We start from the raw sequence: 63639 nt of genomic DNA on the forward strand, positions 1-63639 counted from the left end.
CATGCTTTAATCACCATCTGAAGTATTTTTGTGCTAACAGACCTCACTATCTAAAAGCAAACTTTATTTATGAAAGAATTATATTGGAATTCATTCGAAAAATGTCAAAATGGAATTCAACCTTGACAGAGCAGCGAATTCAACTTAAAAACAGGAATTGAAAAAAACAACAAAAAAGATCCAGTGTGAAGACAACAGACAATTTCAATTAGCAAAGAAGTTAAAGAACTTGAAAACTTAAAAAATTTCATTCACAGATACAAAGATTTCCATTCCCACAATTTTATAGAAGTTGAATTCTGCGAGCCCATCAAGTATCAGACAAATAAAAATGAAAAAAGCTAAATTCATATCAACTACAATAGCTCATGGTTTTTGTTTTACACTCACTCTTGGGATTACAAAATAATACTTTAAGACTTTTTAATAATCAGAATAAACAAAACTTCTTGAGGTTGTTGTTGGTGAGATTTTAATAAGAAAGTATAATAGTCTTTCAAAGGCTTTCAAATGAAAATCGTTAAATTGGTTCAAATTAATAGTTTGTTCAGCTTTCCATAAACACAAACACAAAAACACGAAAATGATATTTTTATCACAAAAGATAAAAAAACATTTAGATATTTTTATCACAAAAGATAAAAAAACATTTAGATATTTTTATCACAAAAGATAAAAAAACATTTAATAAATTCAAACAAAATTAAACAAAAATCTTAAATAGAAAAAGGTTGTCCAGACGAACATGGGGTGCTCTTTAAAAGAATATTACAAAAGGAACATTTAAAAAAATTTAAATTTAGAAAAAAAAGTAAAAACTGTACTATTAATTTTAATAAAAAAGATTTCCCAGAATACTTTTCTAATATTTTGAGTTTTTGTATAGCCAATTCGATTGACTTTTAAAAATATAGTTTCTCCCTCTTTGCTCTGTTTTATCCAAACAAATGTTGAGAAAAATGGTGCCATCTTCTCACTACCTCCTTTTAAATTGGTTTTCATGTTTTAACTAAAGTCCCCCATATTATTGGCCAATAGTTTCTCTCCTTATACAGATAAATTAAGTGACTATTTAGCGCTTGCTTACCAGACAATCATTAGCTTTGAAACTAGGCTGCAAAAACCTGTTGACTGAATTCTGGCTTTCAGACTAGCCAGGTTTTTGAAGGCGAAAATGCTAAATTTTGTGGCCCTTAACTAAACTCAATGTTCATCACAACAACTAAACATGAAAGCATAGTTACAAAGTAAATGTGTGTTACAAGTATTTACATCACGCAGAGCAAAAGTTACAAGACTTATTTCCACTTCGTTTAATGCAATTTTGAACTTCTCATGCATTTTACCCTTGGGTGGTATTCCAAAAAATTTCCAGATTTTCCAATTTTCTCAAAAAAAGTTTCCCCTGATTTCCTGATTTTTGGAAATCAATTTTTTGATATTTGAAAAAATTTCCAAAAATTGGGCTAAGAGCCTTTTTTTACTTTAGTCGCGAGAATTCTTTTTTAAATTTTGAAAACTTTTGCCAGGATTTGCAAAATTGGGTTAATTCAATTGAATTTTAGGGCCAAAAAGATTTCTTTTTTAAAACACTGAAGAAAAAAACACCTTAAAAATTAAATCTTTCTTCTTCTAAACCATCAGAAATAACTGAAAGGTACTATCCATGTCAACCTAATGTTAAACAAGCGATACTTTTATGAACCTACCTGGTTATGCATTTAACACATAAAGGTAGTTATTAAATTTTGTGGTTTGTTTCATCATTGATTGTCCCTTATGCCCATTGGGTGGTATTAAGGGAGGGTTGAGTAATTTGGTTAGGAACAGTGATCTAAGCTTATATATACTGTAGTGATTCTTATAAACAAAGATTAATTTTTGAGGCGAAACTCTTTTTTGTGAAAATATGCTTCAGTCCAAAAAAACCCTTTTTTTAGCCATTTTTTGGCTGGAATTCGCCCCCAAAATTGTTTTAGAAATTTCAGCAAAATCCAACCATTTTTGAGGTCTCCACCCTGCCCCAAAGCCTTGTTCTGGCAAAAAACTCTATAATAAATATTCAACCAAAGAACAAGTGAGCTAAATTTCAATCAAATCAGATCAATTTTGAAATCTCCAGCCTGCCACAAAGTTTTGAGGTGACATACAGACATGAATAGGCTCCAGCAGATAAATGCCCCTCCCCTGGCCACGCTTGTTAATTTTTTGTCAAAAATTTTCCAACCTGCCGGACATCATAGTTGCTTTGGTGAATGTGACGGTCTTTTGAATAACTCCACAGCAGTTACCTAAAGACAAGATAATTTATCATGTTTTTATTGGCTTAGGGAAAGTAATATATATGTTTTATTGTTGTTATTGTCATTGAAAAGACTGTCGCGTTCGCCAACATCTTATTAGGATTTTTTTATTTTGCTCTAAATAGCCTGACTTTAGCCTATATTTACCTTAGTTTTTGGTTTTATGAAGTACAATTATTTCCAAACACCCCGGCAATTATAATAATAATAATATCTTTCCTCAGAGTTAAAAAGTAATAATAAATATATTTATAAATATGTTTTAAACTCTATTGAGGTTGGCGCCCGTGGAGCGCCAGCATTTTCTTTCCACCTTCATTGTGAGTGCATCTGACTGACTCAGTCCATACAACTTTGCATATATGATAGATTAGGCCCCCCTGTTTATTAAAATTTCAAACTAAACAAGACAAACCAAAACATATAGTCGTCAACTGCTCTAACTTGGGATGATTGGTCGGGCGAAACATGGGACTGTTTGATATATGGCCTGTATTTTCACTTACTGTTAAATCTCTTTGACAACAAATTTGTTTTGATACTCCACCAAGTTTATCAATCATACTTACAGGTCTTCTTTGTTCCAGCCATTCGATTGTTGTGTGTTCCCCACTACGGATTTTCTTCATATTTAAATTTAAAAGCCTACTTGGCATCGGTGCAAAAGAGAAATTGTGTATTTTTTTAATACGCCATTCATTAACTCAAATCAAATGACTTTGGAGGTTCGGTAAAATGGTGGCCAAATTTCCGCCCCATGTTTTGTCAGATAGTCTCGTATAGTCCCAAGCAAGGTGTCCCAAGTTCAGTCAGGACCTCCTTTCACTTTATCAATATTACGCGAACGGCAGTGTGTGCTAAATTATTTTGGTTTCACTTTTGATTTCAAGCAAAGGTCTTAGCAACAGGGCGGGGAAAAATCTAAACATAGAATTCAAAAAAAATACCGATTATCGCATAGAGCACTAAAAAATACCCCCTTTCTATGTTTAGTTTATTCTACCTTGGATTATAACTGAAAATATCTTCAAATAACCTTTGTCTGCTATCAGCCTGCGCAGTAATCTTTGCCTGCTTCAATTCTTAGATAATGAAAAAGAGAGGTGCACTTAGCTAAGTCGTGCTTGCGGGCGATAAATTTATGTTTACTTATCTTGTATCGTGAGTGGTCCTAAATCCGACAGCCCTGCCTAATGCCGACCCCCCAAATAACTGTTATGATAAAAAAATTCTATGTTTACAACATTCCCTCCCAAAGTTGAACAGTAAACTATTGCAAGAACTCTCAAAACAAAACATCTAACAAGATGACTATTTTATGTCACAAGATGTCAATCAATGTGATAAAAAAAGTGAGAGTTGTAAAAATAATTACTTACCTCTTTATAGTAATTACCTTTTTTTCTGAATCCGTTGTTCATGTTTAAAACGTTAATAAATGTTATTTGATTTAATCGTGTACTATCAAATCTCTCAGTTTAGTTGACACTTTGGTATTTTCGTTGCGTCACAGTGAAAGGTTTGTTTTTATTTTAGTTTGTATCTTTGAAAGACCCCATCGGAATTAGGCAAGCCTGTCAGATTTAGGACCACTCACAGGATATTTTAGTGGTATTCATCCAATGAAAAGAATGTTGACAAAATATGCACAACGCTGACAAAATATGCATGGCATTGATTATGACATCATTAAATATGTCAATGTCGATTCAACGCCTGTTAAAGAAAATAATTTGTAAATAGTTCTTTTTATCGTGAAATTTAGAAATACGAACAAAAAAGAATCAAATTTATTTTAATATTTGTTTCCTATCTAATGTAGATTATATAATTCCAATTTTTAATTATTGGGAAATCAGGGAAACCAGTTCACCTACGACCCTGGACACCGCCGTACATTGTGCGGACACCGCCATACATTGTGCGGCGGAGTCCGGTGGGCGTCCGGTGGGTGTACGGTGGTATTTAAGGTTAGATCGAAAACACCGTACAACACCACCGTACAGAATCCCACCGTACACAGAATTGCCACCATACGATTGTCCGGTGAATGTACGCATGGATGTACACGCACTTCCCACCGTACAATGTACGGCGGTATTTTTCGTGTACGGTGGGACATGAACGGTGGTAAAAATAGGTTAGGCTCCACCCACCGTACACCCACCGGACTCCACCGCGCAATGTACAGCGGTGTCCAGGGTCGTGTTCACCTTGTGGATAAAAAACGTACGGAATATGAAACCTGACAGAAGGCTTTCAAGCAGATTTATCCAGATAAAGCTATGAGAGGCTCATTACTTCTGGTTTTTAAAACATACATAACCAAAAACGAAAGTTGTTGGGGAGGAAAGAATAAACGCAAGACAGAAAGTTTGGTTGTGTTGATCAGGTATGTTTTTATTCTATCCGAACTAACTAATGCTATGCTATAAAAGACCCAAGGAGGCCCTGAGCTGACTGAAGTTAGAGCAGTTGACGGTAATGACATCAAAGTGAATTGGATTGGTCTATAGAAACAAAAATACAACTGTGTATATACCCCTGACTGGATTTATCATCATCACGACACGTCACATCACTCAGAAAAAATTGGCAAATTCTTGTACTAGGCACTAGCAGAATCAACCTGCTCCTGACAAAAAGACCTGATAGTCTAATGAAAATGTGACTTGCTGTGAAAAACAAAAAACAGCAGAAAAGCATAACGCACCATTCATCTGTAAATATTAACATTCATAAAACTATAGAAGCAGTAACTGAAACAAACGACAGAATTCCAAGTAACTCATTTGAAAAATTCAATTTCTATCACGAAGAAATTGCCTGGGAATCTGTAAAAAATGAAATGTCTCAAATTGACTGGGACAATGAATTTTATGAATTAAAATCTGTAGAAAAATTTGAAAAACTGTTAAAAATATGCGAAAAAATCGTAGAAAAATTTGTTCCAATTAGGAAACCTTACAAAACGAACAAAAATAAAATAATTCCGAGAGAAAGGAGGATTCTAATGAGGAGGCGCTCTAAGCTAGAAAAAAGATTCCTCTCGGCAAGAAACTGTTTTCAGATTAAAAAAATCAAAACCCAACTTACTTGTTGGTATTGAAAAACAATTACAAACCTCATACAGGAAGAGTACTACAACTGCAGAAAAGAAAGCTTGTAAGGCAATAAAACTAAATCCAAAATATTTCTTTTCTTATGCGAAAAGACATAGTAAGACCAAAGCTAGAATTGGTCCTTTGATAGATAAAACAACAAACAATTATGTGTCTGACAGTAAAAAAATGGCAGACATTCTTCAAAAACAGTACCAATCAGTCTTCAGTACACCACTCGAAAACGCAAAATATAATGATAAAGACAGTGATTTTGTTTTGACTGATATTGATTTTACGAAAGAGGACTTTGTTGAGGAGATTGGAACAATATCCAAAGATGCAGCACCAGGACCTGATGGTTTTTCTGCTCTCTTTCTCAAAAATTGTAGTCAAGAACTAGCAACTCCTTTTTGTTAAATCTGGAGAGAGTGTTTTGATAACGGGGAAAGCGACATCTCTTCAAAGACAGTCATATTATTCCTATTTACAAAGGTGGGGACCAAGGTGAAGCCCAAAATTATCGGCCAGTGTCACTAACCTCGCACATAATGAAAACCTTTGAAAAGATTGTGCGAAAAAACATTGTTAATTATCTAGAAGAGAATAACATTTTTAATGACTCCCAACATGGCTTTCGACAAGGTAGATCTTGTTTGAGTCAACTCCTTGAACATTATGATACAATACTATCATACCTTGAGAGAGGTATTAATGTCGACACAATTTATTTGGACTTCAGTAAGGCATTCGACAAAGTTGATCATGCAATTTTGTTACACAAATTGTCACAGCTCGGGATCAAAGGAAAGCTATTGCGATGGATTGAATCGTTTTTGAAAGGCAGAAAACAATCTGTTGTTGTAAATGGTTTCAAATCCGAAAGTGCCCCTGTCATATCAGAAGTACCTCAAGGAACAATACTTGGGCCAATTTTGTTTCTTCTGATGATTTCTGATATTGATGATAATATCAGGTATTCAATCCTTGCAAGCTTTGCTGACGATACTAGAATGCTTAAAGAAATCCAAGGAATAATTGACACGTTCAAGTTGCAACATGATCTCAACATAGTTTATGATTGGACTGAGAACAATAACATGAAACTAAATAGTTGTAAATTCGAACATTTGAAATACGGTAAAGATACTGAATCAAAAAGTTTATCAACCTATTTCACTAACAACAAAACTATAATTGAAAACAAAAACTCTGTCAAAGATCTTGGAGTGTGGATGAGTAGTGACTGCTCATTCACAGATCATATCAATAAAATGATAGCAAAAGCTAAGGACATTTCTAGTTGGATTTTGAGAACATTCAACAATAGAAGTAGTGATGTTATGATAACGTTGTGGAAATCCTTAGTTCTCCCTCACCTCGACTACTGTTCTCAGCTTTGGTCACCAAACAGCATCCACCAAATTGAACAGATTGAATCAGTACAAAAGAACTTCTTCAATAAAATCAAAGGCCTTAGTGCTTTCGATTATTGGGAACAATTGAAAATGTTGAAAATGTATTCTCTACAAAGGAGGAGAGAGAGATACAGAATTATTTATATTTGGTCGATACTAGAGGGTATAGTACCAAATTTCAGCCACACTGAAGGAGATGGCACTGTAAAAGGTGGTGTCTCGTCTTCAACTACAAGCCGTCATGGTCGAAAATGCGAACTACGAACAATCGAACGAAGTAGCTTTCGCAAATTTATTTGCGAGAGCTTAGCTGTACAGGGTCCAAAACTCTTCAACAGTATTCCCTCTGACATACGAAATATCACTGGCTGTTCAAAAGATTCCTTCAAAAAACGACTCGATAAATATCTGTGCTCTATACCCGACGAACCTCACACTACGTCGCGACAAACAAGATTGGCTGAATCAAATACTCTTGTCGATCAAATAATACGTGTTGGGCTCAACGAGCTGGACAGATGAATATCATCAAATCAAACTGAAGTATACTGAAGTAAGTAAAAGCTTAGAATGAACCAAAAACAACAGGAAGCCTACCGACGAGAACTTTCCAACTGTAAACATTACTCCAGAAATGGTAAAAGCAGCCAGCCAAAGTTCTTGTTCCAAAATTCTGTTTTCGATTATGAAAGCTCTATCTACACCAATAGTTTGATATTTTGTTCATCTTCATTATAGAAATAACTCTTGCTGTGTAAAAAGGCCTTTACAGCTTTGTCGGAGTGAGCGCAGCCGCAGCCAAAGCGTGCATTTTTAAAATTTCAAAATTCCAAAAAGACAATGCGCAGCAAATTTATTGCGAAAAGACAAATAATTTTAGGACATCACGCACGGGGATATCAAAACAGCTAAAAAATTATAATGGTTCATGTTTGATTATAACTTTCTCAATGCATTGATTCCATTAATTATAAGAACATTTGAAAAATATACAAGAATTGGAAAAGGCAATAGGTAATTGTTGAGTTTAGAGTTAAAAGGTTAAAAGCGCATCATTTACAAGGCGGTGTTTTTATTGATTATTATCAATAATTTTAAACAAGATTTATAAATTAAAGAAGAGAAAGTAATCTTCCAAGAAAACCCCCTTTTGTTTATCGTTTCACTTCAAGTTTGGCTTCTAACAGTGTAAGTAATTCGTAATTAAGGTAATTCCGGGGTGTCATCAAGGCAAGTAAGGGTACGGATATGTGCCGCCTTAAGGGCGTTGTTTTTTAGCAGCCTTATTTTTAGGAAATTGAAGTCCCTGTAAGAGGTTCAAAAAATCTAAATCAAATCTCAAGCTCCATCTAAGGATAAAAAAATAGAACAATTTTAACTTTGCATGAGTTTACCCCTTGAAAGATCGCGAAATTCGGTCAAATCTGTCGCCCAAAAAGGCTCGTAAATAACTTAACAAAATTTTCGATAAGTATAATATGATGGGCGAGATGATGGGAAGCGGTGGGAAGATCGAGAAATAGCCTTAACTCACCTGAGAACGAAGTAGATCATAGCTTTTATATCATACGTTGTTTGTATTATTGTTTTTGTCATGATTTATTATATATTTTATTTACATTCAAATAATATAACTATTTGCATTAGTTTCAGAAAATATCGAATTATATTTCCCGAAAGGCATAGAAATATAATAACATGGTCTATTCCCAAGTATGACGTTTGATATTTACGTTAAATTTTAAAGAGAGAAATTTTCCATAAAACATTTACAATGTGCAGAGGGCTACGAGGGAACTTCCACAAAAAGGGCGATGCTAAGTGTCGTGAACTCTCGAGTTAATCTAAATCTTTCTAGAATTGATTTAGGTCTAAGGGAAACCCTAGTACAATGTTTTTCATAAATTCGAGTCGTTCTGTAATTCGACTTCTCGTTCCAGTTCGAATTAGCAGGTTGATTTATTTAAGCTTTGATGAAAATAGTCCAGTCCAGAGGAGCCTTCTCAATTCTAACTGTACCGTAGGATAAATGTATGCCACAAATCTCAATCAACCCTACATGGTAAAGTGAACTGAGCCTAGTTCCCTCAGGTATTGGGCTCTTTCAGAAAAAAATATATTATGTGGGGTGGAGGATATAATATTTTTTGCACATTTACCCCCGGACATTGTTAATTTTGACCCCCCGGACAAGCATCAGTTGACCCCCCAAGATAATCAAAATCACCCCTAATCAGAGCAAGTTTGTCCCCAAAACAAGGCAAATTTTGCAGATTTTCCATTGCCCCCGGACAAAATATCCAATATATCCTTCACCCCACCATACATATCCCCCCCATGTACAAAGATTTTCTGGAAGAACCCATTTCGTCAATTCAATGGTGTATTATTTAAAGTATTTACAAGGGTAACAAGAATTTTTATACAATATTCTCTATATTATAAAAAATTATCTATTTACTGTAAATGATTTTAGGCAGTCGAAGAAATTGATATTTTGCTTTTCATATTTGTATCAGAGTTGTCTTTAGGTTGACATTTACTGATTAGAGAGTCAATATAATATGGTTTGTTGTTAGATGAAGTAGTTGTTTTTGGAGAATGTATTAAACTTCTCTTAGAATCTGTTGTGGTGAGGATTGATGATTGCTGCTGATTGTTCAGTTTGAATTCCTCTTGTTCGTTTTTACGCTTTTTGAATAACATATATTCAACAGCCGCCTGGACATCCTGGTCAAAATCCTCATAGAGATCGTGTAACGAGCGCATGTCTAAATCTGGAAACATCACTCTCAGAGCTTCTATTTTCTTGTCATCTCTTTGTTTAGAGTTACCATGACGACCATCTTTATTTCTTGTTTCCATGACTACATCAATGACGTCATCATCTTCTGATTCGCTGGCATCGTCACGCCGTGGGTCGATTACAATCGGCCTGAAGACGTCTCTTCGATCATGTATGGAAGGAGGGGAAGGGACGATGTAACTTCCAGGGAGAGATGCAGGTGATGATCTCATAGAGTCCCTAGGTGGGGAATGACATGAAGTATGCTGGTAGTGTGGCTGATGGTAGGGAAAGTACCTTGCCACAGGGTAGGGTTGATAGTGATAGACAGGAGAATGGTGGTATCTGATTGGACCTGGTTTGTCTACATTGGGCTGATGATGGTGGTGGTGGTGTGGGTACTCTCCTCTCCGTGGTGGGGAAGGATAGGGAGGATGAGATCCGTTTTTGGCGAGGGTTGGTGGTTGGTAAGAAGTCCATGTTGGTTTATGGTGATAATACCGGTTAGTGACATGATGACCTGAGAAAATGAAAATGAAAATGGACATTGAAAATAATGGCTACTGAAAATCAGCCAATGTTGACCCAAATAATAGTTATGTCAACAAAGTGCTTAATAGCATAAAATTTTAAAAATCAAAATAAGTATTTTACTGCAAGTTTCGAGTGGTAAATAATCAAACATTTTTTCATTTCTAAAACACTGTATCTCAATCTCATCTTCAAACAACATATCAGAACATTCGGGGATTTACCTTGGTGATAGGTTGGCGATATTTTTCCACTTGTGGTTTTCTTTTGCAAGGGTGAAGATAAGATATACTCTTCTTCCTCCGTCAACGGGTTATAATGTGAGTATTTATGGTTGGGAATAGCGACCCCACGTTTGGCGGCCACTTTACGTTGTTGGCGTAGATGAGCCACACGGGCGGCCGTGATCTTTTGACGCTCAACAACAACTAAGCATGAGCGGCATGTGCAATCTTTGAATTCACATTTCTCTTTATGTCCTAAAAAGATGAATTCAAAATGAATTCAAAGACGTGATTTTTGAATTTTCATCATCGACAAAAAAATCAAGGTCTTAAGTCTAACGTCTTTATGATTATATAAACTAATGAAGCTTGCAATTACAAACGCGTTAGGCATTTTTTCTTGGATCTCTGAAAATTCAAAAAGCTCAAATAAAACGACGCAGTAAAAATAATTTCTAAAATAGGGGTACCTTTCAATTCTCGGTCAAGGCCATGATTTCGACATCGAGCACATTTCGGTGTCCGTGTTGTTGTACCATCATTGAAATGTATCACATGACTCAATCCGCCATCTTGGTGAATGTGGACGCTTTTGTTTTCGAGTTTTCCTGCGATTCCCATTGGCTCTTCTTCTTTGATAAACGTCTGTGATTGGTTGTTTATTGTTGCACAGTTACTGAAGAAGAGAAAAAAGCATAAAAGAGATTAGAAGATTTCAATGTAATTTTTATATAACAGCCAATTTGACCACTTTTAATTTGTACAAAAAGGTACCTTTTGGCAATACAATACAAGGCAATAATACTGAAACTCGAGCTTAGTCCCTTTGCTCACATTTTTTATTCTGATAGTGCTCGCACAAGCATTGTAAAAAAAAAAAAAAAAGTGATATGCTAGTGACTCTGGCTCTGGGTAAAAGATTGAGTGAAATCTGTACACGAGCCAACTGTTTTATCATGTTCGAATAATGACTTTGCCTTCCCTAACCTTCCTTTATACCTTTCAATTTCAAGGTCGGTAAAGATGAGAAGATTTCCAAGTATTTTCGGTCATTTTCACTGATCTATCGGAAAGTTATCTTCAAAATTCTTGACTTCAAACAAAATACTCTGATGTAATTCCCTGAGAAAAAGATGCATGACCTTAAATTTTTTATACTTCGTTGAAAATCATGATGCCGGGTAAACAAAATGACAAGCATGAGGGATCTTAAATAAATCAAAAGCGAAATCTTTGGAGGTTCGACTTACGGTGTAATAAGTTTGTAGAAACTATGTCAAAGTGTTGAATTCAACAAGACGTTGTTTATAATAAGCTTGTCATTAACAAATGTATGAAGCACGCGATTTGCGAAAAAGAAAACCGTATTCGTAAATATTTAAGCCCAGAATTGAAGAAATGTTGAAATTCTTACTCAAACATTCAGTCACGTACACATCTTACGTACGATCTATTAATGGGATAAAAATCCTGTATGAGAGGCCCGACGATTCAAGACTTCCAGGAAAAACGGAATGCAATTTCAAATAATGTGGAAAGAATCAATCGAAGCCACCTTTAACATTATCTGGTCAAAATATAGAAGCAATATAGAAATTCACGAAAAATAGTGCTGTGTCACAGACCCGGTGGAACTCTCGCTCTACTGGAAAATTTGATCAAAATTCGTCTCAGGTGGGAAAAACACTCCACGATATCAGCCCTACTGGGAAATTCTGGGAGTTTTTCTTTATCTTCATTTGAAATTCAATGGAAAAATTGTATTCCAAAACCATCCCCAATGGATTTGTTAACCTTGGGAACAATAGAATTTCCATCCTCATTGGGATTTTGATAAAATTTCAATTCCCCCACTGTGAGAAGAAGTTCCATCGTGGCTGTGAGACAAGCCTATATACTACAAATACTGCTAATCCTTATCACTACCAAAGTTTCTTGGTTAGCGGAGACTTTTTTTTGTGCAAGGGTATTATTTAGGCCCGGCGAACGGTGAATTTCGCCGGTCCAAGGCACGAAAAAAATTACAATTCGCCGTTCAAAAAGTTCCGTTCACCGCCTCAAGTACATATTTACGCGAATCAACACATTACGCTTGCTAAGAATTCGCCCGCTTAGAATTTAGAAAAATTTTAGAAAAAGAGTTTCATTCGCCAGCCTACCAAAAACAAAGTAAAACCTCTGTTTATGTATTTTTAGAGTTAAAACCTTTCCGTTAAAAAGCCCGTATCTGCAGAACAAGAAGATGAAAAAAAAGAATATCAAATTTAAATCATACCTCATTTTTCAGCAAATCTTTGACTTTTAAAAATTAAAAATTCCAAACTGGCTGTTTCCTGGTTGACCTTTTCCCTCAGACTGATTTTATACCATGAAATACAAACGCTCTTATATAATAATCGTGAATTCTTTAATAATCAAAGGAAGAAAACCGTGTATTAAATTTACACAAATTGTTAAATTTCCTGAAATTTCTTTTTCAATTTTCTTTTTTCTTAACTTCATGTACAATATCTGATTAATATTGTATCAATAAACGTATGGTGCGCAATAGGCATGATTTTCTTGCTAGCTGTGAAGCAGTAAAAAAATTACTCACTTGAGGCCCTTGGTTGTGCCTTAACCCTCGCCACACCCTAACATAGAATCACTGAATACAATCTCTGTCAAAAGCTGTTCAAATTTGTAAATTGTTTTCGTATCTTTTCACCATTTTTATTCAATTTTTCTTCTTCAAAGGTAAAACTTTTTTTACTACATTGTGTTTACTTATTGATGTTAATCCAAACCAAAAGTATCACTACTCTAGTGTTTAGATGAAATTTTAAATGCATGCGGCTTTTCATAAAGCAATACCAGGAAAAGTAAGGCAAAATTACGCATTCTCAAAGTAAAAATATTTTGAAATGCGCTCCTTTGAAATTCGCAGAATGAAAAACGCGGTAATCATAAGAAAGTATACAAAAATATAATAAGCATACAATATTTTTATGATGTTCAACATGAAATAACTATATTTAAATTTCCTGTATGAATTTAAAGGGCAGGAAAAAGCTTTAGAACAAACGGGAAAAACATGAAATCGACACCCGCGCAAACAAGAGAAAAAAATCGCGCGCACTACGCACAGCAGCGGAAATTTTTTTTCATCGATTTGGTAACCATAGTAAATAAATGGTAGAATGATATGAGGTAATCTTACCAGTAGGGGGTCTTGGCCCCAGTGTGAATAATTTCTTCTACTTCTTCGGTTCAGTAAACTTGCGCACAGTGGTGTGAGGTGAGAAGTTAGATCTTACGCCCTCAGTAATCAATAAGAAAAGTAAAAGATAGGATATCCTCTTCACAAACTATATATGGCAACAAATTTTCTCAAGCGTGTTAACTAACAAAAATGAAAATTGAAATTGTTGAAGAAAATCTGTTTTGCTTCATCCTTTATAAATATTGTGCAACCAAACCCCCTGGTTTGCTAATTTGTAAAGAAATGACTAACTTATTGTCCCTTATGGGAATTATTTGTTTGTCCTTTAAAAAGAGGAGAGTAGGAAGGAAGCAAAAGCAAAAATTAATTTGGTTTATAGATTCCTATTACACCAGTATTTTAAAGAGGGCGTGTAAATTTTTAAGGGAAAATTTCCCCCAAAAAATAGATGCCAGCCCCCTAAAATTTATAATTTATACACTTTTTTAACTAAGTATAAATTCACTTGAACTTTTAACGCAAATCGACATAAAATTCTTTTTCAAATTTTGGTAAATAAATGAATAGACTATTTACTTCAAATTATTGTCAAATTTTGGGAAAATTTCCCTCAAAAAAATTGTATGTAATAGCTTAAAAAGTATTTATTTTCAATGCTATTTTGCTATGAAAATGTTTTTTAAGCTATTTTGAAGAATCTATGATTTTTTAGAAAGAGGTTAGTATATGGTCCACCTGAGGATATTTAGGAAAACTAAATTCGATATAAATCAAAAAGTGAAAATGAATTATAAGAATGGAATAATAAATACAAAATGCTTTTCATAAAAAAAACAACATTTATTGGAATGAGTAATATTGGTAATGGACTGGAAAGTTTAGACTTCCCACCATCAATATTTAGCTCAACCCCTGCGGAATACACAGAAATAGGAATATTTTAACAAGGGCGGGTGAAAAATATTTATAAAATCATCAAAAAAATCATATCCCACTACTATTGACGTATCGAATTTTAGAATTTATTCAAAAAAAGATTCAACGAAAATACAATCTGTATTGACTGGAAATTTGGAAAACAAAATTTCAAATAAACAACACCGTAGAATTTATTTTTCGTCTTCAATCAAAGATCACAATTTGAAACATAATTATAAGTGGAAAATTCTGGAATAATTTCATTTTATTTTGACTGGTTTAAGCTCCTGTATACCTGGAATCCATTTAAAAAGACAAATATCCAAGAAATTTAATTCTAACGCCGGTCTAAGGGAAAAGAGTTAAACATCACAGAATCTTTTATGAAAAATTTATTATTAAATTTACTATAATTATTCCAAATAATCTATAGAGTTGATGAAGTAACCGGGAAATATTACTGATCCGCCTTTAAAAGGCAGACACAATCATGAAAGGGGTTTCATTTCTTCACGTTTTTTTTACAGTCAAGGATGAATTTTTCATGAAATGCAGTTAATTCATACCAGCCCACAACTAAATAATAAAATCAAATCAAAACAAAACACGAACCCTTTAAATCCAAATAAAACTTACGATTGAACAGTAAACAAGTGTTTCAAAATATTCCTGCTAAAATGCATTGGATCAGCCGGAATTTCTTAAGATATTGGAGAGAGAGAAGCAACTTTACTTCCTCGAAGTCTGAGTAGATATTTGAATTACGGTTAGCCTTCATATGGGTCTATTTGTAAGCCATAGAAGAATTCTAAAATATATTGTTTAAAAAAATGACAAAATTATGGTTAAAGAAACTTAAAGGACAACATTTTAACTATCTCCTACCATTTGCACACCCTCTTCTCAAAGACACAGTAGGATTTTTTTCCGCCAGTGGGGACAAAAATATCGGATTTAAAATTGATGGGGATTGATATTTCTATATTTTTTTACGGCTGGGGATTCAAAGTTTTTTGCTTTTAAGTCGGAAAATGCAACGGGGATTGGAAAAATGGCGAGGACTTATGTTTATTTGATTATTTTCAGTGGGCCAAAAATTGAAGGATAATTTTCCACCGGGACGATATTTTGCACAGTTTTCCCAGTGGGAAGGGGTCCCAGTAGCCTAGTTAACTAAGCCCGTATTCACGAGGCTAGGACACACGGCTTATGGCAATATAGCATTTTCGGCGCTTTAAATATTTTTTATATTTACGGATTTTAAGTTTGCCTTGGAATACTGAACGTTATTCAGTCACAACTTAACCATCAGATTTATCCAAGTGACTGAATCAAACTAGCTTAGATTTCTAGGCTAGGGTCCCAGTGGGTCTGTCTGTGAGAAGGGGGTGTATTTGCTTACACAGAATTAAACATAAGAAGAAATTTCTTCACATCCCGCGCCGCAGCGAGCAAATCGTGAGAAATTCTTCCGTCAATTTTTCTTTGTCAACATAAGAGGCGCGTTGCTTTTTCCATATCATAAAAGAGAATATTTTTAAAAGTATACCCGATAACCTTTGCATCATTATCAACGAGTCAGGACCATTTTCAAGACGGCTAGAAGTATGAATTCTCTAAGGGTACTTATGATTATACTAAAAGGGAGCTGCCGTTCGACAAGTGAAATATCTGGTCAAGGGTTTTTTGCATTATTTTTAATAGCCCGACGAATAACAAACTAGCTCTGACAAATCATAGGTGAATGTCCTTGAGCTGGGGAATGAAATATATAGTTCGGCGGAATGTAATTTTTTTCGTGTTTTTTCTGACTAGCAAAATTTGGGCCAAATCTCGAGTCAAAAGGAAAGGTCCTTAACCTTAAGGTCATGTTTTGAAAATTTTGAAAAATACAAAACCCTACCTAGTTCAACGGTAACCTCCAGGACTTCTCTACGTAGGACGCAAGCTTTCCGCTTGTCTTTAAATTTGAATTAGTACACACAATAAAAAGAACAAAATTCAAAAAAACAATACCTTTGCTAGCAATTCAATCCGAAGTAATTCCCAATTTCTTTGAAGGTGTCTTTAAATCAGTTTTTATATCTTGCAAATAACCGTCTTGTCAGTTTGTCAAATTGTCTTTGAGTTGTTTCTAGGACGACTTGCGATCTCGGAATGAAGCGAAATCTGGTCGGTGTATTGCTAACAACTGAAAAAGCAGACAAGATATCGTGACAGCAATATTTTTAAATCAAAAAGTAAAACTGACTAAATACATAGATACATTGACGTAATTATGCATAATTTATGTAGGTTACATTTATGGATACCAAAAATAATGTAATCTTTTGATTTTTTCAGGGATGGACTTTGATTTTTTTTCACATAAAATAAAAATAACTGAATTTTAAATCAGCGGAATACGGACAGTGCGCAAAAAACAACGTGCATAAAAGGGATACTAGGTCATGTCAAGCCTATTTACTTGTTTGAACCCTTATGGGAAAAGAAAAATAAGAATCAGGAGTTATTCATATTTAGGTAAAATTTGGTATAAAGTACAAAGATTCCTTCTACAAAATTTGGTTCAATGAAGTTCCCCCGACCAAAAATCTTTTAACGGTACTGGCTTAGTACTGTTTGGATGCAATCGTCAAGAATTATCCCAAAAAGAAGACCAGCTATAGTCACTGGGATAGATTAGAAGTTTTTTTTTAAATCGAACATCACGGCAATAAAAAAATGGTTGAGAACAATCTTATAGTTTCCAGATTGGATAGATTGGTATGTAGATTGGAAAAATGGTTAATATTTCAAAATTTCTCATAAATTCAAGTAGCAATATATTTTTCCATTACTAATAAATATAATGTTTTTCCAGTATGGTTGTTTTTTCTTATAAGGATAATCGTCAACCTAACATAATTACACGAATCTGATTGGTCAAGAAGGATTTCGAGGGGAAATGACACGATAAAAAACTAGTACAAATGAGTGACCGGGTCAGACAAAATTTCTTAAATTCGTGACAACACAGGAAAAAGTTGGACTGAATAAAATTAATGATTTATTTACAACCAAAGTAACGACTGACATATTTTCCCATCGTGAAAAATTAGTAACCCACCCTATACAATATATTCAGTTTTCACTTTTCAAAAATATAGTAGAAATAAATAGACAATAGTCATTCATTCCCTTGGAGAAACAGTTTGCTTTAACCCCTATGGATAGCGTTTGAAAGAATCATAAATTATCGGTTTCAAAATTCTTTGAGAGTTTTTTTCAAAACAGGACAAACAGGTACTTTCAATGAAAAATGTACATCGTGTTACCGTAGTAACTGTGGTTCTTTATTCCAGAGGAGTTAGATGATTTCTTAATTGAAAATGTAACTTTAGTTTTAAAATAACTATTTTATAAATTTTAGATATCATTTCCCATCGCGTCCATACTTTAACAAAATTATTGAATTAAATCCTTCTTAATTCAAATTTTGGACCAAAAATAATCAATTTTATCACCCCCTACATTGATAAACCACCTTGGCGAGAACATAACTTTAGGTTTTTTTTGTAACTTTAGATTTTGAATAATTAAAATTTCACGTGGAATCATCAAGTTAAAAAAAACTTACCATTTTTGTGTAAGGGTTTCAATAAACAATTGGCAAATTCTTCGGCATCATGATATCAAACTACAAAACCTGTTAAATATGAAAGTTAAAACACTGTTTTATAACAAATTTCTACTGTTTAAGGTTCTACCATGCGAAATCAGTTTTGTGAGATACAATTTCTACTGGCAACCCTAGGAAAATGTAAGCCTGGTATCATTTTGTATATTCCTGCTGTGACGATAAATATAATTTTCAATCTTAATACATCAATGTTCATGTATCTGACAAATATTACCAGTGGAAATCTTATAATTGGCTCCAATATGCAATTCTGACTCATGAAATTTTTGCTGCCCTTCGTTCTAAGAAAAAAGAACGTATAATAAAGTTATCAATCAATGGTCTTGAAACTTGACACATTGAAGAGATAAAGGAACAAAAAAGGTTCATCATAAGTGATTTAGAAATGTCTCAGTTGACCCGGATGAGAAAATGTTGAACATCTGAGCCCAAAACTAGCGAAACCAATCCAAAGAAAAAACATACAACAAAATCAACAGAAAAGATCATTGATGGAAATAGTTCAAAAAAGCAAACGCTCGAATACTACCACTATCCAAGCACAGTGTAAAAAGTGCCACTTAGTACTTTTTAAGTACAGAAATACTTTTTAAAGTAATTCAAGCTAAAGCTAAATCCTGGAGAAAAAAGAATACCTTATGTAAATTGGCTGTTACTCACCATTCACAATAGTTGGACATCAACCAACAGGATCACTTCTTTATTTAATTATTCAACTAGAAGAACAATGTTAACAGATTCCGGCCGGACGAATCTTGTATTGATCGACATATTTGTGATCCAGTGTTGTACATCGTGTTGTAACATAACGTAACGAAACATAAGTGTGTGTGTCTTGAATCTGAGACCAAATCAATCTCAAAAGTGTTTCTGCATCAATAACACAATGTCAACAGAAGTTTAATGTTCAATACCAACAATATTTACACTATGTACATTTGGCGGGTCTTCTTATTGACTTGGAAGGCCAGCTTCACCAGCCAAAACCTTCATCAATAAGGAAGCAGATGCTGTAGATTTTGTTAAGCAATCTGCCAGTTGTTTTGAGGCAGGAACCCATTCAATCGTAATGAGTTTGCCTTGAATCATTTCTCGTAAACAGCAAAGGTCAATCATAAGACCTTTATCTTCAACAACTGTAGATGTGTGAGCAGTGTCTCTCAATGATTTACTGTCTGTTATACAAACAGTCGGAAATGTTGATTGTTCTGAATCATAAATCTCACAGAGTAGTGCTTTAATTAATGCTGCGTGTTCTACTGCTTCCTGTAGCGCAAGAGTCTCGGCAGCAAGTGGACTTTTCACAACACGTTTTACTTTCTTTGAAGTCCAGACAATAGGCGCAGAGTTTCCATTTTCACCTTTAATCAGGATAATGAAACCTCCTTGAGACTTAAATCCTGGAAGATTGGCGTGTGTGATGCGTCACTATAAGCATACAACGTTGACTTTTTAACATCACCAATATTAGGTAAGTGGATCTGAGCAGTTGAATTTTGAAGCTTACGAAGATACTTGTTCGCTAACCGTATGTCATCTGTTGTACCATCTTTAACACGATTACTTAAATCACACGACGCAAAAGCTAAATCAGGGCGTGTTTGTTTTGACACCCATTGTATCTGTCCAATTAAAGCTTTCAGTTGTAACTTTTCCTCTTGAGTAAGATTACGTTTTGATGTATCTTTCAATTCAATAGGTTGAAGTGTCTTAATGTAGTCATTTTGATGCATTGCTACAAACTCTCCTGTCTGGTTGATGTCCAATCCTAGGTACTGGAAAGTTGAAAACGATTCTTTGCTTAAATCAAATGATTTCTGTACATGTGATACAATTTTCTCATGGAACAGGCGTGTTCCAGCATAGAAGAAATCGTCGACATGACAACATAAAACACCTTGAAGCTTTCCTTTGTTTCTCCAAAAGAATAACGCTTGGTCATATTTGCTTCTTGTGGCACCAGCTTTAACTAGTTCCTCAGCAGCTTTAAGATACCACGAGCGAGGGGCATCATTTAAACCGTAAACAGTACGTTTCAATTTCCAAAGTTTTGAGGTATTCGCTTCTCTTGGCGGTTGAATGAATACTTCGCGATTAATTGGACACCCTTGCAGAAAAGCAGCTTTAATGTCCATAGAGTGTATTTTCCACGAATTGCTCACGGCAATTGTTGATACGAGACGAAGGTTTTCCTTACAGATAGTTGGGGAATCAGTACGAACTTCAGTATTGATTTCCTCAAAACCACGAGCGACTAACCTTGCTTTCACGGTGTTGGTGTCCTTGTCAGATTTCTCGGTAATAACCCATCTGGTCGATACTGTCTCTTGACCTTCATTGTCAACCTCTTCATAGACATTGTACTCGGTCCATTTCTCTAGTTCTTTTTGTTTAGCTGCTAATACTTGAGGGTTGTTACTGGAACTGTAAAGGACTTCTTCTTCAACTGGCTGCCATTGAATATTTTCAAAATCAACGCACTTAATAACACCCGACACTAAATTTTTAACATTAAACCAATGTTTATTCTTGCCATTAGCTTTTCCAGCACGATTAACAGCGATAAACTTTTCTTCCTTATTGGTATCTGGGTCAATGAACAAAATTTGTTGTCCAATACGAGGAAGCTGAATTCGTTGAGAGTTACTTTTATTTCTACGATCAGTCTTTTTCTTATCTCCCACCGGATGCGTCGTTTCAACTGTTTGGATCTCTGGTATCTTTTTGTCAGGTTTAGTAAGCTTAGGTTCTGCGATCGGGTTTTCAACTGGAATCATAACTGTTTCATTACTAACAATATCGATGTCTAATAGCTCTGGAATGGGTACTTGTGGTTGTTCATCTTCTTCATCTGGTACGATAAGTATCTCCTTTGGTAATGATCCCGACTTTTCCTTATTTGCTTTCGTCAAATGGCATGGACTTACTCGTAGAACACTTCCTCCGTGACGCACAACAACAACTTTTCCGTCAATTCCGATAATGGTACCTGGACCATGCCAGTCCTTGTCTGAATTTCGTTTGTAATAGACTGTATCTCCATTATTAAACTCTTTGCTCGTTGTTGTTCGTGTTTGACGTGATAACGCTGTTTTGATTCTTTTACTGGATTCAGCTTGGATAAATGCCCTTCTAGCAGAGTGAAGAGCATTCAAATGTTCAGCAACAAATTCACTTGACGTTTTCGTTCGAAGGGCTGGTAACTGAGATGTTAACGTGGACGGAAGATTTGGGTTACGGCCGAAGACAAGTTGATTAGGACTGTATCCCAAGTTGTTGGACAAAGCATTTTTCGCACTTACAGCCCAAACAAGTGCATTCTGTATGGAGCACTGAGTATCAGCAACAATTTTGTGGATCATGTTTCCTAGAGTGGCATTATGTCTCTCGACTACCCCATTTGACCATGGCGATTCAGCAGCTGTTGAAGCTATCGATACATCTAAAAGTTCTGCTACGTCACGAAGCAGTTCATTGTTAAACTCTCCTCCATTGTCAGCAAAGATTGATTGTGGTGAACCGAAAATAGCAACCCAGTGTTTCAAAATTTCGTCAACTATCACCTCCTTGTGTTTAGATTTGATGACGGACGCCGCAGAGTAGCGAGTAAACAAATCGATCATATGAAAAATAATGTACTTTTTTTCGTTAATTGTGATGAACTTTAAATCCATTGCAAGGCAACCATTAAATTCTTTGGAAAGCGATAACGATACGACAGGTCTGGCTCTGGCTTTTCGGTAACGGGTACAAACATCACATTCCTCTGTAACTTGATCGATAAGTCCCAATAACTCGTCATCTTTGATTTCTGCATCTTTTACGATAGTTTTCAGTTTTGTGGAATCAACAGGATGTCCAAACTGTTTATGCAGCTTAACAGCAATAGACTTTTTCTCCTCTTTCGACTTTGTGTTTAAATCATTTATTGTAAGATATAACTCAATTGGTGCTTCAGGTGCGATATTACGATTGACAAGAATCTGCTTTGGCGAAATAGGAATACAATAATGTCCGCTTGAAGTGTGTTGAAGTTTTATCTCTGTACCGAAAAGAGTTATCGTGTCTTTAACAAAATCAAGTTGTCCACCGGCTTCCTTTATACTATGCTTGGAAAGTAAAAGAGGTACCTCACAGTCGACTACATCTGTAAGGATATGCCCTGGTTTTCCACCGATGTTAATAGGAATGTTTACTTTCTTCAATGATTGATAAACTTGACTAGGACCGAATTGATACGACTTCTTACTTTTTGTTTCTGTTACGTCTTCGCGATTTGGTAACGAATCGAGATAGCAATTTAACCAATTCTTTCCACATACATTTGAAGGGCACCCTGGATCAATAACTGCACAACTTAATGTTTCTGATACCATCTGCTCAAGAAAACATAACTCGACTCCACTTTCTTGCGTAAATAACTGGATTTTCAAATGTTGTAATGATAAGTCCTTTTTATCTGCATCCGGACAGTCACGGTAGTAATGATAGATTGAACCACAAATTTTACAACGAGTAGGGTTACCATTTTCATCTGGACAGTTTCTATAACGAGTCGATGACTGTGCTTGAGGAGCGCGACTGTCCTCTTGACGGGATCCTCGATAGTTAGCTCCTCCACGTCCACGATATCGATTAACTCGAAAATTTCGTCCTCGATTAGCAGAATAATTGTTACGAGAATAATATGCTTGTTCATTTTCAACTAAAATATCTGATGTATCTTCAGTCGTTTTATCATCAGTCGTACACGAATCGTAAATAGCTTTAATCTGCCGTTTCATATCATCATACTTCAGTTCTGGAATAGTGGCTCTGGCTAAATCACGTTTACTTTTTGGTAAATTAGCATTTTTCAACAATTGATAAGCTAGTACTGGCGATGGTAACTCAATCTTATAAGTTTTCAGTTTATGATTGAGTTGTTCAAACTGATTGATATATTCTGCGATATTCATACTCGTATCTCTTTGAAACGTTTCGAATTGTTCGTATGCAGTAAACATTGCCTGATCTTTTGACACTGCATAGAGTTCTCTCAATTTGGTTATAAGCACATCTAAACCCTCTTCGACATTTAGCTGTTCTTTCGTTAATGTTGCACATGCTTGGCGAACCTTCGGGGATAAACTGAGATACAACACAGGTCCCTGTTTTGTTTTAGCTAAATCAGTTACTAACTGCCACATTTCAATTTCATGTAACCAATGTTCAAAGTCTCCATCTTCGGAGAACGGGGGCAATCCATACTTTTGCCCTATCGAAACAACACCTGCCATTTTCAACAATTAACCACTTTAGTTTATACTGTTATAACAACCAAAGTTCATAAACTTTATCACACTTTAGTAACCAACCAATAATATCTTTACTGCAAAACCACCGAATGCTGCTACCATGTAAATTGGCTGTTACTCACCATTCACAATAGTTGGACATCAACCAACAGGATCACTTCTTTATTTAATTATTCAACTAGAAGAACAATGTTAACACCTTATGGATAAAAAAACAGCCTGAGTTAATCAATCAAGATATCATCCCTGTGTAACAGACCCACTGGGAGCCCCACCCCACTGGAAAATTTGGCAAAAATTTCGTCCCCGGTGGGAAAATACCCTGGAATTTCAGGCCCACTGGGAGAATGACTTCCCACTGAGGAAAAAAGTTCCAGTGGGGCAGTGAGACACGGGTGTAGATATCATCCTGGTAAATTACCTGTATTGATACATATGGGTAACATGATCCCCTTGAAAGGTCAAAGCCAACCATTTAACTAATCCAAAACAAAAACTTGATACCATAGCTCATAGTAAGTACGACTTTTCTTAGATCTCCATTCTAAATTATTTCTAGCTATAAAGAGATAATAAAAATGCGAAAGTAAAATTGGTATAAAATATGAACAAAGGAAATCTTTTATAATCAAGCAGGGGGGGGCACTCAAGGTAAAAGATGTACCATACGTGCAGCCCTTAAGGATATATTTTCTAAGCTTCCCAAAGTGCACTGTAAGGGTCGAAATCAGCAAAGATGAGAAAAATTGCACTCTAAGGGTGTAAAATTTCGAAAACCTGACCATATTTTGCCTGAAAATGGTCAAAAAGTTTCAAGAAAATGCACCATAAGGGTCGATTTTTCGCTCAAATTTTGTAAAATTTTCTCAGCACTGATATGAAAAAAGCTTTAGCACATCTAGGAGCTAAACTGGTAAATCTTCTGTGGTATGTTTTCTTTCTTCATTTCAATGGAAACTAAACAACCTGGATTTCAGAAGCATTTTCTGGGAGGACAGAATAGAAAATTGGATGTGATTAATCATTATAGTTACATTGTAAGCAACAATATACTAATATCTCTTTCTCTATGCTTTTTTTGGGCAGTAAATATGAGAGTAAAATGTGGTAAATAAAATCAAATACTGGGTTTTACAATGAAACTCCTTAGATCACAAATTGATTTTTAAAAAATTCTTGCAAATAACAAATACACTTTCAATAACAAAAGTATTTATCTATAAAAACACCAAATACATCAAATTCAACACGAATAAAATTTAAAGTATCTTGTATTTAAAATCTACGAGCAAACATTTGTATCAAAGGGCTCTTCTGAAAGATTAGTGTGCTTTGTCAATAACTCTGAGGGGTATGACCTAATGTTGAGTATTAGCATAAAACAAAACAAAGACATTTAATAAAAGCAAAGAAAAAATAAAAATTTTAGTGTACAATATTCCATATTTATAAAAAACCTTTTTAGCAATATAACAAACATTCTTTTGATAAAAAACACGCTCATCCAATCTAATGAAATCACAAACAAATAATATTTTGAACCTAAATGGTAATGTTGACTTTAAAATAATTAGTTCGTTTTACTAGAGTTTAAGGCTGCAAGTTGTAGAGATCCATCTCATAGATTTGAAAAAATGAGTATACGAGAATAAAAGAAAAAAACAAACAAAAAGAACTAAAGAGAAATTATGAGAGTGGATATGATTTAGAAAGTGCAACCCATTTTAACAAAAGCATCTCTAATAGCGTCCCTAAATTCTTCATGATGTTGAATGATTGCCAAAACATGTCCAGCATCAATGGTTCGGACCTCAGTTTTATGGTTACCATAAACATCCATTGGTGTGACTTTATAACATTCTCTTGGTATGTAACGATCGTGTTCAGCAGATACAAAGATAATTGGCGAATCTTCATGTGGTCTATTGTAATGCGCTAAATGAGTAGCTTGATCCATGATAGCAGTCATGTAGTCTATAGTCTCTTTAGAAGGTTGCTTACTTTCACTCTCGTACGGCCATATCAACTCTTTCAGATGGTCAAAATTGAAATATTTCGTAGTTGAATTATACAACTGTGGTACGGTGTAAAGATATTTCATTAAATCCATTTCCAAAGAAGAGGGACCGATCTTTTTACCTTTTAAATCAAAGTATTGGCCTAATTGGACATTCGAAAATAATGATGTTACACTGTTATACATGCCTGACAGTGCAGACGTTTCTGTAGCAGCCGTGGAATCACTTTTTGGAGCTGGTGGATGATTATCATTACCATAAAGTGCGTTTTCAATGTAATGATTTTGTAGCATCTGTTTAAAAGCTTCGTCTTTCCGTAACATTTCATTATATTTTGGGTTTGTTGATAGTTGCTTCTCTAATACATCCCAACACACAGCATGACTAAGGACACCCTGTTAAAATTTTAATTAAAAAAATATTATCAACCCTATCCAACATCTTTTATCCATCACTGTTGCAGTGTTGATCAGATGACCATATAATCGTAAAAAAGTGTACCCAAATAAAAATGTTGAATAAAAATCACAATATAATTAATGCCTTGGATTTTAGTCATAATCAAAGAAAATTGTAAGGGATGGTATCTTTTTTAGTTAATGTCATTCGAAATTAAAAAAACCGCATAGGCTGCTCTTATTCTTATCCAAACTGATCCAAGAATACTCTTGGTTATAACAAAACGTTACCATTAATCAACCAAAAGATACCTCAGTAAAGGCTGGTCCTGCAGATGTCCATGAAAGACAAGGTACCAAGGCTATCGGTTTATGCCAGCCAGAAGCTGCAATAGTTGCCATGTGACCACCCATCGAGACACCAGTAATTCCAAGGGGTCCATAACCTTGCTCTTCACACCAAAATAATAACGTACAACATTCCAACATAAGAGCTGCACCCATTACAAAGATATCTGATACATGGTTGACAGCTGATCTACTTTGGTTTTTTGGTTTGCGATATCCGTAAAATGGATTTTCAAGAATGATTGATGCTATGTTGTAATCTTTGGCAAGTGGTGCAGCCATGAATTGTCTTCTACGCCAAAAGAAATGATCGCCTGTTCCAGCAAGTTGGATGGTTAGAGGTTTTTGTGTATTCCAGTTGTTAGGAATGACTAGCTGAAAATGCGCAGTTTCACTTTCCAGAGGAAGCATCTTTGGAGAAAGCGATGCCAGGGGTGATCTAAATTCTCCTTTGTATACCGTCATGCATGAGTTGAGTTTCTGCCCTTTCGACAATTTGATGTCGACAGTTTGTAAAAAGTGATAAACATCTTTCATCTGATTTTTATCGAAAACAATCTTTTGTAGACGGTTGAGTTGTTGGTATGTTTCAATGTCTCCCCATCCATGGTTGAAAAATTTCGTCATGTATTGTGTAGCTGATCGAAATATTTTATCACTGCTTGCATTTCTAAGAACTGATGTTACCATTGGCATTGGGAAGATATTTATTTGTTCTGGTGTTAGTTTTGTTCTATAATGAAAAGATTTTTTAAAGGTCAAGACATAAAAGCTTTTAGTATATAGGGAACCCCCTCCTTTAAAGCACTTTGACTTAAAACCCTGGTAAAACCAGTTGAGCCTTTCGGCATTCCAATAACCTTAAAACAAGGGTTTTAAAAAGTTAAATTTTCTGGTATCACAAAAACTACTCTGAACTATCAGCCTTTCATAAAACCAAAATTGCGTCGATCAATGTTTACAATATCAAGCCTTTGAATTTCCATGGAAGTAGAGCATGAGGTTCAAATTAATCATAGCAGTACATCAGTTCAGCGAAAACATATGTTTTTTCTCCTTGCGCAACTGGCTTGTTTCTTTCACTGTGATTTAAAGTACATCAGTGTATGAGAAGCAAACTGGGTGAAAAGGGAAAAACAGACAAAATTATAAAGTCTTCTGAATGAAAAGGATTAGTCAAGGAAAATACTTCTCACAATAACAACAGCCCCCGCCCCCACTAATGAAATGCAGGTAACCCCAAACATATCAGGTAGCCCCTAAATTTAAGAATACTTCCAGGTACCAGGCTTTTTTAACACTTTTTTTTTAGGTACCCCTAAATCTCTGGGGGGGGGGGTGGATCCTATGAGTGGTAATGACTTACTGGTTTTTGCATGCATGTACCACAGCCCTACCAGCAGTAACATGTCGAATGAAAACAACATCAGACTTAATAATCTCATTCTAACAGGAGAAGCCAACCAAGCACAAAACCTGGAATATCTCAGTCCATTGGGTAAAAGCGATCACAGTTCCCTGGGCCTGGTTGTTCAAAAGTCGATTAGATTAACTCGCGATTAGCGCTAATCGCGATTAGATTTCGATTAGTTAATCCCGGCGATTAACTTCCGTTGTTCGAACGTCAGATCAACTAATCGTGGACATTTTGCCTGTTTTCAAAAAATTTAATCTTGACGTCACTTTTCGAATGTTTTCAAAACATTCGAAAATCTTTTTTTGTTCAAATTTCTCACTTCAATGCAGCGACTTCACTTCTTTTGTAGGAAAAAGTCTCTTAATCCTCGTTAATCCTGGGTCAGAGCAGGATTAAAATTTAGCTAATTTAATCGGGATTTAATCCAGATTTAAGCTAGTCTAGCAAGCTAGACGACTAATTTAAACATAGTAGAAATAAAGCAAAAAGTAATGAAGGGAACAATTTTAGTCGTCTAGAAACCTTTGAGCACTAACTCCAAACAAAAGAAAAGTGTCAATATTGCAATTATAATTTTTTCCCGCTCAAAAAAAATCTTGAAAAAAAATGTGTGTGGATTTGTGTATTGAAAGTTTTTCATTTGAGTTGATTTTGTTTTGAGAGTTTGTTATTGCTTGATAAATAGTTTTCTCGCTACGCAAGTTTCTGCGTAGCTAGCCGGGGTATCTATAAGGCTGGAACACCGGATTCTTCCAGTCGTTTATACAAATTAAATCCCGTATTATTATTATTAGTATTGGTATTATTAGTATTACACGCATTATAAACGACTCCAGTCTAGATTTAAGCCTAATTTTTTTCGAACAACCAGCGGTTCTGCGTTAATCGGCGCTAATCGAGATTTAATCGAAAATTAAGCTAATCGGTCGCTAATCCACTTTTGAACAACCGGGCCCTGACCTTTAGCATAAAGTGCAATGCATATGTTAAGCCTACATCTGAAAGGTACAATTATGATAATACTGATCAATTTTGAAACAATGAAGCAAGATCTTGAAAGAGGTGACTGGAAAACGATTTTTCTAGATGCAGCTAATGACAAATTAGTCGAGGAACTATAGCAAGTTTTTCAAGAATAAAGTAAACGAATGGCAAAACCGTTTCATCCCGCTCAAAACGATTTGAGGCGAGGGTTGGAGAAAGAGAGGAAGAATTCCTATTCCAAAAGATCTCAGAACTGAAATAGCAAAGAAAAAGCGCCTACATAGAAAATGGATGAAATCATCGCCGCGAGAGAAAGACGAAAATCGCGTGAAATACACCCGTGTACGCAACCGAGTGACGAAAATGATGACACAAGCCCATAGAAATTACGAACGGAAAATCTGCAAGTGCAACAATTCAAAAACAAAAACAAAAGTTTTCTGGTCACATGTCAGGAGTAAAATGAAATCTTCCAGTACGGTATCATCATTACTTGAGGCACCAAATGACAAGAATTCTTTGAAACATGAAGACCATGAAAAGGATATACTTCAGCGTCAATTCTTCAGTGTTATCACTAGAGAGCCTCCTGGGGAGCTACCAGACTCCGAGAAAAGAACTGAGTCCGTAATCGATGAATTCCATATAACAAAAGAGGTGATCCAGATCAAAATAAAACATCTAAATCAGAATAAATCATTCAGTCCTGATGGAATACATCCTAAGATGCTACTGTCGTTATCTGACCACGTCTCTGAACCTCTTGCAGTAATAATGAACACATCATTAAAGGAAGGGTCTCTACCGAAGGATTGGAAGGAAGCTCACGTAATACCCATATATAAGAACAAAGGTGCTCAAAATCTTGCAGTAAGCTTGACATCAGCAGTATGCAAACTGATGGAGTCAATAGTGAGAAAGCATATTATGGAGCATCTTCTTGATCAACATCTTTTATCGAACAAGCAATATGGTTTTATCAAAAATCGATCCACTGTTACGCAACTGTTGTATTACTTGGATACGTGTTGTGAAAGTACATCAGAGGGAAAAGTGATTGATAGTATCTATTTTGATTTTGCAAAGGCCTTTGACACTGTACCTTATCATCGTTTATACAAGAAACTATTAGCATACGGCATAGATGGTCCGATAATGTCTTGGGTAATATCATTTTTAAATGGACGAACCCAATCAGTGAAAGTAAATAAATCATTTTACGACAACGGATCACGTGGTTAGTGGTTTCCTACCAGGGTAATGTCCTTGGACCGTTATTGTTCGTTCTTTACATCAACGATCTTCCTGAAAGAGTGATATCATCATTAATACTCCTCTTTGCTGAAGACACCAAAATCTTCCAAGAGGTCAACACTATCGAAGACACTCTATTTCCATCCAACAGGATATAGACGCGCTAGTCAAGTGGTCGAAAGAAATCAGCTAGAACATGTTTTTGAAGCGAAAGATCTTGGGATTGTGATCGACTCAGAACTTACATCCAAGGAGCATATTGCAAAGCAGGTAAAGAAGGCAAATTCAATACTAGGAGTGATTAACAGGAGCTTTGAACATCTGAATCCATCCATCTTCCTAGTACTATATACTTCGTTTGTCCATCCGCACTTGGAGTATGCTCAGTCGGTATGGTCACCTAAACTTCGAAAACATGTTAATTTGATCGAGGGTGTACAAAGACGCGCCACAAGACTCATGCCTATCTGCAAAGATATGTCCTATGAAGAACGCTTGCGCATACTTGGCCTCCCCACACTTGAATTCAGGAGACTCTTTTGTGATATGGTCCAAGTATACAAACATCTCCACTACTAAAATAAAAATACTCTTCCAAGTAAATTATCGACTCGAACACGTCCGAACAGGAGACACAATGATGAGCTGCTAATACCAAATTTTGGTAAAGATGGATTCCGAGGCGCACAAACCAACTCGTTCTTTTACTACAGGAATATACCAAACTGGAATAGATTACCAAGATATGTTGCAGAGGCAAAGACTGACAAGATCTTCAAAGAAAGACTCAACGAAGCTTGGAAAAAAACATCCGAAAAGATTCGAGACAAGACAATTGTAATCAAGATCCGGTTCTCAGAGGCCCTCGTGTGCCTTGAACTTGTATACATTATTATTATTAAATTATTATTACAATTTTAACTCAAAAATATATAGGTCTGGTGAAAATGACGTCACATAACACAAATAAATAGGCATTGGTCTAATAACAAATCTTTGAAGTGTAAGTTCGATATATAATAAAAGAATATGAAAGTAAACCATAGAGAGAAAAATGATGAACAAGATTTCATAGTGGCCTTTCCCCTCTTTTAAGAGTCAAGGGCGTTGAGGGGGATTCATTCTGACGTCAAATAAAAGCTGAACGGATGTGTTGTTAAAAGAAATAAATATGGCGGAGAAAATTCAGAAAAATCTACGAAAACAGCCGAATTCAGCATCAATTTACGACCTTTGCAGCCCATCTGAACGTGTTACAAGTGAAGAAGGAAGATCCAAAGACACACTTGAATGTAAGAAGTGCAATCGAATTGTACACTACATTTGTTCAAAGCTCCCGGTCTATCAATTCCAGTTATGTCTAACATACAAATTGAGAGCTTTTTTTGGTCAAAATTGTGTCTTGATCACTCCTGATCTATTGGAACGGGTCAATTCATGTGAAACATCAACAGTTTCAGGATTCCGAAAGAAGATAAAAGCTTGTGAGAACATAATGAACATCTCAGGACGTAGAAATCACTCAATTAAAGTCCAAAGACGTTAATACTATGATCAGCGAAATAAAGGATAGTTTTGAGCCCAGAATGGCAACAATCAAAAAGAAGATAGAAAACATCATTCAAAAAGGAAGAAGAAGTAAGACCACGAAGCTAGGCAGCAGTCGCGTCAAGGCAAATCAAGAAGAACATAGAAAATGCATTTCAGGAGGAAAAACAGGAGGAACGTCTGATTCATTCCACAGCATATAATTTGATTCTTCATGGTGTTGACGAATCCACTGTAGATTCAGAGGAGTCAACCAAAATCTACGACAAAGAATATCTTCATGAAAAAGTCTTACCTATGATGCTACGCTTAAGGAATATAAAAATCGAAGAAACTCAAAGAATCTGAAAATTTTGTAAGGAAAGAGAAGATGAGAAACGCTATTGACCAATAAAAGTCTGATTTGCAAACGAAGAAGACAAAAATACAGTGTTAAAGGCAATTACCAAAGGAGGATTACCCTTAAAATAAGATTACCCTTCCGGGTGACAGAAGATCTTACGAAAAGTGAAAGGAAGACAATCAAAGAGTGGTGTATCATGAAGCCCAAGAAATGAATACTTCAATAAAGGACGCAAACTTCAAATTCAAAGTCAGGGGGAGCCCTAGGAAAAAACTCTACCTTAAGAAAATTGTAAACCGAACAAAGAGCGGTTCATAGAGGCCCATGTGCTCGCACGGTGGCCTGTAAACTTGTATAGCATTATTATTATTATTATTATTTCCCATAAATTGAAAAAGGGTGGAGAATTAATCCTTTTTAAAAATCCAGGGGGGGGGCAAACAAGGTGGAGAAAAAATTGCTTCAAACAGCAAGGGGAGGAAAAATAGGGAATTTATCTTTTTCTTCTCTTGTTAAGCGAAATAGTTACCTTAAGGGGATTAATTTTCGCGGGGATTATGTTTCACAAATTTTGCGAGTTTTTCCAAAATTCGCGAAAATTAAATCTCGCGAAAATTTTAAAAAACTTTGGATTCGCGAAATTCGCAAAATATAATCCTCGCGAAAATCAAGTTTTTTGAAAAGAGCTCTACAGTTTCTATTTTTTGAGAAAATCACAATTGTTTGAAGTTTTTTATTGGTCTACTGTTCGATTTTTTAGTTTTGTATTTTCGAAAAAGCCCACTTCTCGCGAAACTTGCGAAATTTCCCGTCTTCGCGAAAAAAATAAGTCCCGCAAAAATTAAATTATTTCGCGAAAAAATTGTCTCGTGAAAATAAGTTCCCGCGAAAATTAATCCCCTTAAGGTAATATTTCAAGTGGGCAACCTACACTATGGTCATTTGAAATTTTCAGGAAAGGATACTGTCAACAAGAAGATAAATAGTAAAATCTACACACAAGGTTTTCCCTGAGATGAAAATGATCTCTTTCAAATGATTCCTTGAAGACTAACAGGTGTGCCACAAAAAAAGTTTCTCTTTATGAAACTGATTTTCTCAAAATCTAAAAATTTTAAAAGAGCCATTCCTATTTCATTGGAAGGAAGAAAGATGGACTTAAATTTTGATGGGTCATTTATTAAATTTGATTCATTAGATCAAAAGTTATGCTCAATTGGATAAAAAAGTTACTTTTAGAAAGTGCTCGAAAAAGTTAAAAGTCGACCTATCAATTTTTTACTTTAAATCTGGTAATGGCAATAGCCTTTACATAATTAAGAGCATTTTTTATCAGTAACTAAACACATAAATTTTGAAACTGAAGGGTCGAAAGGGTTTAAAATCTTCACCAAGATCAATTTATCTTACTTTTATTGAGATTTTCCTCCGATTTTTGGTTCTCGACTGGATAAAGTTGATGTAAGGCTGGATCTACCACAAAACCTATTTTTGATGTATATTTATGAATTTTACCAGATTTTTTGCCTTCTTTGACGAATTTTCTTCCTTTCATTGAAATTCAACGTTCCTTTATGTAACAAAAGGTCATTTAAACAGCTAATTATCATTTTTAATGACTGAAACAAAAGTACTGATGTATCATGTAATTATGCTTCTGTTTAATTTGATAGGTCGATTTTTAACGTTTTTGAGCACTTTCCGAAAGTATATAAGTTTTTCATTCAATTGAGCAGAGCTTTTGATCTAATGAATTGAATTTTAATAAATGACCCATCAAAATTTAAGTTTATCTTTCTTCTTTCCAATGAAATAGGAATGGCTCTTTTAAAAGTTTTTGAGAAAATTTGTTTCAAAGAGAGAAACTTTCTTGTGGCGCACCCGGTAATTTATCAACTGAATGGCTTAAAGTTAAACACAACAAGAAAATATGTATATGAAACTCAGCGTTACCACTATGCACTAAAATAGCGAGAAACCACACTATAGAGAGTAATTAATCAATATCAATTGATGGATAGATAATCAATAAAAATCATAAACTTCTCTCAGGGATTACTTGCCAAAATGTGTTGTTTCAACTTGTCAGCATTGTATTGTTGTAAAGGGAAAGATAAAAGAGGTAAGACTAGCCTAGTCTTTTCTGACTGTCTGAGTTTCTGAGACTTAGTTTCTTATTTCTGACTGAGTTTTCATACCTGTCAATCATTTGTCCATCAATTTCGACCAATCTAATTTTCGCACCGAGTGGGATTCGAACCACCACCAAAGAAAGACCTTCAGATTCGGAAGCCAGCGCTCTATCCGTTGAGCCATCGCCGCACAACAAAATTACGCAATTCATAACATATTATACCGAACTAGCAAAAGACGGGGGGTAATGTTATTATAATATGGGTAAAAGTACCCCTCTTTTAAAACTGACTGAAATTCGAGCCGTTACTAGCAACCCTGCAGGGCCCAAGGCGTCGAGTATGCACCCGGCACAGTGACAAACCGTTACTAGCAACCCTGACCCTACCTGACTAACTGTTAGTGTTAGTTAATCAATTCCAAACAACAAAACCCCCAGAAAGGTGACTATCAGCGATCCGTGGATAAAAAAATAAAATAAAAAAATGAAGGTAACTTTGGGCGATCCGATATAATTTTCTCCATGAAAATACAGACCAGATATGCAACAGTCCCATGTTTCGACTAAAATCGTCCCACACACACACAACAAGTTATAGAGCAGTTGATTATGAGCAGTTGACGGTATCTCTCTATTCAATTAATGACATCACCTGGACAAAGTCAAAAAGAAAGGTGGAACTCCTTAAACTTTGTGATGAAATAACTTACTTTACTTCCAATTGTCAGTGGCAGATTGTTGGTTTTGATTTTTTTGAGTTGAACTTTTACCCCTCTGCGGCTGCAGGCATTTTTTTCCACCAACTTCTGTCGTTACCCTCCCAGTTCGCTGGATGACGTCTTACGGTCGAGAGACGGCTTCAAAATGGTAGCGCATAACAGCTAAAAGGTCTTGTTTTTAAACTTGGGGACGCTTTTAAATTCGAATTCGAAGGCGTGCTTCGATTCAATAACTATTTCAAGCTGAGAGAATTACAGTTGTTTTTCAAAAACGAAAGTCATGGGCCTATTTCACGAAAAACATTTCAAGCGCAGGCGCTTCTTATTAAAATGACCAAGGATACTAATTCGATCTTCCCCGAAGGACTGCACGTTTTTTTAGTAAGAACAAGTTAAGATAAGAACATTTTTTTAAGGATTTGTTTGATTTGTGGACTCAAAAACACCCGATTTCTTATAGTAGAGGCCACTATGTCTTCCCGTGTGCAGACGTCATAAAACGATGACGTCATCGAAAAATAAAAATTTGCCAAAATTCGAAATTTTTTGGTTTTTTGGAAAAAAGACCCTCCAGGGAACATAAAATATTATTACGAAAACGTTTGAAAACTCGTTAAAAAAAGTTTATTGGCCAAAATTAGTCTAGCATGCTAGACGACTTAACTCAGTAAAAAATAGGAAGTAGAAAACTTGACAGGAGCATCAATATAGTCGTCTAGAATATTTTGTGCACAACAAACTTTTCATAAAAATTCTCTTTTTTCATGTTTTTGGATAACATTTTCAGGGGGTCTTGTTGGTATGTTTTGGTTTATTTTTTTTTCTTTCCCTTAGAAATTCTCATTGGTTGAAATTTTTATTTTTTTATATATTTTGTTGTATATGATTGCTTTCTCACCCCGCAGAAATCTGCGGGCCCTGCTGGAACTCCCGTAAGCTATGGAAACCACCTTAGCCCAGTCGTTTATTTTAACCATATCCCGACATAAAAATTTCCCGCTTTCAAAAAAAATGTTATAAACGACTGGATTCCCAGTCTAGCCAAAATTGACAATTTCATTTTTTGCCTGTCGAAGGTTGGAGCTTGGCCAAACACATCGACACATTACAGGCAAAATTTAAAAATATCAATTTTGGCTCATAGACTTCTTAAAAAGGATTTTCAGACTTTTTCGTAATAATATTTTTTGTTCACTGGAAGGTATTCTTTCCAAAAAACCAAAAGTTTTTGAATTTTGGCAAATTTTTATTTTTCGATGACGTCATCGTTTTATGACGTCATTTTGCCTTATTTCCTTAATATCTCCTGATATATTCATTTTCAGATATAGGTTGTGACCTTTTTCTTTATCAGTTTTTCATGCTCTTTCGACTGAAACAAAAATTTTTCAATTTTGACGTCTTTTTATTTTGGTTGCCATAGTAACCAATGACGTCAGTTTCCATGGCAACAGGTGGTCACACCGGCCCCACCTCTCAAATTTTGATCTTCTACATTCAAGGAACAATATTCAATCATAAAATCCCTTTGCACAAGCTGCTGCACACGGGAAGCTTTTTCGCGACATAGTGGCCCCTACTATTAGGAAAATGGGTAAAAATGGTCACAAAATGGTGAAAATAAGAATATTTTAAGACGCTTATTGAAAGGTCAAAAGGTTGAAGAGTATGTTTTTCAAAATATCAGAAATGCACTGTGTGTAAGGGTGGACTTTTTTTGATAAATCTAAATGGGTGAAAATTTCAGCAAATCTAGGAAAAATTGCAAATTTTTTTTCGAAAATCTGGATTTTTTTGCCTCTAAAAGAGTTAAAAAATTGAGAACATACACTGTAAGGGTATCAATTTCGTCAGTTGGTAAACCCACTGCCCCGGGTAGAGTCTCTAATCTTTCCCTAGGCAAGAAAAGGTGAAGCCACTTATTTCTCATCTAGAACGCACCTTGAGCGCACCGTAATTATGATGACGGTTTGTATCTAGTACTAGTAGCGGTTCCTCCGGACTACATTTTTTGAAATCTAGCGATAGATCTTTGTTTCAATCAGGCGTTTGTGTAAGAATCGTTCAGGATGGGAAATAAGTGGTTTCACAATCTCGTCCCGGTGTATTCCAGGCTTTATTTACGTTATACGCAGAGAACGAGGTTGCATAACTTTTTCCTCACTTATGGGCTAAACTCGGGGTACAGAGATGATTTGCTGCTGGTCATGATACCTAATTTTACCTCAATGGTGTCCCAGAGGTATGTCACAGGAATGATCAGACGCGAAAGAAGAAGACTAGAGAACGAATTTGTTGTCAAGCTAAAGAAGTTTTGGAGAAGCATATATAAACATTATATATTTTCAAGATGTGGACCAGACAGGGGTGATTTTTGGTCATTTTTTTACCACTTGTCAGGGTTAGAATGGAGAAAATTTCCGATTTTTCGTTCTGAAACGTCCCAAATTTATCAAACATTCATATCTGACAGGGTTCACTTTTCAAACTCAACTGGCACGTCCCCGTCGGTCGTCAAGGGTGCCCCCGGGGTGGGAGTATATAAGCATCTTAATGTCTATGATAAGTCTTCCCAACTTCCCAATGCCTGATTGTTTCATAGAGGTTAATAAACCTGAGAAAGACACTTCTGATGAACTGAAAATTTATTAATTCGCCATCCTAGAGGGTTTTAAGTGAGGTTACTGCGGAGGGCACTGACCTTGACGGCCGACAGGGACGTGCCGCTGGAGTTTGAAAAATGGACCGTGTTAGATATGAATATTTGGTATATAAATTTTGGGACTCTATCTGAAAGAAAATTCGAAAAATCGTGTAAAAGTAGACGAAAAATTGAAAATCTTTCAAATTTCCACCCTAAAATTATCAAAAATTACCGACCCTTTCAGAAACACATCTTGAAAATTAGTAAATTTGGGACCCTGTCAGATATCTTCAGATCCTAAAGAAGGGACCCTGACGAGCGACACGTCCCCGTACCCAATTTTGTCTAACCTGGGGTTACTGTCACTAGAGAAATAGAGCAGAGGGAAACAGAAGAGGCTTAACCTTCTCACACTTATTCAAAAAATAATTGTTAATGTAAAATTTCCATCATATAAGTTTCCTTTCTTTCATTCGTCACTTTTGAAGTTTTAAACAATACATCAAGGACACTTGCGTAGCTATACAAGTATCCTTGAATACATCAACTGTGAATTTGCTTTGGTACTACCACGCTTTATTTATCATAAGAATCTTAAGAATCTAAAAAATATTCATGATGAAACTGGCCAAAAAATTAAGAACATGCTAAGAATATCACAATCATAAATTTAGCAACTAAAACTAAGCTTTTTTGGGTTTTTTTACATGTAAATTGCCATTTTTTCCCGTTAATTTTAAGTTGGGTTTGGATCATGTTCTAAATTTAGAACGCCATGGTAGTTGGAACTGGCCAGAAATGCAGTAGCGTGGTGGGTCGACAAAAATTCGAGCAAACTGGGTAGGCAATTCCATAAAATTTTGATTTTGGTGCCCCCTATTAAAAGTAAATATTTGTGTATTTTCTCTCTTTTTGGTTGAAAACTGCCAATTCTAAGTTGCAAAAAAGCAAAAGGGCGCCGAAATTATTAATAAGAGGACGTTATTTTCGCCTTTGTATTTCGGCCTCCCCCTGCCACCACGTTACTGCAAGAATGCCAAAATATTTGATTATTAATTTTCTGAAAGAGTTAAGAATATCCACGATGAAATGGAAGATAGCATTCTTATAAAAAAACTTGTTAGTTTTGTAATTCCCCTTACTATTCGTGTTTTACTTTGATTTGAAATTCTACGAAAAAGCTTCCATAAGGTTTATAAGAGTACAAAAACATGCTGATTCAAGCAGAGTGTTGTATCGTACGATTATTTTGAATGTTTGATGAGAGATTGAAAAGGGTTTACGAATAACTAGACAAATCAAGGCTTTCAGGAATTGTTCTCATGGTTTACAATTACATATCGTAAGGCAGTTTTAACTAATCCTCAAGATTTTTTCCAAACAGATTACAACGCTTTAACTTTCCAACAAAAGATAGTTTGAAAGAAGCAAGATTGCTGAATCATAACTGAATGGATATCAGATTTCGATACATTTTATGTTGCTTCAGTAAAATCATAGTGCGCATGGCCAAGAGGTATTGAAATATCAATATTTAAAAAACAACAAATCTGATACCTTCTAGAAGAAAAAGAATTCTACGTTCGGTGGCAAAAGAAGATATAAAGCTAAGTCAAGGATAACAAGACTGCAAGCTCGTCATCTAGTTATCACTCACAATAACATGAATGATATTACCGTCCAGTATAGTCGAATGGAAAACGAAAAGTCAGATGAAAATGAGGCGTTGATATTGATCAACCACACTACAGAATACCGATATTGTACTAAATCTAAAGTTTTGGTTTTTGGTCTAGTTGCTTTTCTCAGTTGTTCATTAATCACAGTTGCAGTTGTTGTCCACTATATAAATCAATCACCCTTTAAGTGTGAACTTCCAATTTATGATAAAAATGGGGCTCTACTCAATGAATCTGCGCCATGTTCAAAAGCTATGAGAACCGTTCTATCAAGCCATTTTCTTCCAAAATCGGATTTATATAGTACCACATTGAATGGTATACAAATTTGGAAGCCATTTCCTGAACATTGTTTCATCATAAAGACTTTGGCAAAAACAGCACAGCGATCTGATGTTTATGAAAACATTGATATCTTTTATAAAAGAATTGCTACTGATACTGGAGTAGGTGTATCCTTGATAGGGAAAAGAACGATGGGAGCAACTCTGAGTGTAAAAACTGATTCTTTATCGGCTGGTATAACTAGAGTTATGGGAACTTCATTTGAAATTTACACTCACACAAGATCAATTACATTGGACCCAAAATGCTATAAAATCTCGGCTAGTCAATTGACCAGTCATATTTTGACCGATTTTGATGCTCTTCCAACGGTTATTGACAAACCGGAAAACATGGAAAGCTGGCAAGCTTATGATACATTTTTGAAGAAATGGGGAACGCATTTTACAAATCAAGTTATCATGGGTTCTTCTTTAAGACAATGGACTTTCGCTAAATCATCCGAATCTTACAGTATGCAATCTCTACAGGTTAAAGCTTGTTTCGATTTGTTTTCTGCTGTCTCAATTGTACCTGCACAGTTTAATGCTTGTAGCAAGATTATGAAGGAATCTGCAGCATTAAATTTAAATATGGCAACCTCTTACAACCTTGAAATTCGAGGTGGTACAGAGAAAACGCGAAATAAACTCATTATAGAGCGAACATCAGAGCTGATAGAAAAGCTTTTGAACGAAGGATCGACAATGGAACAACCAATTGAGTACAAATATATTCCTCTTTGGGATATCTTTTTAATGAAATACGGCCATGATAAAAGCAGATCTAAAATTGCCATGAATATAAAACAATACTATGAGGGTATGCTCGATTTTGGATGCACCTTGATTGAAATTGGAGGAGAGAAAGTAAGGAGATTTAAATATCGGAACGATGATAATAGATTTCCTATATTTCAATGTGAACTAGCGAAAGAAGGATGTCGCAGTGATTCAGACTGTCATTTAGGTCCAAGCTTAAGTGTGACGTATTGTTATGGTAGCATGTGCTTGGAACACGCTAAACCATCGTATGGCTCAAAAGCCAAATCGGTGATTGCACGAAAATCGAGACAAGGTAGCTACAGTGACGAAGTAAACGATAGTTGTAGATATGAGCTGGGTATAACAGCAGGATGTTATAATAACAATGAAGATGAGATCATATGGAATGGTGCCGCCCATTGAATAACGCCCTGAAAAATTCCCCCAAAGTTTTCGCTTGGTATTTAAAGANTTTGATACTTTATTCCCGTCGTTGAAAACACAACTCACAAATGTCATCAATACTTTTTGAAAAAAGTCAGTGATAGAGAATCATAACAAAAAGTCTGTCTATTATTTCGATTCAATTAAAATAGCATTTCCATAATTAATATTTTAGTAACTACTGTTATACATTTGGGAATCGTGTAAAAGATTTCTTTCGAAAGAAACTCATTTCAATTACACTTGGAGGATTGGGGGTTTCTGGGGAATTCGTAAAAAGTAAACAACTGCATACTGATACACTCACAGTCTGCTAGACATTAATATGGTAATATTTACTCTTCATCTTTGATTCTTTCTTCAGTGATTAGATTGACACGCGCGATAAAATTTCTATTATTGGTCTTCAGAGGTTAATATATTCTTTGAAAACTTAACCTCTGATACTCAGGGTATGATTTGGCCTCATATCTTATTTTGCCGAAGCCATCTGAAAATGAGCCGTTGTCGGCTTGTGTTGTCGACACAATGTGAAAAATAAATTAAAATGGGTGCGAGTCAAAACCATAAAAGTACATCAATTTTTAATGTCAGAATTCAGAAGCAGCCAACGAGCCTATTTCCCCGAAAGAGAGAGCTCTTTTTTTTAAAAATGGGGAAACAGATCCGATTTTCTAAGAAAGACCTTTTCCTTAAAATTATCTGTCTCCCTGCTCCAGCTGATGATGTCATCAGAGAGAAACAGATCAATATTTCTAGGAGATGACATAATAAATTGGGAAACAGATATCTGTTTCCGAAAAATATGATACTGCATTGGAAACAGATTGAACTTTCTGGGGGAAAGCAGATATCAATCACAAAAAGCAAGGGAAACAGATACCCTATTCCTTATAAGCTTGGGAGAACAGATCAAAGTTTTAATTCTGAAAATTGTGGAAACAGACCAAATTTTTGAAACTTTTGGCCTACAGATCAAATTTTTCCAGGAAGGCTATGTCTGGGAAACATCTGGGAAACAGATGTTTAACAATTTAGCAGTCCTCTAAAACACACATTACAGTGTATCCAGCTAAAGGAAGACCACATGCCGTGGGTCGGACCATATGAGTGCCCCCGGGGGTCCTGTCCGCACATATCTGTTATTCTCCAACCTGCACACCTAGTTCTTCTAGGGCAACCAAACAATGAGTGTTTTGGTTGTTGGTTTTTAACAAAATTATATAACATCGAACTGTGACAATTATCTGGACACTTGAGAATTGTTGGAATTGGGGATAACCTTTTCTTTTGAAGTAAATACAGCTTTAAGGTAGATGGGGCCCCGTCTACTCACGATTTTTTCTGAACTCGATAGTAGACGGGTAGTTTTGGACAAAAATTTTTACAATTTTTTGTTGAAACGCTTCTGATTGGCCGATTATGTCTATTGTTCTCCCGAAAAATTTATGCAACAAAATTCTGATTGGCCAGTTTTCAAACGGTTTCTTTTTGGTGGCAAATTCAAAATCTCCAATTCTACCATACTAATTTTTATCTCATGTGAGCTTTGTGAAATGGAGTAAAAATTTGTATGGGTCCAGACTAGCTTTAAGGTTGCAAGAAAGCAGTCAGTCAATATATAATGAATTTATAAAACGATAAAAGGATTTATGAACACCCACACCTTATCAATACAATATGGAAATACTGGTATGCTTAAATCCCATGGATTGAGTTTAAAAGAGAGAAATCTTCAAGTCAAAATTTGGTGTTGATTGCATTAATAGACTTGAAGTTATCGCTGTTTTCAATAATGACGTCATTTGAATCTTACTTATGACGTGTTTTTTTCGATGTATTTCATAACGTCAAAATCAGTTTTTGGTCGATATCTTGAGATTGGCTTAATTTAAATTTTCGGCCCGGCACTTTCCGAAATCCTCTCATTAATACGCTTCTTTTGAGCTATATACGAGAGCTAAGGAACAATGAGAAGCGGTGGAAAAATTGGGAAATAGGTTTTGGACTTTCGTTAACTCACCTGAGCATTTAAAATTCCCTTATTTTAAACTATTCATTAACTCGGTTCCCGAATACCAGATTGTATGTTGATAAGGTTATTTTAATCAAGCCAAAAATCACGAAAAGGACGGAACAACTCGGTTTTTAATAACTCGAAAAAAATAACTCGACCTCAATTTTCACGGACCGAACAAAGAGATAGAAAATAGAGGAGGTTGCACGTTTCTCTTTCTATTATACTATGTTAGTTATGATCATGAATAATTAATGACGGAAGAAAAAAAGAGGGAAAAGTTTACGGAACCGACTAAATTGAGACAATCGGTGTTTCATTCAAAAAGATACTATCGACGCCGTAATAAGGTGTTTGAAAATGAAAGTAGAACGAGCAGAGAGACAAATCAAAAAAATGGTAAAAAAATGGCTACTGTTTTCTTTGACAGCTCGAGTCTTTTGGAAATTTATTCTTAGATATTAGCTCTCTTGAAATATACTGTTCACTTTCTCACGTTCGAAAGAAAGGTTTACTTCAATGAGAGTCTATATAGCTGCAAATAAGGTAAGCTAAGTATAGGGAGAAATCTAGCACCAGTTGTCCATTTTAGCTTTTTTATGAGCTAAAAAATGTATATTTTTCTACAAAAATCATAATATATTTTAATCATATAATAAACTATCATCAAAAGATAAATATCTACTAACAAATGTATTGAGATTGATAATTTTAGATCAGTTTGGACTGGTTTGGAGAGAAAAGAGAAGATATGCAGATATAAGATGATCATAAACTTTAAGAGATTATAAACTTCAAATTTTTCACCTCATGCCACAGACTGTCACAAGTGTGAAGGTAAGAGGTATCCTTTCTGTCTGTATGTATGTGTATTTACTTTTTCTGCTTTATTAGTTTTTGAAACTTCACAAAAAACATTTGGAAATCCAAATCAAATCCAGCTAAAATCTAACAAAACAATTGAATAACAATAATTTAACAATAGAAAAATCAGAACGACCTGCCCATAAGTTGAGGTTGAGGTTGGCTGACTAAGACGACCACCCAAAGTGTAAAATCCAGGATATTCGACAAGCAGCTCTTGCATCAATGAAGTGAATGTCTTGACTAAAGATGAAAAGTGAAAAAAGTCTGAATGAAAGAATAAAAGACGGAGAAAGTGTTGGTTTTCTATTTTGAAAAAAAACCTCCAGAACATGCAAAGCCAGGAGCACTCACAGAAACATTGATTGCTTAAAAATTAACATTGTACTATTTCATACTAAAAAAACTTTGAATGCAAAATCATTACAAACCTGTAGTTTGCAGCCCTTCAACAGTTTGAATAGCCAGGTACAGTCTCCTTTTTTCTTTCCTCTTTAGCAAGCCAGGTGTGGAAAGTGCCTCTGTTTTCCCACCTTTCAAAAATGTATTCGTCAGCCACTAAAATGATAAAAAGTTATAATTTGGTCACAAGGTCACAACACACAAGTAAACTGTCAACATTATCTCTTATCAAATAAAAAATGCTCCTTTAAAATCATGAGATTTCATTTCACATATTGTATAATATGGAGTAGAATTATCTGGATAATAGTAACACCTAACCCTTCCCTTGAAGGGAACTAGCAGGTGGTGAGAATACCTACAAAAACTAATCCCATTGAAGAATATAGGATAAAAATGACGAAACGTTTGTCTTTTGTTTTTATGTACTGTCTAGAAAAATTATTTAAAATTTCTGTTTATATCAAGCTAGTCATCAAACTAAAATCAGACTAAGAACAAGCAGACTTGTAGCTATAGACTAAATTATTTCAATGTCATGGACAACAACTGAATACATCATATCATGGGATTTTTATTGTCATAAAAAGCCAGGATTTTTATTGTCATAAAAAGCCATTTTATTTCAGACAGACCTAATTCTCAGACTTCACCTAGCATGGTCAAAAATAAGAAGGAAAAATATAAAAAATGATAACTGTTGTATAATCGTATGCTTAGTAACATAAGCAAAATTTTTGAGTTAATATGGAAGTCACCTGAGCTGCAAGTTTAAATGTCATCCTATTTAGTCGATGTGTTCTCTTCTTAATTTGATCATGTAAAGCCCTGAGATTATGGTATTCTCGAACTCCCAGAGTTGTACCACACGGATCCAACTGATCGAGTGTTTGTCCAGCTAAAAGGAAAGGAGACCTTACAATTTCAATCATTTTTTTGAATTTCAACACCTGGTAGTGATAATACTATTTCAAACAAATCATCATTAATAATATCTAAGGTATATATCCTCTGGAAATAATAGACAAACCATTGATTTACAAAAGTTTTTGGTGCTTCTATTTCCATGAGAGTTTTCAAAATTGTTTTGTACTCACAAATGAAATAGAGCTTTCTATCCAAAGCACATCAGATTAATACTGAAGAAATGGACTTTATCTTCCTTATTCTTTGAGTTTATAAAATGAACGGTTTATCAATGCTCCATCAGATACCAAACACCTGACCTTCAAACTCAATATAATTCCAACACTTTAACAGCTCCCAGACTACAGGAAATAACTCATCACTTGAAGCAGATGCAGTAGGGAAAAAACAAAAACAAAAGTAAATCCAGTGTAGATACCTCGTAAGTAGTACAATAAAAGCTAAAACATGTGAGGCCGATTGTCTTGCTTGTTGGCCCTCCTCATAACATTGCCTTTCCAACTTACAGATTTCCTCATTTATTTCACCCAATAACAAAATATAAAGTCTTCAGCATCAATAATTAGACAAGCCACACGGTCTCTTGTTAATATTGTGAAATTTTCTCTCCATCAACAAAATCTGCGAAACCACCAGTATCAATACCTGGTGTTGCTTTAACACGCTGAGTTGAGTTATGGTTGACTTTCTATTTCTTCCTACTTTTTCAGCTTGGGTGCTTCTGGGTGTCTTTCAACGCTGATTCAAACTTCGTACAAACAACTCTACACTTTTCACAGATTTTCTCAGGATGAAAATCATCAGAATCATTAATATAACATCAACTCTCAAAGCATTGAAAGCATCAAAAGAAGTTGCCTCTTTAAGTTTTCTTCGGTCTTACTTTTTATGATGAATTGGCTTATCATGCACCGGCCGCATAATAATCTCTACACTACGTTTTTACTAAGCCAAACCAAAGGGTAGGTTTGTTCGATGAAATTCAAATTCTTCTAAGAAGAAGAAGACTTCCATCTCTTCCTTCAGTAATAAAAAAAACAAATCAAGAAGCAAACTTTTCGAAATTTAATGCCAGAGTGAAAGACAACAAGAACCTGAACCTAGTCAGTCGAGTTGAGTACATGAAAAATGGGCTGAACTCAAAGAGCCAGACCACAGTGAAAAGAGCCAGACCACACTAGAAACTTCAGATATACATACCTCAAGGCATCCTCTACCAAGGAAAATTATTCCCTATTTGAGAAAAAATGTCCATCTTTTCGATTTCGAGTGATTTCCATCAGTAGGTGCTATTAGCTACTCAACAAGACAGGCCATCTTTCTTCGATGATAATTTCACTGTATCCTTGGTCAAAACGTAAACAAGTCATTTGATTGGTTGAAATAAATATATCCAAAAGCATTTGAGATGTTTTAAACAATGTAGTACTTGCTGTAGACGTTGTTTTAGTCATAACTCGAATAGACATAACAAAAATAACAGCAGAAAAATCACCGCTTCGACCCGCCATGTTTGCTTCCTTCTCGATTGGCGGCATAACTCAGCTCGCGTCAAAGGCGATTTTTCTTTGTTGCAAAACAAAGGAAATTGAATAGAAAACAAGAGTCGCCCGGCTTTAAAGCAGTTGCGTGCAACCTCCTCTATTTTCTATCTCTTTGGTGTGATACTCAAGGTTGACTCACAGTAGTGAAACTCTTTCGCTAGAGAGGGGTACGCAGGATATCAGGGGGGATCGGGTTCAATAATCCGAAATGATAAGCCGTCGTCGAACATAGAGGTCGTCGTCGCCGCGCATAGAGGCCGTGGTCGGACATAGAGGTCGTCGCCGGACATAGAGGTCGTGGTCGGACATAGAAGTCGTCGTCGTTCATAGAGGTCTCAGCCCAATTTTTTCCGGTCTTTATTTTATAAGTTCTGGTCTGGAAATTTGACAACACAGTCTTCAAAATAACACCTTATCGTATTTGTGTATAGCAAAGTCACGGCAGAACGTCGTCTTCTTCGATAACATAGAGGTCTTGGCCGGACATAGAGGTCGTCGTCGAACATAGAAGTCTTGGCCGGACATAGAGGTCGTCGTCGAACATAGAGGTCGTCGTCGAACATAGAGGTCTTGGCCGGACATAGAGGTCGTCGTCGAACATAGAGGTCTTGGCCGGACATAGAGGTCGTCGTCGAACATAGAGGTCTTGGCCGGACATAGAGGTCGTCGTCGAACATAGAGGTCTTGGCCGGACATAGAGGTCGTCGTCGAACATAGAGGTCTTGGCCGGACATAGAGGTCGTCGTCGAACATAAAGGTCTTGGCCGGACATAGAGGTCTTGGCTGGACATAGAGGTCTTGGCCGGACATAGGGACATAGAGGTCGTCGTCGAACATAGAATTCGCCGGGGCGGTTCGCATCAACGAAGGCGGTTTATCTGGCGGGGTGGTTCTTGCTCAGGGTGGTTTTTGCGAAGCGAATATACATGAGCGAAGCAGTTTTGCTATCGTGTGCATGTACCTTTAAATTCTATATACCAGGGGAGCGCCAAGGAAAACTTGATGTGCGTTTTCTACGGTACCGAAAACATCATTTCGATCCATCAGGCGGCACTTTCTCATACATTTCTATCCATCGCTTCTGTAAATTTGGAACAATTGGTTTTTAGTGTAGAGGATGTATACCAGATCTAAATAGTTACGGAGTTAATCTTCGGGCGAGTTTCTGTTCTGATTATCTCCCTAATGTTTAAATTAAGAAATTTAAAGAAGAGATCGGAAAATCAGCGCGGGCTGGAAGTGTTCAAGAAGCGTTCAAATGCTCGTTTTTCAAGAAGTCGTTGCATTGACTCGGGCAAAGACTTTCGAATGTTGACTCTGAATTCGAATGTTGACTCTCTCTTTGAAAAATAAAATCATTGTTGTTTTGAAATTGAAAAGAGGCGGTGCTTGATGAAAAGAAATGAAGAAAGCAGCTGAACTGTGGAATGAGAAAGAAAGAAGATGGAATTTTTATTGTTTCATCAACAGGACAGCAGCCTCAACGGAGTTGTTGCCTCGTTGCAAAAAGATGTTGAAAGCTGAAAAATGAACTGTATTATGATGGTGGGAGAACCATTCCTTGGATGATTGGATCTTGATTCTTGGTAGTAGAGAGCACAACATGAATTTGGACTTTAAGTATGTTTTGAAATGGGAAAAAAGATAATATATTTTGGATATGGCTAACCTGGAAAAATTAATTCCTCCCCTTATTGAGTGGAAGAAGAACTGTTTGTTTGTTGTTGTTTTTTAAATTCTGGCTTGTTCGACCCTCGCTCGATGATGTGGACTCCGCGGTTGTTGTTTGTTGTTTATGAATACGCATTGGTGGTCAGAGAAATAGAACATTGACATGTTATTGTATTTTAAAGGATTTTATTGTTGATAATGATAATGGTAATGACTTGTAAAATGTCAAAATACATCGACAAAACTTGACATTATTTTTATGATGCACTTTAACTGTTTTAAATTTCTGTGCTACAATTAATACAGCCTACAGTCGAGAAAAAAGGCACAGATTTTTTTTTGTTTGCTCCTGTTTGTCACAAGAAGAAATTGTTTTACTGTTTTAGACATCAAATTTTTGTCCAATTCATCATCATTTGCATGTGTATTTTACAAACTGGTCCTAATTTGCTTAGCCTTAGATTTTACGTCTCAGGACTGAAAATTACTTTTGAAAATTAAAACTTATTAAAAGGTACAATAGTTTCGGAAAATTTTACAAACTGGTCCATTTAGTACTAAATATCACCTAGAACCGTTTTTCGGTATATTTTGCCTTAATTTAAATTTAAACTGAATTTCCAGGGTGCTTTCCTATTTCAACAAATAGGAAATAGGTGGCTGAACTAAAATTTTGAAAATCAACTTATTGGTAAGCCCAGGAAAAACAGCGGATTGATCTAGAAAAATACTTGCGGTACACATTTTTTATAAGCAACCGGGTTGCTAAGGGCTCAGGCCTCAAAATGGCCCAAAAAAATTAAGCAATTTGCTTAGCAATCCTGACGCCTCAAATCCAAATTAGCAACTTTTTTTCCTCAGCAATAAAAAAAACTCGGGCACAATTTTAGAAGAGAGCCTTGCAAACATTCGAAAGATGCCTTTACTGTCCATTTAAATTGAAAAATTGTCGAACAATTCAAAATTGTGCTTTTCAACTATTTTAAGTTTGAAAATCTTTTGCCCTCCTGGATTTCGAAAAATCCTTAGCGAAAAATGGAATTGTTTTTTAAAAAATTTGTAGACTAGGAGCTATTGACGCAAACGCCATTTTGACCAAAATTTCAAAATAACAAAAAAAACTTTTTAGAGTTGAAAACGAAGTAGCCAAGCAATCTCGACGCTCGCTTGCTTCTTACTTCTTACTTCGCGCTCGATGGCAATTTCAAGACATCGAGTAAGAAGCATTAGCGAGCGTCGAGCTTGCTTGGCTAAAAACGAAGCGAAGAAGCAACAGAAATGCCTACAATGACTTATATTGAAAAAATCATCACCCCATTCATTGATCATTGATTAATTTCCAAAACATCTGAAATCTTCCAGACGACTTTAGAGTCTGGCTGGGCAGAATAAAAATCAGAATGGCCACTTATCTGCGTCATCCAGTCTATCAAAAAGCTCTAAGTGACCTCCAGGCTAATGATCCCGTTGTTCGACGGCGACTTCTATGTCCGGCCAAGACCTCTATGTTCGACGACGACCTCTATGTCCGGCCAAGACCTCTATGTTCGACGACGACCTCTATGTCCGGCCAAGACCTCTATGTCCGGCCAAGACCTCTATGTTCGACGACGACCTCTATGTCCGGCCAAGACCTCTATGTTCGACGACGACCTCTATGTTCGACGACGACCTCTATGTTCGACGACGACCTCTATGTCCGGCCAAGACCTCTATGTTCGACGACGACCTCTATGTCCGGCCAAGACCTCTATGTTATCGAAGAAGACGACGTTCTGCCGTGACTTTGCTATACACAAATACGATAAGGTGTTATTTTGAAGACTGTGTTGTCAAATTTCCAGACCAGAACTTATAAAATAAAGACCGAAAAAAATTGGGCTGAGACCTCTATGAACGACGACGACTTCTATGTCCGACCACGACCTCTATGTCCGGCGACGACCTCTATGTCCGACCACGGCCTCTATGCGCGGCGACGACGACCTCTATGTTCGACGACGGCTTATCATTTCGGATTATTGAACCCGATCCCCCCTGATAGCAGGATGACCATAAGAGACTGCCCAAAAAACATCGACTCGAACTCGAAGTGTGGGCGTTCAAAATAACATACATGATATGATGGGCGCCGTCAATTATTAGAGGGTAGATTCAGAGTATAGTTTAAAGTGAAATTCCCGCGCAAATTTGATTTTTGGACCTAACCGATTGGGTATATCACATTTTGCTCTTTATAGGTTTCAAAACGTTGGGAAATAGAAAAGATTGAACCAATCGTTACGAATCGGGGATTTCACATTTTAACGACGGGGGTTTAACTTAAATACTCCGAACCTTAAGGTACGTATGATAGAAGAAAATCAATAAAATTTAGGGAGAAAAATTTACAATTTAAAATATTTAAAACTTTTTGTTTCTTAAATACAACTCATTACCCTTATACATTTTCTAAACACCTTTTGATATTATATTAACCCCCGTCCGTAACCTATTTTTATCATTCTATATTTTGAAGCGCGTTATTTTAAACGAGGCTGCGCGAGCCCATTCCTCCAGAAAAAAAGATTCAAAAGTTGTCTTGGTTGTGAAAATATTGAAATAAAATAAAATGTGTCTGGTTGGATGTTTTGTTGTATATTTTTTGGTTAATTTCTTTTCTTTGACACGTTTACCATATTTGATTATTGTTCGATCTGCTTTCTATTTGAGAGAGACCAATGCCCTCACTTGTATCGTTGTCCAAATCATGCCTTATGAGTTCCCCTCTTCAGATTTTTCCTCAACAAACCCAGGGATTCAGGCAGATAAAACCTTTAGCTAACAGGCTAAACATAAACTTGCTGCCTTGATTATGCTGGACCTCTTGATCTGTTATCCAGCAGTTGAAGCATTGTTGTTATTGACTGTGGTTGCTTCTTAGAACGCTTAGATAACTTTTTGCGTTTGTGATTTTGGCCCATTCCAGAAAATTTTTGTTACCCCTCGTCAGACGACGTGCATTTTTTAATTTTTTCTAGTCTTGGAAATAAATTTGTTTTCAGTGGTGGTCGGAAATTCCGATAAAAATCTATGTACTTTTGCTATAATGCGTCGGAAATTCCACTCTTTTTTGCCTTTTTTTCAAATGCCTTTGAAATTCATATATTTTTTTCTCTTGCCTTGGTGAAAACTTTTGCCCTCTATAATCCCATGTCGTCCGCCCCCCTGTTCCAGACAAATTCTGGAAGGACCCATTCCCAGACCTGCCAACTTGAGATGTTCATTTTGCTTGAGATAAAAATTTCAAAGCAAAATCCGAATTCATAACCCAGTTTCTCCGGTTTTCTGATATCGGAAATCGGGAAATTTTTCCAAAAAATCAGAAATTTGGGAAATTTTGTTCCGAAAGTTGGAAAATCGGGGAACATTTTTTCCAAAAATCGGAAAAACAAGGAAATTCTTCTTAAAATTTAAAAATGCGTGAGAAATCAAACTTTTCAAAAATTGCGTGAGACAGTCTGGAAATGTGTGAGTCTCACTCTCAATGCGTTAGAGTTGGCACCTCTGCATTCCTACAAGTGAAGGACCTTTTCGTCCCTGGGCTCTGCTGCGGTGATGGCTTCTTCGTAAAAGCGAAAGACACAAATATATTTAGAGGATCCTGCACGTGGGAATAGTGTCAGACCTGGCAGGCAACCTAGTAGGGTTGGGTGTGGTTGTGTCGTTGTGTATCAGATTTTGGCTATTAATTGGGTTATTATCCAGTTAGGGTCAAGGTTTGTGGAGCTCTATCTATCTATCTATCTATATATTTAAGTAACATCAGGCCCGAAGGCCCATTCTCGGTACATTTCGCTTAATATATTCTGGTCTGTAGTTTGTACAATATAAATAGCCGTCAGAAACCCTCTGCTCTCTTGGCATGAATCCGTTGGGTAGTGGTTAGAGCGTTGGGTTTCTGATCATCAGAACTTTGCATTTTGTAGGTTCGAATCCCACAGGTGGCAATCTTTCAGAAAAACATTCAAACAGTTGAAAAACATAGAAAATAACTCACAAAGTCCCAAAAAGTTAGAAAAACCAAGAGCAAAAGAGATTGGCAATGCAAAATGTTTTAAAAAACACTAATTTTTCAAAAGGAGGCATGTAAGGATCAATTGTATTATACATTGTATTTTTAAAATGGTCAAGCAGTATACTGCAGGGGGCCATCCATATAGTACGTACGCAGTGAAGGGGGGAGAGGGGGGTTAGCAAAAGCGTACATCTATTGTTTAAATGACATCATTTCTATTGTTCTCTGCGTACAAGGGGGGAGGGGGTATCAAATTTTTGGAAAATCTTTGCGTACGTACTATATGGACGGCCCCCAGTATAGAATAAAACTCTGCTCCTATACCAAGATTACGGGATTTGTACTGTAGTGTGGACTGATTGGACTGATTTAACTTTTATTTTCTATTTCAATGCAACATCTTAGCAACAGGTGATGGCTTCTTCATAAAAGCAAAAGAGGCATACAAATATATTTTTCCAATTCGCCATGTGGGAATAGTGTCAGGACCTACAAGCAACCTAGTAGGGTTAGATACGGGTGTGGTTATGTATCAAATTGGATAGGATTTGGGTTATTATCAGTTAGGGTTAGGGTTATTATCAGTTAGGGTTAGGGTTGGAGCTCGTAACAAGCACTCTTTTGCAATTTTCTCTTAAAATAGTATGGTCTGTAGTTTGTACTTAATATAAATAGGCGTTAGAAACGATTTTCTGGCATGAATTCATAGCGCAGTGGTTAGGGTGTTGGGTTCCTGATCAGCGGAACTTTACATTTAGTGGGTTCCAATCCCATCTGTGGCGATCACTCGGTAAGTCAATCAATCAGTTGAAAACATAAAAAAAATTCACAAAGTCCCAAAAAGTTAGTCCTCGTTATTAACCTTTACCACGTTTTAAGCTATAGCCGAGGCCGTAAATATACGTTTTTCGTGCGGTTTTAAGAAAAGCCGCCCTACCACCTTAAAGACGCCTTTAAATCCCGGGAAATGTCTTATAACGGAGAGAAAATGTAAACAAACTATTTTCAATAGTTTGAAACCACCTACTTTCGATTTTAACTGTCACAACAAACTGGAAAATCAGGCAAAATATTCTTTTGGAAATTATGAGCTCATTGACTGCTGTAACTAACTTTTTATGTTTATTTAGTGGAAAATGGTTTGTTTTATTGGTTGGAAATGTTATGTATTGCTTGTTTGTAGTTTAGTCAGTGTTTGAGGTAAGTTTCTGCCTCCTTATTCTTTAGTATGACGGTACATTAAGGGTGAGGACTGGAGGCTTGTCGGCCGTCATCGACCGTCACTGAAACCCAAGTTAAGGCTTTTGATAAGGCTGGAAAGAGTTTCAAAGTGTATATACTATGTTATTTCTATTGCTTTCATGCTGGTTGATGATAGGAAAGTCATTTTAGCTGTTTTTAGTGAAATGTTCTCCCCACTTTTTTTTTAACCGGAACTTAAAATTTTGAAAAATATGACAAATTGCGTTTTGAATTTTTTTCAACTCTAAGGCAGAAGACTACTGTGTCACCATTGATAGAGGAAAATCCTTTATTTTAACATTTTTGGAAAGCAGGATAGTTGGGCTTTCCAGAATGGGCTTCTTTTTTTGAATTGGTTTAGTAGATCAAAAGTTATGACGGAAAGCGTAAAACTGTCATTTTTCCCAAAACAACAAGACGTGCACGGGGTGAAGTTCCCAGAGAGAAGGCGTGGTAAAGGTTAAGCATTAATTAAATTTTTGAAATATTTTATTGCTCTTAACATTTTATTTATTTATTTATTCATATCAGGCCATTTTTCATGCCCTTTAAGCGTCCGGTTGTCGGACGCTGCCCCTCTTGAAGCTACTAAAATATTGGTAAAAAGAGCCTTTTTAGTGGAAAAACACTGTAAAAGTGCCGTTTTTAGCCACCAACGGACGCTGCCTTGCCTTTCTAAAATATGGCCTGCATATTCCATTTTTTTAAACAAACAAATGTACGGATAATGGGTCCTAGGACCTTTTAGTATGAAATATATAGATAGATAGATAGACAGAAAAACTGGAGACTGAAAAAGTACAAAATAAGTCCAGATGTGTCTTTTCTCTTTATGAAGAAGTCACAACCTAAGCAACAGGTTGCTTGCCCATAGTTACAGGGGTGCAAAAAATCAAACATAGAAAATTTTTCAAATTCCCCATTTTGATTAAACCAATAAAAAGTAAAACTTTTGTACATTTTCACTTTTTTGCATCAATTCTTTGATATGAAAATATTTAAGATTTTTAAAGTTCTTCTTTTATTCAATGATTTTTTACAGCACTCTGTTGACAATCTATATAAACTCTGTTGACAATAAATAAATTTGACGTCAAACAGAAAGGTTCTTCGTTTTTCAAAAAAATGGAGAACTTTCAATAAAATTTCAAAAAATGGAAAAAACAACCAAATTTTGACAAAAATTGGCATCACCTGACAAGAACCTGACCCTTGATGAAGATGAGATTGACAACAACCGTTGTACTAAGCATAATTTGCATTAAAGATAATGAAAAAATGAAGATTCAAGTCAAAAATGTCAAAGAATGCTAGACTTAACACCAATGCCAAGGACTTACAGGCAAGATGATCTAATCCAGAGCCAATTTTCCGTCCTGGAAAAGAAGCTATCCACCAAAATTGAAGAGACAGTGAATGCTAAGATTTCAAAAGTTCAAGTGGCAAAAGAACCAAAAAGTTTTGCCGACGCTGCGAAAATAAGGCAGTTACTTAGAAGGGAGAAAGTCAAAGAATAAAGCGAAGACCAGAGAAAGCTATCAATAGATGCAAACCATCATCCACGCAAACATCATCCACGCAAACATCGTCATCAACGGGGTGCGTGAAAAAGAAAATAAAGAAGATATCAATTTTGTGAACAAACTTTTCAATGATGTCAACGTAAAAACTCAACCAACCTTTGTCTTTCAAGTTGGAAAACAATAAAATGGTGTGCGCCCAATCAAAGTCGCATTCAAAGACAGCCATATAAAATACCGCTTCATGAAGAAGTTGACTGAACTAAGACAGCACGAGAAATACGTAAAATTGAGCATCACTGACAATATAACGAAAATGGAGAGAGAGCAAATCAAAGAATGGAAAAGAAGAGCAGACAAGATTAATAAAGCCAAGTCGAATGAAGATTTCAATTGGAGGGTGCGGGAAGTCCTCGTGACAAACTGTACCTTTAAAAAAAGATTTTTTGTACAAGATTGGTTTAGAGGCTCTCGTGTGCCTGGACTGTAATTCTTTTAATAAATAAAAACATAGGGTCCTCCAGGCTTCAGGTACCCCCAATAAAATTAGGTTGCCCCAACGATTTAAGTACCCTCCAAAGTTGTTTGGATTCTTAGGTAGCCCCCAGGATTTGGTACCCCCATTGAATTATTTTTTTTAGGTACCTAGAGTACCTTAGTACTCATTTTCACTCCATTTATTTAAAATTATCACTCCTTAAGAAAGGCCACTCTCTCGATTAAAACATCACACAAGTTTATTGCTCAATACTACCTTATCTATCTTATCTAAGTTTATCTTTCCAATCACCCTTTGATCAAATATCAACCTTTTACACGTTTAGCCATCACAAATTAACATTAATGAAAATAACTTTCTGACTTTGGCAAAGTCATAAAAACTCTCTACACCACACCTCACTTCACAATATGTTTTATGGCTCACAGGAACTCCGCCTAAGATGTCCTCATTGACATCTTACCCTTTTCCAAAAATGCAATATCGTTGAATTTTAATCTCCTGGGGTTACTGTGAAATGTGGAAAATGATAAAAACAAAGGGTTTGGTTGAAAATTGAGAAATTGAGTAAAGTTAAGAAAACTATCTCACACAGAAAAAACAGCCTCCACTCTCACTGACGAGATTACAGGTACCCCCAACCATATCAGGTACCCCCTGAAAGTGGGAATACTTCCTGGTACCTGGCTTTTTTGGGATCTTTTAGTTTTTAGGTCCCCCCACTTAAGTGGGGGGGGGGGGTTTACGCCATGAATAAATAAATCTAACTCTTGCATTAAATTTCTGCTTGCTTCAGAGAAATGAAGATGAGAAATAGTCTACATCTTAGGATCACAGATTGAAACAAATAAAAAAGGTTTTATAAAGGGTAAGATCTTACAGCCGCCCCTTGTGCAAGGCACTGAGTGGCCACGTGTGCCAAAAAGTAGGGACGTGTGAAATACGCAAATCTCATTGGTGGAGGTTTGATAAATAGTCTGCAAAGGAGCGCTGTGAAGTAATCAGTAAAAGAGACCACTTTGGTTTTTGTTGCAGATTTCGATATAAATTTCTTAGAGGGATTATTTGTCAATGTGTTGTGTCAACTTCTCAGCATTGTATTCTTGCAAAGGGAAAAATAAAAGGGAGTTTCTAATCCTGGTATAGGAGTTTAAGTCTAGACTGTCAAGCCAGTGATTTTGGTAGACCTAGCAGCCATTTTACAAAATGAAACTTGCTGCACACACAAAACAGTTGAAGTATTTTTTGTAAAAAATAGAAAATTCATTCTATACCATTCCCTTTCTGATGGCAAAATAGCCTCAATCTAATCTCAACATGATTTCCCCTTTTGCGGGTTACTTTCTAAAAGTCTGTTTTGGGCCAAATTTATGGAAAACAGGAAAACTTTTCAGTGAAAATCATGAAATCAGGCACAAAGCAATCTGCTATCGGATTCAAAATATCGATAACATTTATTTTTTGTAGAAATATTTATCATTCAACAAAAACTATATTTGTTTTATCCTTATTGTATTCATGATCTGGTCCTACAGTCTAAACTTTAGGTCTGTAGCACCACTACAGTTGGAATTATGGTAATTCCAATTTGGGGGATCTGAGACGGGATTTCTAGGGATTTTGAGGGATCTGAGATTTAACGAAAGTGCTCTGTTTCAAGAAACCTTATTATAGTTTTCTGAAATTTTAGATTTTATTCTATACCGCACATCAATTGCACTATATACACAAATTTCCATTAAAACTCGACTTATTAAAATACACGAGTCAAAGTTTCCCCGATTTTTCATACTTCCATCACCAGATCACCGTAGCAGTCCTAGCTTATTCTTGTGCGTGCAGGATTTTTCAGAATTTGAAGGATTAGCTGGGATCTTGACTCCATCACTCATGAAGCTGTACATTTACAAGCAAAAAATAAAACATTCTTCACCTGGAAAATTTTGCGTTTTCGTTTAGTATCTCTTTAAACAAAATTAAAACCTAACCAGAAAGATTTTCCCATTTGTGAACCATGTTCTGGAAGCTCTTCCCAAATTCAGAACAATCTTCCCATTCGGGGTAGTGGCAGGGACTGTCAGGGAAACTTCTAAAAAATCAAAAATGTATGACTGTATGAATTCACAAGTTCCTAATTCAAATTCTCTCAGAAAATTTCACCCAATCTAGTTAATATTTTTATTGATTTTAGAGGTATTAAAAAAAAATTGATACATATTAGTTTAAACTTAAATGACATGTAAAGGTAAATGCAGAATACACAAGGTGTTAATAACACCGCCCATTTGAATACTGTATCAACACACAAGATTATCAAAATTCAGTCCCCATCTGTTGCAGCAAGCCTCTCAAATGCACAAAATGTGACGCTCAATAAGACTCAAGTCTTGAATTTATCACAAGGGGGACAACAGTTAATCACCGTTCAGCCAAGTGGATTGTCCTTTATTCCTATTCAAACTGGAAATGGAACACAACTTGTTCAAGTTCAAATGCCTAATGCACAACAAAGTGGTGCAAACTTTGTTCAGCTACAAACAAACCCTTCAAATCCAGCATCAACAACAAGAGTGTTGAATACAAACCAAACTTTAATTCCTGTTCAGAGAGTTTTAACTCAAGGACAGGCTGGAAATGCAAATCAAAAAGTCTCAATTCAACTAGTACAAACAGCTGGTGGATTGCAGAAGACAGCATCTTTAGTAGGAACACAGACTGCTGGAGAATCGACACAACATGAACTTACAACAAGGGCCACTAACCAGCCACAAGGCGCAACTGTATCTGTAAATACAAACCCTGCAAGCTTATTATCTGCTACAAACACCACTTCAACCATTTTTTACGCTTTACAACAGCAAGCAGGTTTGTAAAATTTTGCCTTGACTTCTTTTCAGCTGGGTTGCATTTCATAATAAGGAGGATAAAAGTTGCAATAAACAAGATTTTATTGTTGGTTTTTAAATTATCTTTCAGGTTCCTTACCACAATCTTCAATCAACACTGTAAATACAAATGTACATACTCAAAGCATTATCACAAAGACACTTTCTTCAGTTCGTTTACCCCAACCCAACATTGGGCAGCCAATCACAAAGACAAAGATTCCTTCTGCTGCTTCTGGACTGCCAATCTCCTCTTCACCCGCCAAAAATATTCAGGGTATGCTCTTGATTGCTTGACCCCCTATTCTATCATCCTTTTTGGCGTGGTGTTGATGTAACAATATTGTTTGTTTCTTAAAGCCAATCTATACACGTATGAAACTGCTTGCTGATCTTACAAAAGCAATACAAATTATTTACTTGATCTTGCAAAAAAAGTGGACTATTCGTTTTAATCCTTATTCAACATTTTCAACGTCAAAATGTTCTAAATTGATGATCAAGTTTTATGTAATTTTAAAATGAATATATTTCATTTTGTCAACATAGCGCGCGGTGCTTTTGCAAGCTCATCGCGATTTCGACCTCTTCTTAAATACTGTTAAAATAGCTTTAACAGTCTCACACTTTACATAAAAGAAAGAATGTTTTTGTGTTATAAACTTTTGCAAAAACCATCATGTAATTACTTTGAAAATAAAATTAAATCTGCAGGTCAACCAGTTGTCATTGTTAGCAGGACTAAGACTAACAATCAAGCTGTTTTCATTCCCAAGACTCAAGCATCATCTCTTCCAACAAATCCAGTATTTCTTCCAATTACAATGGCAAATAATGTTTCTGTCCTAACAAATCAAACTTCAGCCTTGATGGCTACAAAGAGAGGAGCTGGACAACCTTCCATTCCTGTTCGCCTTCAACAGCAACAGGTAAATACCAAAATTTAATTGTTTTTGACCTTTTCAACCTCACAATGTGACAGTGATGATTTAAAATCAAAAAAATTCAACAAAAGTATTTCATTGAGGATAGTTGCTTTATATGTCACAAATCTTTTTGAATTTAGGTTGTTGCTGGTACAACTCAACTTCCTGGAGCTAACGAAACTCAAGTGAATTTAGCTACTTTAAATCTCTTGAATCAAAATCAACAGCAACCCAGAATTCTCATTCCATTAAATGCTACTGGCCTTCGTGGGATCCAGCAACCAAATCCACAATCAAGTCAACAAATAGTCTTTCAATCTCTGTCACAGAAAGGATCTTTTGCACCGTCACTTGGTAGTTTGCAGCAAGTATGTGATTTTTAGTTTTGTTCTGAGAAAACATCAGGATTTCCTTTTGCTGGCAGAATTTTTTTTTATCTTAGATTGTTTGCTTTTTGATATTTGATTGAATATAAACAAAGCATCTAATATTTTCATAATTTAGAAAAAGAAAGAAACTTTGGCAAACATTGTCCCAGGACCTAAACCAGCTGCAAGTATTTCTGTTCCTTCCATTTCTACAAGGTACTTTATTGCTTTAAATTAATGTACATCACCATACAAGTATTTTGTATATTTTCCATTTGGAGCTGTGCCTTCCTGTAAAATGTATGGAGGTAATAAAAAGAAACTAATTTGTTTCAATAATTGATATACAGCAGTATCCTCAACTTTGTTTGTACTACAAAAGATGGTTGATGGTGCATCACTATAAATTCCTTTTTGCCTATTACTTTGCATATTTTATAGCTCACTTGGAGAATCTAAACCATTGAAGAAACCTTGTAACTGCACGAAGTCACAATGTTTGAAGCTGTAAGTCAATTTCATCTATATTGTTTAGTTCTCATAATGAAGTTGCATATTTCAGGAATTTCAGATAACTTTTTTCATACTAAAGTCTGTCTCAAAAGTATGTGGACACTTAATATAATAATATACTGGTCATTATAGGCCTACTTCAAAGGGCTGTAATTTTTTTATATATAGATGTCCACATACTTTTGAGACAGGCTTTAGGCTTTTAGCAGGCTTTTCCTGTACAATATCTTCTCTTTTGATACGATTTCTCTTTTGCAATGAAAATTGGCAGGATATAGTGAAGATCAGAGATCTGACCTCAAGGAGGGCAAGTGTTGAAAATACTAAATAAAATAAAGATGAAACATAAAAAGGGACTAATATTTTTATAATTATACGTTTTTTTGTATTTTTTTGAATTTTTCTTTAAATATATAAATCAAACCAATCAAACATTCTGTCAAGAAATGAGAATTTTAAGCGAAAAAGAACCAACAAACCAATAGACATAAAGTTTAAAAAGCCAAGCAGAAACACAAACACACCAATCACATAAACACAAACACCAAAAACCACTGAACTGTTTTAGTTCTGTTGTTGTACGTACTTTAGTTGGTGTCTTTTAACTTTCAAATCATTTTTTTATTTTCTCTCAGCAAGTACCGTCGCTTGAAAGCAGGATTCCGCACTGGGTTCTAGGCCGACTTTTTGTACTTTCTTCTTTTTCTCATTTTGCTTTCTTTCATTTATTTCTCTAATCACTTCTGGATAGTGTCAGGCCAATACTACTCCTTTTCTTTCGGGAAGATGACGGGTGACTCACAGGTGGTAGGGGATGCTTACTCTAGGTACCGCACCTGATCTCAGACTTCGGTTTTCATCTTTTCATACTTTTTCCATTTTCTTTCGGTTTAGATCTCTTTTCATGTTAAATATTGGGTTCCTATTCGCTAAATTTGTTTTAATTGTTCTATTAATGTGTCTCTAGTAAAATTTGGTTTGTTTTGTCTTTTAGTATTTTGGGTTGTTAAAATTCATTGGTCATTTGACTGTTGTCGTATGATGTGGGAAAAGTTTTAGTGTTTTCTGAAATTTGATTAGCTTCTTCAGATATAAGGGAAAAATTGGGAGAAATTTTTTTTGGATGACAGTCCATCGTGCTACTTTGAGCGAAAGTTGATTTTTTTTGTTTTCCTAAAAAATTATTGTAAACTAACAAAAGAGGAGTTTGAAAGGGTTATTTTATCCTAGATATTTGATAAATTACAGCTTAAACAATACGAAATGAAAAAAAAATTATTAGAAGTTTACAGAAAATTTATTGTCCAAAGCTTTATTAGTTCAGGATCTATTTGATTTTTTATTCCAAATATTTTAAATCTCTTACACATAATAAACTTAACTTTATAATTTTTCCCATACTTTATCAGGTATTGTGAATGTTTTGCTAATGGTGAATTTTGTAACAACTGTAACTGCCGCAGCTGCTTAAACAATATGCAACATGAAGCAGAACGAAGTAGAGCTATCAAGGTAAATACAAATAATTTTCTTGTTGTTGATTTGGTTATTCTTATGTACTGAACCTGTAATGATTATTTTACAAAAGGTACAGAAATTATATTTACCTGTATTTTATCGTTTTACTAGCTTTGTTTGGAACGCAACCAATACGCTTTTCATCCAAAAATTGGCAAAGGAAAAGTAAAAGGGGATAATGAACGAAGACATACAAAAGGTATGCTGGAAGAATTGAGTGCTTGTGAATTTCAAATATAGATTGATTACACTTACATGATAATATATTATTATCATAGTTTGTATAAAAAACCCTGGGCTGGAAGCCTATTGTTGTAACTTTTTGATAAATTTTACTTTATTAATTACTATTATAAAAATCGCTTTGCTCAGTTTTTTATCACGTTACCAAATCCTCCTCTTGGGATTAGTTCAAAAGTTAATCACATGATCAAAAAGTGAGGAAAACAAACTACCTTAAGAGAACTAATTTTGGCGGGCAGCAAATATCCTAAAAAAATTTAATTTTGGCGGGAACTTATTTTGGCGAATGACAGCGTAAATCTGTTCTATTTTGCCTTATTTTGAGCAAATTTGATGAATTTCAGGGGTTATTTAGGCAAGGAAACAAAAAATTTAATTTTGGCGGGAACTTGTTTAGTCGAGTAAGCAAAATATTTAATTTTGGATTTGGCGGGAACTAATTTCGGCGAATTTCGTCTAAATTCGCCAAATGCGCCAAAATTAGTTCCCACCAAAATAAGTTCCCTTAAGGTAATTTTTCAACGCAAGTTCAAGTTTAGTTCCCAGTTTGAAAAAAAATAGAAAGAAACAAAAGGCTTTCCGACTGGGGCTACTTATACTGACTATGATATTATGGATTCAGAAGTAAATTGATTATGAAACTCATTTCATTGATTTGATTATTTGATTATATTCTGTGTTTCAGGTTGCAACTGTAAACGTTCTGGGTGCCTCAAAAACTATTGTGAATGTTATGAGGTAAGTATTTTGGTCATAATCTTGTATCCGACTCAGTTTTCTATAGATATAAGTTAAAATCGATAGTAAGAAGGACTGATATTGAAATACCATCGGTAACTTGGTTTTATTTTCTCAACTTCAGTTGAGCTATAATCTGAGAATGTCTGTATGTATGTATGTATGTATGTATGTCTGTATGTATGTATGTATGTCTGTCCGAAAACTTTAGGGCAGGCTGGACACTTCAAAAAAGGTCGGATTTGGCTGAAATTTGGCACACTTGTTCCTTGGGTGAATATCTGGGGGTGTTTTTTTCATTTTTTGAAAATTTTGATTTTTGGGGCCTGGGGACGAGTTTTTCGCCAAAACGAGGCTAAAACTTTGGGGCAGCCTGGACACTTCAAAAAAGGTCGGATTTGGCTGAAATTTGGCACACTTGTTCCTTGGGTGAATATCTGGGGGTGTTTTTTCATTTTTTGAAAATTTTGATTTTTGGGGCCTGGGGACGAGTTTTTCACCATAAACATTTGTGAACCCAAGAAAACTTTAATATCTTGATAAATTTTAAAATCAATTTTCGTATATGATGAATTGTGGGAAATTAATTTTTCAGAGCAACGTGTGAACAAAAGCCACAAAAGGTTTGAGGAACTTTCTCCTAAGTTATTTATTTTGAAAGGCTCTTAGGACGAGGACACTATTCTAACGCACATAAAAAAATGAAAAAATTAAGATAAAAACACCCCCAGGTATTCACCCAAGGAACAAGTGTACCAAATTTCAGCCAAAACGGACAAAGTATATTTGCTACCTAATACTAAAATATTGAAATGTTACAATTGGGCCTTCTAATAACGGGAAAATCTGAAGTTGAGCCCAGTGCGGTGCGCACGTTCGACTATGTTCACAAAGTATTTCTGTTTCAATTGGTGATTTTTACTTTTCAAAGGCAAAAATACTTTGTTCTGCACTGTGTCGCTGTGTTGGCTGCAAGAATTTCGAAGAATCTGATGATCGCAAAACATTAATGCAACTTGCAGATGCTGCAGGTACTACTTTTTTTTACTCACCATTTTGAAAGCGACTGGTCAAAGATTTTAAACAATTCTTTAGAATCAACCATTTTAGGCTGTAACGGAAAGATGCTGTTGTGGTGTGTTTTGTAGACTTTCATTATTTTTCTGTTTGTCCTTTCATTTTTAGAAGCAAGAGTATTACAACAAAATGCTGCTAAAACTAAATTA

At 35.6% G+C, this 63639-nt stretch overlaps 3 protein-coding genes and 2 long non-coding RNA genes across 6 annotated transcripts in view; 2 read left to right on the top strand and 3 right to left on the bottom strand.

Annotated features, from left to right (window-relative positions):
- Positions 1 to 18101: 18101 nt before the first annotated feature.
- LOC136800710 (uncharacterized) lies at positions 18102 to 24011 on the bottom strand. The gene is made up of 3 exons (XR_010845749.1): positions 23883 to 24011; positions 18379 to 18445; positions 18102 to 18170 (listed from the first exon to the last, which is right to left on the bottom strand). It is a non-coding gene; the product is annotated as an uncharacterized lncRNA (long non-coding RNA).
- Positions 24012 to 24485: 474 nt separating this feature from the next.
- LOC136800709 (protein ABHD18-like) lies at positions 24486 to 34724 on the bottom strand. Its single transcript, XM_067057365.1, has 3 exons — positions 34616 to 34724; positions 26190 to 26958; positions 24486 to 25874 (listed from the first exon to the last, which is right to left on the bottom strand). Exons 2-3 carry the CDS (start codon positions 26919 to 26921, stop codon positions 25167 to 25169), a joined length of 1440 nt encoding a protein of 479 aa, XP_066913466.1. The 5' UTR covers positions 26922 to 26958; positions 34616 to 34724; the 3' UTR covers positions 24486 to 25166.
- A 3767-nt stretch (positions 34725 to 38491) lies between these two features.
- On the top strand, positions 38492 to 40471 carry LOC136800714 (DELTA-alicitoxin-Pse2b-like). Its single transcript, XM_067057369.1, has one exon. It carries the CDS (start codon positions 38932 to 38934, stop codon positions 40456 to 40458), a length of 1527 nt encoding a protein of 508 aa, XP_066913470.1. The 5' UTR covers positions 38492 to 38931; the 3' UTR covers positions 40459 to 40471.
- A 2828-nt stretch (positions 40472 to 43299) lies between these two features.
- On the bottom strand, positions 43300 to 46286 carry LOC136800715 (uncharacterized). 2 transcript variants are annotated; one of them, XR_010845751.1, is made up of 4 exons: positions 45108 to 45252; positions 44521 to 44660; positions 43792 to 43918; positions 43300 to 43603 (listed from the first exon to the last, which is right to left on the bottom strand). It is a non-coding gene; the product is annotated as an uncharacterized lncRNA (long non-coding RNA). The 2 variants fall into 2 exon arrangements; XR_010845750.1 differs by lacking the exon at positions 45108 to 45252 and adding an exon at positions 45890 to 46286 and having other exon boundaries at positions 43301 to 43603.
- An 11116-nt stretch (positions 46287 to 57402) lies between these two features.
- LOC136800711 (protein lin-54 homolog) overlaps positions 57403 to 63639 on the top strand; it is a 7395-nt gene continuing 1158 nt past the window's right edge. The window contains exons 1-11 of the mRNA XM_067057366.1: positions 57403 to 58087; positions 58199 to 58384; positions 58822 to 59036; positions 59174 to 59401; positions 59538 to 59617; positions 59843 to 59908; positions 61324 to 61426; positions 61544 to 61631; positions 62361 to 62413; positions 63345 to 63444; positions 63599 to 63639. The exon at positions 63599 to 63639 is cut by the window's right edge and continues 56 nt beyond it. Of these exons, the coding sequence (XP_066913467.1) occupies positions 57472 to 58087; positions 58199 to 58384; positions 58822 to 59036; positions 59174 to 59401; positions 59538 to 59617; positions 59843 to 59908; positions 61324 to 61426; positions 61544 to 61631; positions 62361 to 62413; positions 63345 to 63444; positions 63599 to 63639 (1776 nt within the window). The 5' untranslated portion in view covers positions 57403 to 57471. The remainder of the gene's footprint in view (positions 58088 to 58198; positions 58385 to 58821; positions 59037 to 59173; positions 59402 to 59537; positions 59618 to 59842; positions 59909 to 61323; positions 61427 to 61543; positions 61632 to 62360; positions 62414 to 63344; positions 63445 to 63598) is intronic.

This window comes from Clytia hemisphaerica, unplaced genomic scaffold (assembly GCF_902728285.1).
Source record: "Clytia hemisphaerica strain Z4C2 unplaced genomic scaffold, Clytia hemisphaerica genome assembly, whole genome shotgun sequence".
Lineage (NCBI taxonomy): Eukaryota > Metazoa > Cnidaria > Hydrozoa > Leptothecata > Clytiidae > Clytia > Clytia hemisphaerica.

Coding starts and splice junctions, on each gene's coding strand:
- LOC136800709 (XM_067057365.1), bottom strand. CDS start 26,921: ATGCCAATGGTAACATCAGTTCTTAGAAATGCAAGCAGTGATAAAATA. Junction 25,875..26,189: donor CAGGACCAGCCTTTACTGAG/GTATCTTTTGGT, acceptor AAATTTTAACAG/GGTGTCCTTAGTCATGCTGT.
- LOC136800714 (XM_067057369.1), top strand. CDS start 38,932: ATGAATGATATTACCGTCCAGTATAGTCGAATGGAAAACGAAAAGTCA.